At 46.1% G+C, this 62,770-nt stretch overlaps 1 protein-coding gene across 1 annotated transcript; it reads left to right on the top strand.

Annotated features, from left to right (window-relative positions):
• The first annotated feature begins 5,745 nt into the window (after window positions 1–5,745).
• LOC129381912 (tigger transposable element-derived protein 6-like) lies at window positions 5,746–57,698 on the top strand. The gene is made up of 3 exons (XM_072284648.1): window positions 5,746–5,885; window positions 14,127–15,631; window positions 57,583–57,698. Exons 1-3 carry the CDS (start codon window positions 5,746–5,748, stop codon window positions 57,696–57,698), a joined length of 1,761 nt encoding a protein of 586 aa, XP_072140749.1.
• Window positions 57,699–62,770: the final 5,072 nt, after the last annotated feature.

Below are 62,770 nucleotides of genomic sequence, written 5' to 3' on the forward strand. Positions count from 1 at the left end.
AATGCACTGATTGTGTAGTTTTCTCTTCTAAGATAACAATAGACTGAACTAGCCACTCCAATTCATTCTTTTTTGGTGTTATCCTAATGAACCAGGTCCACTGTGACTACTCGGCCCAGGCACACAGACTTCTGCAACAGGTTCAAGAGGCTGTTTACCAACCAAGGTGTCATTAGAAAGAAAATGCCAGTAAAGGATTATGGTACCAAACAGGCAAATATGCCTATTTGAAGAAGTGCATGGCTGCATAAGAGGTGCAAGCAAGTGGGATTCCAAACATAAGAACATCTGACGTGTGGGCACTGTGTTCAGCAACATCTACAGACGCTTTGATGTCCTGGTCTGGGTCCCACCCACGTCCACAGTTGATGTCACCTGAGGACATTGCATGGCAAGGAGACATCACTGTTGAAAACCGGTACTACCGTTGGGCTTCCCATCTGACTTTGTCCATAGCCAACAATTAAGCAGCAGGAGTATGTGAGACATGTCAGCGAGAATGACATGTTTAACAGCGCAGAATACCCCAGGTGATTATGGTCCATTCACTCTGACAGTACTCACACTGCAACCATATTCACTACCGCATGCTGTGTTACTGCTGTCAATTTTGAAGATTGGTATAATAGTGCTGCTGCTGTAAGCATTTAAAACATAATGTAAGTATCGTTACGCTTGTTTTACAGCAAAGGCTTTATATGACTAACCTTCCATACTTTTTCGACATCCGACAACAGAAACAAATCATCATGTGGGCCGATCCTGGTGATAGAGCAGAAAGGGTCCAAGCTCAATGGCACATATCCCTGTGGGCTTGGGAAGCTGTAACACGCCCTTCAACTATTCTTGTCACACGTGGGCCCTAAAAAGGTTCCAGGCACACGGGTAAGAGCACACGTTTTTGAACATATGTTTCGTCATCACTTCATCAGCTTCGTTCATCAGCAATGGCGCGAGCATCGTCGTCTTCCACAGCTGGCTCCGTTGCCGCTCATCATTCCAGCGTAGAATTCACTTCTCTTCTGTCGTCGTAATTGGGAGGCCGCGTCTATGGGGGTATAAGCTATTGATTAAGGGGTGTGAGCCATTGCTTGTCTTGCGTGACGGACACATTTAATAACAGAGGTGATACGCCAATGTGTCTATGTACCTGCATCTCCATGATTACCACAGATTATGACAATAAATATGTCCGTAGATTTGTGCAATATTCTGGGTCCCCTCCGTGTCTTGCGCTAAACAGACTCGCTGGTCATCCACCTTCACAGAGTGGAATGGCTCACGAATTTTTTTCTCTGTAATCATTGTACTCTCTACCTCTCTCTCACTGCCGCTCAATGAAAACATACATGAGCATGCCTCCTGTGTTGCGCAGAGTTCGGGCAAGGGTGTGAGGCAGAAAGTGACAATTGCTGCCATCTATCTGTTCAGTGGAGATGCCACTGTTCCAGGACAAACCTTTGGGAAGGCGCTGACCAGCCTTGTGGAATGGATTCTTTGAGTGTGTTCAGCTAAGTTTGTGACGTGCTTGCGCGTAATTTTTATCATCTTTCTTATTTTGGTGCAGTAAAACAACTTGTTGAGGCCTTCATAGGAATGTGTTATATGATGGTGTTATGCCATACAGCTGCTGTTTGGCACAAGTGCAACAAAAGAGTAATTTGTCTAGTACCATCGCTTTGCATGCGACTTAGTTAAAACAGCAGAGTGCAGCACAGTTGAAAAATAATTTCTCGGCACGGTACATGTGGCAAAAGGTGCAGATAAAACCGTTTGAAAAGTATATGACGTGTTATCCTCACTTTACCGTTGGAGATTACAATAAGACAGTGAAGCTGATTATAGTACTTTCAGCTGCTCTTATGTCTTTACAACTTACCACAGTGCTCATGAAAATAAATAACAAACAAAAGTATGCAGTCTTCTTCTTTATGTTGTAACAAAAACTAAAGCAGCTAAACGCAGAGGATTAGAGGAACCTCCGAAAGTAAGGGCTCCGCATTTGTTGTGACATTGTTGTGGGCTCTGAACGCATTCGATATAACACTGAACCTAATCGAAAAGTTAGATAAGATGAAAGCAGGGTGCTCGTCGTGCACAGTGCTGGGTCAGGTGCAAAGAATGAAGTGAAATCCATTTTTGTTTCCCACTTCAGCTTTTCCAAGTGCACTAGTCCCCAAGACTACTCTACCCTTCTGATATGTCTTGATTTATATCCGTTGTGCAGAAAATTCGTGCAGTGACAAATTTGATCAAGCAGTGAGGTGTGACTATCAGAGTCAGACTTTATTATCCCAAGATTTGGAAGGAGCCCAATAAAAAAGCTACACTGTGTAACTTAGTCGACAGTCTGGGGCTTTTGGGTGCATAGCTTATAAGTATAGTGAAAGTACAGTCCGCGACCGTCAACCGCGGGTTTCTCTTCAACCTCCCCCTGCCTGCCAGTAACATTGTCGTCCGTAGACGGCTGGCGCGTGAGGTTACGTAAACACATGAAAATGATCGTTCGTAAATGCCGCTCATGCATTCACAGCGTATACCCACAATCACCATCGCACGCGGTTTCTCACAATTTTGCGCGGCTGTTAGTTTAAGCACTACCGACTCTCGAAGCATACCTTCATCAAACCGTCAAGTGCGGCGGAGATCTTCCGTGCAGCCTGCTATGGGGATGCGCCTATTATGTTTCGAGTAAAAGCACAGACGTCATCTGGCAAAGGTCGGAGCAACCACAGACATGCCTACAATCCTCAGCGTACGAAACACGATAGAAACGCGAGTGCTGTTTCTCCGTAGCGCATATTATCACGCTGCAAAACGTACTACAGAGAGTAACTGAAACAACACGAGTTGCTCATGATTCTGCACGCCTCTTACCTTAATGTGGCTACCATGTCTCAGTGATTTCCGCTACAAGATTTACGTACAGTCGTCAGAGGATGAAAGACGATATGGCGAGCGCTGTTTATCCGCGCTACAAATTGACGCGGCGAAACGTACGACGGCCGGTAACTGAAAGCACACGAGTTCCACATGAATCTGAACCCGTCTTACCTTATTCGCGCAGCTATTTATGAGCGATTGTCGGTACACCAAGGTTGAACACAGAATCTCTTAAAGGCTCAAGGCCGCGTCGTCGCATTTCATTCGTTGACGACAGTAAACACAAGGCCGAACTCGCGCACGCAGCACAACCTAATCACTACGCCACGAACATGCTGTACGCCGTTGGCGAGCCGGATGTTAACATCACGTGGTTACATTCGAGCGCATACAGCGCCGTCTTCCTTCTCGCAATTTGATTGGCTGGATTGGATTTTGATCCGTCGCTCGGTCGAGCGATGAATCCCTGAGCTAAAAGTGTTCCTTTCGTGCGACGCTTCGCTGCCGTCTCCGCTCGACCGTTGGGCCCGCTTGCCCGTAAACCCGCTCAGTTATAATTCTCTACTGCGTTAAACTTCACTTGAGAGAGAAGTAAATAATTTTCAGAGGGCCAGTTGCACAGAAGAAAACGCAAATGTACATGAAGTTCGCGTGTCTGCGATTGAGTACAGTGAAAATGACACGTGCATAAATAAGACTTACGCATGCAGTAGGCCTTCATTTGCAAAAAACTGCGGCTTTTGGCTTTGGTGAAGTAGCTTAAGAGCCAGTGATCCAACATGGCGTGGGGTCCTTCCTTCCTCTTGGTACAGCATCCTAATGTCATTTGCACTGAACAGTCGCACAATTGCCCTCCGTCCCGGTAGGTGCTGCACCACAATGGGGCCATACCTTTGGTACATATCCCTTGCAGCTCCACTGCCATCACGAATATCATACCGACCTGCAAAGACGATGAACATGTCGAGAGACGAATGACGTCTGCAGCCGTGAAACCTTAAGAGCTCACAATGATAGAGTCAAACTGTGAAAAGTGTCATACAAGTGTCATGGTAGTCTGTATATCTAGACAAGTTCCTACGGTAGACACTCATGCGCTACATGATGGAGGAGAGGTAGGAAGGAAAACCTTATCAAGGCGAAAGCCTCAGATGGTTTACGTGCAGAAAAATCTAAAGTCTGGTGCCATAGACCTCAGACTCTGCCCAGGCGGCGCTGCGGAAAAACCCGTCACCAGCGCCCCCATCGCAGCCTTGGCGCTAACTGGGTAGTGCAAGAAGAGCTGTCCGCAAGCGAAGGTGCATAGACCACAATGGACCCTTCTCTTTCGTTTGTGTTGAGGCACGGTTTCCTAAAAATCAAGGACCTGGAAAACTTCTTCCGCCTATCCACGCTTCGGAAAGGAAGCTCAGCAGGGCGAATTATAAAGTCTCAAGTGTTATTTCGGCGTGCTGCAACTCGCAAGTACGGAGAGCATCAGGTTTGTCTATAGGCATATCAGCATAAAAATCTAAGCATTTCAAGTTGGTTCATATTGAATATGACCTGAACACAAGACTTAAGTATCTCCTATATTTTTATGTATTTTATCGTAATGTTTTGTCTCGCAATTATTTACAGAGAGTAAATCTTTTAATAGCCTTTTCCAGGGCAGCCGACAGAAAACGGTTTCCAAGGCAGCAAACAGCTATCATAACGAAAGTAAGCTTCCTACAGTGCCTACGCGCTGCATCTTTCTTTCTCGCAGGAGCTACAGCATCGCTCAGTACCTTAATTTGAACTTTTCGCAGACGCTTCGAGCAACAAGCGCGCACAAATAAATGTAAATAAACGCGACATTTCTTTTCTTTACACACATGCGTTACCTCGCAATTACTCATCCAGTGCTCCTATACAGCAACTTTATTGCTCACATTTGAAAAACGCAGTCGAGCAGGCTCAGTACATTGCGAAGCGTGCTTGTTGTATCGGCGCAGGACATGCAAAATACCGAAAGTAGAAATGTGCTCGCGATACGACGATGCTCTAAAACAGGATTTTGAATTCATAAACGAACCAAAATGTTTGGTTAAGCTGACCTGCCAAATCTCCCCGTTCCACTTGTTGAGTCAAGCGGACGCGGACGTCTGTTAAAAGGTGGAGATATCGATGGTACATAAGCAGGATGGTTCGCAACGTTGTTTTTTCTGTTACTAACGAAGTGGCGGCTGCAGATGCTTGAGTTTTCGCATGGTTACCACGGTCCTCCGTCAGGGCCACGCAACACAATTACAGAATGACAAAATTGTTGCACTTTCTCATGCGAGCCGCTGTGTTGTGGGGAATGCAAGTAATCCGATTAACCAACAGGTTGAACGGCCCGTATCCAGCGCTCTCGCCTTTCCCCTTCATACGATCGCAATGGAAATCGGTAAAACTGAACGTTGTTATCCTGCCCTTCACGTTCATGGCGATTTACAACACAACAGTAGCGTCGATTGCGGCGTTTCTTCGTAGCGCGCGGAGCTATCGTGGTTGCCGTCGCTTCCGCCATCAGTCTGAAGAGTGAGCCAGCAAGCGCTTTATGGCACTTCGGCGGCGCGTCCGACTAGCGTAGAAATTCATAGCTCTCTGTCTGGGTGTTAAATGCGCAAAACACTCGCAATATGGACCAAAATCTAGTTAAATCGTTGTTTCGCAGTTGCTATCTGCATAGGCAACTTAGCAAGGGAGTCGGGCTTCGCACTACTCAATTACTGCCTCTTCGCAACGGCAGGTGGCGCTACGTGTCTTGCAAAACTCCAGAGTCTGACGTCCATGCCATGGCACCGAACTTGGAGTCGAACCCTCGACCTTTGGTGTTCATTAATAAGATAAGGCTGCATGACTGGTCTGCTGTGCCGCCATCATCACCATCAGGGCCTCGCTCATGCGCCATGCCACCTGCAGCCAGACTGGGGCCAGGACGCTAGGAGCGGCGACAAGGAAGCGGTTCAGTTGGCCTGGGGCTTCGGGCAGGAAAGGTTGTCACCTGAATACCTGTAGCACGTTGTGTAGTCTCTGAGAGTCTCAGCTGGCCACTGGCTCTGACGCCATTGCCCCAAGCACACACGTGTTGAACATTGCCAGGGTCAGTTTCCAGTGGCGGCTTCTCCGCAACCAAAAATTTTAGCACCCTGTGCGACGTCGCAGGTTTCGGCCCTGCCTTTGTCAGGGGCGCCGCAGCCGCTGGCGACTGAGAGTCATGGGTTAGGTCCAAGGTTCATGAGGGAGGTAGCGGCCGAATGCCGCACCATATAGGTCAATTGCGGTTTTTGTGAGCGAGTGTCCTTGTTAAAGCTTAGTAGGGTTTCCTAATTTGCTCGTATCCGAACTAGTATAGCCGCACTGGCTCTCGGTAGTTTTTGCCTGTGTCAGGAGCCAAATCCAAGCCGGAAAATGTAGTGTACTACAGGCGGATTCGAACTTATGGCTTTCAGATTAGACACCCAGTGCTCTCCCTCTGCTGCATAGGCCATCACCTATGTTTGCTGCAATTTATTCAGGGGATAAAAACACTAACCTTACTGGATACAGCAGTTTGGTGGTTTCCAATCACAATGGATGCTTCGTCTTTAGGGCGAAATACCGGCTTGTTTTATTGGTTACAAAATTTCTCCACCACGTCCACCACGGTCATGCGGCAGCGTATTTGGTTCGGAGGGGGCACTCAACAAACAGCGCAGCAGCTGGGCAGAGCATTGGTATGCGATTTTGTCGTGGCACCACAAGCTCTTCTTGTCTAAGTCCGAGCGCTGAGAAGTTTAAATGGCCTTCAGGAACCTGTAGAACCATGCCAAAGACCTGTTATCTGCCGCAGTATTGTTCTGGCTACAGAGGGACGGACGAAAAACGTTACCGAGAGCGTTTCTTTTCACTCACCAAACAGTAGAGTGTGGGGGAAGCATTTTATCGTGGAAGATATTATTCATGGCGACATATTTCGGTGCATAACTTTTCCTCAAATAGCATTCCGCCTTACTGAATGTAATATTGATTTACTTGATTGTTTCCATGATCTCTAGAGCATCCCAACTTCCTGCCTCCGTGTTGATAATCAGGTTCTTAGAGCCTCAGGTGAGTTCCACTCGTTATATTGTCATTGCTGTTTCTACATAAAATTGAAGCATAAATCATGTCTTCCATGCTATTCCAAATTTCATGTACCTGACTATGATTTCTTCACCACCATTTATCTGGATGGGTGAACTCAGCCCTACTGGCCTGCAATAAATACATCATCTCGTGACATAACAATTTGTAATAAAGTAATACATATTCCCTTGTCCTTTGGCCTCAATGAAGTTGTTTCTTGTGCCAACAGGTTAAATTATATCTTGGACATGGTTTTATTATGTGCTAATAAAGCAAAAAATGTCTTCTCTTCCGATGTAATTCAGGGAGCCTCCGATCATTGAGGCATGTTGTTATCGCTCTCTTGTCGTGCCTCCAAATCACGGCATACATTCACTAGTTTCTCTGGCTGCACTTGTACGGGTAACCATTAAATTACTGGTCTCTTAGCTTATCATTTCCATACGCTTTTATCTGCGTCTGCCTGCTCTGTGTCAGGCAGACGGGATCTCCATTGCCTTGTTAATTAGCTCGAGGATCTTGTGAAGTCATGTATCCAACAAATTGTGTCCGCTAAAACTAAGAAAAACAATTGTAACCTTCCCTGAATTCCTTTTGACATCTTGCTTTTATCTGGTCGTGTCCGTAGGCTTAGGTGTTCTAAACGAACCAATGATCTCATAACCACGGACAGGTTTCAGAAGGAAAAAAATTCACTTAATTTTAAGCTGTAAATGGCCAAATATTTATGTTTTTGCGTTCGACTGCCTGATCTTTTAAAAACGAACCCTCGTAAATTTCGGTGTTCTATTTTACCTCATGCTGCTTCATCCACTTCAATCACAATTGATTATGACGTCAGTAGTGATCCACCAGTAATATCAGATGCTTTCAACGAGTATTTTCAGCCCGTATTTTTACCCGATAAAAACTTCCTTCCTTCTCGCAAACATTTAATTTTTTCTGCCAGTGACATTGGCTAAACAATGAAGGTATTTTAAGCTTATATAAACTTGGATACTAAGAAATGCACCGGTCTGGACGGGATACACAATGCATTCTTGGGTGCTTATTCGTTGTGGTCGTCAGTATATCGACGGTCATACTCAACAAATTTTTATCATCTTTCACTGCTCCCTCCTCATGGCATGGAAGATGGCTAAAATTCGTCCTCTTTATAAATATGGTTATAAACTGTGTTCGTTGAACTACAATGCGATTTCAATAACATCCCAGTCATGCAATATCCTTGAACATATCGTTCTTAAACGCATATTGCTTTTTCTGGAATCACATAATCTGTTATAAGACATACAGCATGGGTTCAGGTGTGGGTTTAGTATGACAGCGCAGTTAGTTGAGTTTACGCGTGGTTTTTTTCTTAACCTTGATGTCGGCAACCATGTTAACGCTGTCTTTATAGATTTCTCTATAGCATTTGACACATTATTACATTGAAAACTCTTTGCTAAACTTAACGTTGTACTAAATAATGCTCAACTAGTTAGGATTTCGCGCTTTGTTTCACATCGCTCCTAGTTTGTCTCTTACAGCTCGACCGACTCTACTGCTACTGATGTGACATCTGGAGTACTCCAAGGCTATATATATGTTCTGCAAAGCACGGTATAAAGCTCGGTGAATACATGGTATTTGTATTTGTGCAGTGGCATTAAGACTTTTACGGCGCTTGGAGAGTCCGAGAATATAATGGCTTTGTGTAGCTTAGTTTTCTTGATTTGTCTAACAGCGGACCGTAATGCATATGCCTGTGCAGTGAAGATGCTTTTTTCCAGGTGCAGGGCGTTGGTATCCGAAAACGATGGGATGAGAGCTGCAGACAAAACGCCTGGCGTGTGACTTTCGCGCGTCAATGTAAAATGATGTGCACGAGTACTTGGACTGGAGTTTTAGGAAGTGGATTTCAATTTGTGCCACTGAACCGTATTTGGTTACCTCTACGAACGATGTGTCGCATCCAAGCGCATTTTTACCGTCGCCGTCGCCGTAAGGTTCAGTATACAGTCGAAGGGATTGTTACGTTTTAACACCACAAAGGTATTATTTGAAGGTTTGCCGCATATAAAACCACCGCACCTACTATCTAGACGACAACGCAGCGTGGACACTGACAGTTGAAGAGCGCTCGCCCCATCATTACCTAGAAACCTGAGCACAGAATGAAAAGCGGGGAACCACGACAAGGTACTGAGAGGCGCAGTTTATTAGACGTTTGAGACGAGTCAAATCACCACCTATCCCTCAGCACTTATCCAGCCGTCAAGACAGCATGTAAACCGACTGTTGCAGGGTTGCACCAAAGGCCCTCTCCCCGCCTTTTACCTGGCAGCCGGAGCGAAGAAGAAAGGGTGTAAGGACGAACGAACTAGGTGTCGCTGATTGATTTCTTTCCACAGATTCCAAACCAGTCTCTTCGGAGGCGGAGTTACTGCGGGTTATTGCGAGCATGGGCAAGATATCGCAATGGAGTTGACGATGATGATTTGGTTCTGGACAGTCTTCAAATATCCCAGACGACTCACCTAGAAAACAGGACGGTATTAAAAGCAGAGACTCTTCGAAAGTGAGGATAGAGGGGCCTGATGTGAACGTGGACGTTCAACTTGCTCCTGCAAGTTGAACCAAATTGCATAATGTCTACACGTAATAAAATTACGGCAATGGTTAATGACGTGTACTATAAACACTAAAATGCATTGGAAAGAACGATGGAATGTACAAAATATGCGAGATGCTAAAATTGCCTGCAGTACTACTGCCTCGCCAAGGCCCTTCAAACACAAAGGCCTAGAGGCATGTGCTATACGAAACAACTATCACAGTGGCATCCTCTGAAGAGAGGAGGCGCTACGAACGTACGGGGCTAATAACATGTAGCACGACATCTTTCAGGAAACATAGGACTGCGCTGATGTGAAAGAGTGGTTCTGCGCCGAGTAACATTACAGGATGAAGGGGGTTGTGCAGCCGGTATATTAAGGGAAAATGTTTCTTTCTCTGAGATTCGGCTTCCCGACACTCCAGGAGGACGTGGAGGACGGTCAGCGTATCCCCGCATCTACCACAGGCTGGAGGCTCATTTCTAGTGAGTAAAATGTTATGGGTGCCAAATGTGTGTCCTAGTCTTACACGACAGAATAGGACATCTGTCAGGCGTGATTTTGTTGCGGAAAGCCAGAAAACTAATTGTGGCTTTATTACGTTCAGCTTATTATTTGTTTTCCAGTCCCACAAGCGTTGCCAGTAGTTTCGCAATGCTGGTGCCCGCAATGCTCAAGTTTCAATGCCCTTACGGCCAGGCACCCAGCATATAATCACATGCTGGTTAGATATATACGCTTTAGACGTGACGGAATAGAGTTCAATAATTACTGGATTTTCCTGCTTATAAAATGAAATCAAGGCCTTCACAACACTTAGGGAGTCCGTATATGTAACAGATTTTTGGAGTTTTGATTTCCTTATATATCTTCACAGCCGCCAACAGTGTTTAGGCCTCAGTCGTAAAGATACTTGTTTCCGGAGGCAGTACATCGGATTCCGAGAAAAATTGACCGACAGCTGCATAGGACACCCCGTCGCGTGACTTCGACGCGTCTGCGTAGAACTCCATGCAGGATTGCTTGTACTGGAGTTCTAGGAAATGCATTTGCATTTCAATCTCTGGAGCAGGCTTCGTAACTTGCAGGAAAAGTATATCACATTGTATCAGTTGCCACTCCCAAGGGGGTAGCAGCATAGCTGGAACCATTAAGTGATGTTTGAGGAGTGGGACATCTATCTGAACGCTAAGCTCCCTCACACGCAGTGAAAAGGGCTGCCCTACGGAGGGACGATTACGAGAGTGATTACGTAACCGTTCAGCGGGTTTCCGCAGAACGGTTACGTCAAACACTTGCCTTTGCTTCGTGTTGTCGACAAATTCGACTTCGCTCGGCCATCTGCTAGCCGCCTGGTTAGCTCAGATGGTAGAGCGGCTGCGCCGGAAAGGCGGTGGTCCCGGGTTCGAGTCCCGGACCAGGACGAATTTTTCTTCAACTATGAGGCTTTTCTTTCGAGGAACCCGTATGGGTTTTCTTTGTAGCAAGTGCTACGAACGGGTGGATGTCTGATTTTCCCTTTATTCATTACTTCTCTCCACCTTGAGGGTTTTCGCAGAACGGTTACGTCAAATACGAGAGAATGTAGCACATGTCATATTGTTAACAGTATTATAACACGGATGTTGATGATTTGTGTGAACTTTCACAAAATATGCTTGGCTTATGTAGGTTCGCTGCAGATTGAGTGATCACTCATTTGATTCCAGATATAAACTTTCAATTCGTCTTGTTCTGAATGCGTCAGCGACTAGTCGGATCCCTAGATGATGGACGGGATCTGGCATGTTTAGCGTGCTGGGGGCGGCATAATGATAGATCACGCCACTACAGTCCAATCGTGATCGAATCAGGCCCTTGTAAAGATTCATTAAACACTTCCTATCACTGCCCCATGTTGTGTGGGATAAATGTTTTATAAAGTTCATTGTTTTTAATAATTTCACCTTGAGATGCTTTATGTGTTGAATAAAAGTTAGTTTAGAGTCAAGTATGAGGCCTAAGAACTTGTGCTCTTTGTTCACAGGGATTTGCTGCCCATACATTTCTAAATTGGGATCTGCAATGAGCCTTTTGTTTCTTGTGAAAAGCACACAAGAACTTTTGTTGGGGTTCACTTTAAATCCGTTTTCGTCAGCCCATTTGGACACTTTGTTCAAGCCCTGTTATACTTGCCTCTCACAAAGTGCAAGGTTGCAGGATTTGAGCCTATTTGTATATCGTCTACGTAGACAGAATAAAAAATGGCCAGTGGTAGAGAAGCGCGAAGTGTGTTCCTCTTAACGATAAAGAGTGTGCAACTGAGTACGCCTCCCTGTGGTACACCAGTTTCTTGAATAAAAGATCGCGATAATACGTTGCCGATTTGTTTGTTTAACGTATGTTTAACATATTTTAACATATTTTCACGAATGCCCATTTCCGACAAGTCTCGCAAGATCCCGTATCGCAAAGTTGTGTCATACGCCTTCTTCATATCGAGGAATATCGATAAGAAATGTTTATGTACAAATGCATCGCGGATATTTCTTTCAATGCGTACAAGATGATCAGTCGTGGACCGCCCTTCTCTGAGGCCACACTGATAGGGATCAAGCATATTGTTCAGTTCAAGGAAGTGTGTTAGTCTACGGTTAGTAATTTTTTTTCAAATAGCTTACACAGACAACTTGTAAGAGCTATCGGGCGATAACTTGCTGCCAAGGGAGGGTCTTTGCCCAGCTTCCAGACGGGTATAACAATAGCTTCCTTCCATGAGGATGGGAGGTATCCGGCAGCACAGATAGAGTTGAAAAGTGCCAGAAGTGTCATTTGTGTGTCTTTGTGTAAGTTCCTAATCATGTCATAGATGACTCTATCAGCTCCCGGTGCAGAGCTTTTACATGTGCTCAATACAGCTTTAAGCTCGGCATATTAAAAGGATCGTTGTATTGTTCATCCGGAGGGCATTTACGATCCAGTGGCTTAAGTTCAGCTAATTGTTTATATTTGAAGAATGACCTTGGGTAATCTGTGGTGCTTGATACATGTTCGAAGTTTTCGCCCAGATCGTTGGCCTGATCTTCCAAGGTAGTCCCTTCGTCGTCCACTAAGGGCAAAAGGTGGATTTGTTGCCACTTTGGCTTTCTTACGCCATTCCATGCTTTGAACTCTTGAGTATAGGAAGTGATGCCCGAGAGAAACCTCTCCCAGCAAGCCCTCCTTGCCCGTCTCCGCATGCGCCTTCCTTGTTATTTTGCCAGTTTGAATTCTATGAGGTGTTCTGCAGTCGGAGAGCGACGCAGCAAGCCTCACACTTTGTTTTGTTTGTTTCGTGTCAGTCTGCTCTGTTCGTTCCACCAGGGAATCCGTATTTTACAGGAGAGTCCTTGTGTTTGTGGAATGAGTTTTTCTTCTGCGTCGAGTATAAAACAAGTAAAATACGCTGCTGCTTCATCTATGCTAAAGACGGCGATAACATGTCGTGATAAGGAGGGTAATTCTTTAAAGTGATTCCATTCGGTGGAGGCTAGTTTCCACCGGGGGGTATGTGGGGGCTTTAATGTTGACGTATTGAATATAACATTACAGTGAAGTGGTCACTTCCATAGGAATTTTTGATTGCATGCCATTGCGATTCAGGGAAAATTGCTGCAGAGCCAATCGACAGGTGTATTGTTGAATATGAGGTATGATGGGTATTATAATACGTGGGCTCCTTCTTGTTGAAGAGGCACGTACCGGAGTTCACAAGAAAATTTTCAATGAAATGACCTCTCGCGTCACATCGCGAGTCTCCCCACACGGTGTTGTGAACATCAAAATCGCCTACGATTATGTTAGGGTCCAGAAGCTCATCAATTAGGTTATAAAAGTTGCTTTTTGCGAGGTGATAATTAGGGGCTATGCATATGCCACATACAGTGGCATATGCGATCCAGTGCTTCACTGGATCGCATGGCAAGCCGGTCTCGTGTTGCGCCGTCCTTGATCGGCGTCACGGCGTAGAGCGGTAGAGCATGCCGCGCAGGGGAAAAATGTAAAAAAGAAAAGAGACGATTTTTTTTTTTTTTTTTGATGACGTCGCCGAGAGCGGCCTTCTTGGCCAATCGCGGTTCTCTTCTGGCCAGTCGGCGCCACGGCTGGACTGCGGGAGGTGTGGCAGCGCGCGCTTTGTCGGTGCCGAGGTGCGCAAGGCAGGGAGAAAGCGCGGCAGCATTGTGCATGTAGGAAGCGCGGCTCATTTTCATCGTTTTCGCGGATCGTTGTATGCAGTTTATTAGGACAGAGTTATTCGACTTGATATAGCAGGTGAACGGACAACTGAGCGCAGTGTCGCACTGTTCCAGGTTGGGAGCACGGCGAACGCTACTGAGATCGCGCGTGACGCCATTGTGACTTGTTTTCTGCCCGCATTGACGCCCGTTTTGACGCCATCACGGTTTCCTGTCTTGTTCCGCTTCTTTTTATATTTCGTGACCGCTTCGCCTCAACGGACCTACTTAGCTGTCCCCTTTCTCGGAACTGACTTCATTTCTCTGCATTGTCGAGCCTCGCAAGCCCCAGCACTTCGACGGGGAAGAGAAAGCTGCTGTCTTTGAAGACGAAGCGCGCCATTTTGGACGAAGTGCGTCAAAACGTCAAGAAGAGTGCTATCGCACGGAAGTTTGACAATGCACAGTCCACGCTTTCAACAACAATCAAGAATGGTAGCAAGATCGACGCCGTTCTCGATGCCGACGTTGGCAGCAGGGACCGAAAGAGGATCCGATGCCCCACTTACGGCGACGTAGAAGCCGCGCTTTACAAGTGGTTCGTGGACGCGCGATCGAAGAACATCCCGCTCAGTGGACCCATAATTCTGGCGAAGGCTAAGGACTTGGGCTTCGCTCTCGGCCACGAGAACTTCCAGCCAGGAAATCGGTGGCTCCAGAGATTCAAGGACAGGCACAACATCACATGTAAAAACTTCGTCGGGGAGGCTGCGTCCGTTGACCAGGCATCGCTCCAGCAGTGGATGGCCAAGCACCGCAATCGTATCCTTGCGTATTCCGACAAGGACATCTACAATGCAGATGAAACTGGACTATTTTTCCAACTGCTGCCATGGAACACTCTCGCGGCCAAGACAGACAAGTGCATGGGAGCAAAAGACGGCAAAAACGGTGTCACCGTGCTAATCTGCGTGAACATGGATAGTTCGGACAATCGAGACCAATTGGTCATTGGAAAGGCCAAGAAACCACGCGGTTTCGCCAAGGTGCTGTCTATGCCAGTGACGTATGTGAACAATAAGAAGGCATGGATGACGCGAGACATTTTTGGCAAGTGGCTCGCCGACTTCGACAAGGAGATGGTACGAAAGAAGCGCAAGGTGCTGATGTTGCGTGACAACTGCAGTGCGCATCACGTCAACGCACACTTGAGCGCTGTAGAGGTTTTGTTCCTGCCCCCATACACTACCGCCAAGCTGCAGCCCATTCACCAGGGGGTTATTGCTAACTTTAAGGTCCACTACCGGCTCCGAGTGATCGAGCGCCTCCTGATTGATGTTCACACTGCCGACAGCGTGGCCGGCATGAAGGTGCCTTTGGTAAAGGCGACTTTCTTCGCAAGCGGAGCCTACAGGGATGTGAAGCACCTGATCATCGCCCACTGCTTCGAGAAAGCCGGCTTCTCCCGAAGCAGCAGCGCGGAGGCGGCGTCTGCTGGGGACGAAGTTACCGCGATTGACGTTGCTGCAACCGCTGATGCTGCCGCCGCGACGGCCTGCTTGGAGCAGCTTTGGGATTCCGCTAGCGACTTGAACCTTGTGCCTGCGGGTCTAAGCCGCATGTACTTTGTTTTTGCCGACGAAGACCTTGTTGCCACCGAGGACTTCACGACTGAAGAAGTTGCCGGGAGTGTCATGGAAGAGACCATGGCGGACAGCGTCTCCGACAGGGAATGCGACGATGCTAGTTGTGCCCCTAAGCCGGTCACCTACGCAGCGGCCATCGCAGCTGTTGATACGCTACGGATACACCTCAGGAGTCCGCAGTTCGACCAGATCTTTGGTTCGCAGTTGGATGGTATGGAAGTCGCAATCCTGAAGTCCGCACTCGCGAAACGTGTTCAGGGGACGCTGGACCACTTCTTGCAGCGGCAATAAATCGTTATGCCCATGTTTGCATTTTTTTTCATAGTCCGCAAATTACGAAATAGCGGATATAGCGAAGTGATTTCCGATTCCCGCCGACTTCGTTATAACCGGGCTTGACTGTATTTGTGTAAGAGTTCTTTAATGTCGTAGAAGTTGTGGATAGGACCTCTAACGTTGAAGTGTATTATTTTAAAAAATTAGGGGGTTTTACGTGCCAAAACCACTTTCTGATTATGAGGCACGCCGTAGTGGAGGACTCCGGAAATTTCGACCACCTGGGGTTCTTTAACGTGCGCCTAAATCTAAGCACACGGGTGTTTTTCGCATTTCGCCCCCATTGAAAGTGTATTATTTGTGTAGGCATATTGTACGTGTTTTTATGCTGTGTGTCAAGAGGAGTCACCCTGGAGAAATGACTTACACAGCCTTTTCAGGCCCCGTGATTTGCCTTTTGCCTTTCTTGGAGGGGTCGCAAGATTCCCGCCCCTCCCGAGGCACTGGATGCGCCGTCTGGCTCAGGGTTGTGTCCATCGACCCTAGAGAGCCGCTGGACTTCCGCTCAAGCGAGCGGGGTGTTGTCACCGCAGGCGTTGCCTAGAAAAACAAGGCCTTGGGGGCCACCAAACCAGAGGTCGATAGGCCCTCCTTCAGGGACGGCGCAGCAGCACTGGCTGCTGACGCCAAGGAGGCTGGTGGTACGGCGGCGACCACACTCTTTGTGGCCCGGGCCAGAGCCGGGGTCTGCTACGACGTTGCCCCATTGCGCGCCGCATCAGCATACCCCGAGGTGTGGAAAAAGGAAACACGTTTGCGCGCTTCTTAAAATTAGATGCTTTATTTGATTTTCATTGTGATTCTGTCTTTTTTCTTTTTTCCATGTGGGGCAAGTTCTAGAGTATCCTGCGTGTCCAGCGTCACAGTTGGGACCAGCGGAGTGTGCCATTACAATTGTTCGATTCGTGCTCATGTTCGCCACACTTTGCACAGGTCAGTCGGCCACGGCAGCTTTGCGAACCATGGCCATATCACTGAAACTTGAAGCATCTTTGGGGGTTTGGGATGTAAGGCCTGACTCAAATTTTCCATATCCCGTTTCTAGAGTTTCTGGTAGCACGCTCGATGCAAAGGTGAGGATGAGGTGCTTAGTTGGAATATCTTGGTTGTCTCGCTTGATGTTTATTCTTTACGCTTCAAGCACATAGTGTTCTTTCCAGCACTCCAGGAGCTCTTCCTCGCTCAGGCTCAAGAGATCTTCATCAGAGATGACTCTTTTACATGTGTTCAAGATCGATGGGGGTAACAGTGATTGCCACATTACGGAATACTACGAGATTGGAGAGTTTGCCATTCTGTTCAGTGTCGCGGACCTTAAGAAAAAGGTCGCCACTGCTCATTTTCGTCACTTTGTAGCCAGCACCTAGTGTGTCGGAAAGGCATTTAGCTACGATGATACGTGAGATAGTTTTGACTGTCTTTACTGGATCTTGACTGTGTATCACATGGAAGCGGCGGAAAGTTTCTTTGCGCTGGCTGAATAGCTGAAACGTTTCTTCGCTGCACCCTCTTTTTGAAAGAACACGACCGGAAAGAAGGGGAATGACCTCTTAGCATTGCATAATTCATTGATTTCGGTAGCTACGCCAGCCACCCATCACCCAGCCCAACAAGGGGACGCTACGAGTCCGGCAGGAAACGCAGAAGCCAGCTGTACGTAGCTACATAACCTTCTATAAAACACGGAAGGTTGGATACATACAGCAGATTAACCTTGCCGCCTAGAAATTCGGGACTGAGAAGTGATAAGAACACAGGAAAGAAGAAACAGCGAGAGGGAAAGCAAAATATTGAATAGAGGGACAGGAAAAGGCGATTGGCTATTTAATACAGGTGGGTCAGTCTGCAGGTGCCATCTATGTGAAGCGGAGGCCGAAGAGGTGTGTTGCCTCCGCCGGGAGGCCTTGAAGGTCGAAACACCCAGCATCGGCTATACCACCAGGATCCACCATTCCCCAGACACGGCTAAGCCGCGCACGACTACACGCGGGAGGGTCCAACCCTCGTGTGCTCAGGTACATGGTGTTGCAAGACACCAAACGCCTCCTGACGCTAACGCCCCTGCGAGGGGGGGGGGGGTGTTACGTTTCGCCTACGACGCGCGTTATAGCCGGCGCGGATGCAACGGACGCCGGGGCTTCGTTCAAAGCGGCGGACATTTTGGCCCGTTCGGAGCTGCCGCAAAGCCTCCCCGCCAAGCGCGTCCAGGCGTGTTTCAGTGCCACGTGTCTTCGTGTGTGCGTGTGTGTGTGTGTGCCCACGCTTGTCAAAGCGCGGCAGCCGGGGAGAGGAGCTCCCCAAGTGTGAAGCGAGGAGGTCTGTCCGGCGCCCGGCCGGCGGTTGAGTCACTACACTCGTCTCAACATGTATCTCAGCTCATCCGTGCCCCGCCGTCACGTGGTCTCATCCCGTGACCTTCCTTCTTGCCCGCGACGCCGAGACTATAAGAGCAGCTGCCCCCGGACGCCAAGAGAGAGGCTCCGATTTCTTCTGTCGAGTTACGTGCTCTCCCGTCTCTCACTTCGGTCGACCTGACCGCCCGCTCTTTTGCGATGTTAGAATAAACCAGTTGTTCTGTTACCAGCCGACTCATGCTTTGCCGGGACCTTCGGATGCTTCCAGTGCCCCAGGCCGCCAGGCCAACGCTACCCTTGGGGCTTGCGACCCGTTTGCAATAACGGGCGTCAGCACTGGGATTCCAACAGCTGGGTGCCAGCGGTGAGATCGCGACAACGGAGGCCAGCAGCGAAGAGATGCGGTTGACTGTATGCTGAGCAGCACAACGACCATCCGGGAGCAGTGCAACGAGCCCTGTGTGATGACTGGTTGCCTGCAGCGGAACGACTGCGCTGAATTCTTGGCTGCGAGGTTTGGTGAGTGCGGGACTTTCTTCTTCTGAGTTTTGCCAGGCTTTTGTTAGTGTCAGAAACAGAGCTGGTAATTGTGGTTGTCGTTGCTGCCGGGTTAGTTTGCGGCAAGACAATAGTAGGCAGGCTGCAGTGACCACAGGATGGTAAGAACTCGAATTAGCCTAGACCTGAGGAGGGAACGGAGGAAACTGGTACATAAGAAGCCGATCAATGAGTTAGCGCTAAGAGGGAAAATAGAGGAATTCCAGATCAAGCTACAGAACAGGTATTCGGCCTTAAGTCACGAAGAGGACCTTAGTGTTGAAGCAATGAACGACAATCTTGTGGGCATCATTAAGGAGTGTGCAATAGAAGTCGGTGGTAACTCCGTTAGACAGGATACCAGTAAGCTATCGCAGGAGGCGAAAGATCTGATCAAGAAACGCCAATGTATGAAAGCCTCTAACCCTACAGCTAGAATAGAACTGGCAGAACTTTCGAAGTTAATCAACAAGCGTAAGACAGCTGACATAAGGAAGTATAACATGGATAGAATTGAACAAGCTCTCAGGAACGGAGGAAGCCTAAAAGCAGTGAAGAAGAAACTAGGAATTGGCAAGAATCAGATGTATGCGCTAAGAGACAAAGCCGGCAATATCATTACTAATATGGATGAGATAGTTCAAGTGGCTGAGGAGTTCTATAGAGATTTATACAGTACGAGTGGCACCCACGATGATAATGGAAGAGAGAATAATCTAGAGGAATTCGATATCCCAGAAGTAACGCCGGAAGAAGTAAAGAAAGCCTTGGGAGCTATACAAAGCGGGAAGGCAGCTGGGGAGGATCAGGTAACAGGAGATTTGCTGAAGGATGGTGGGCAGATTGTTCTAGAAAAACTGGCCACCCTGTATACACAATGCCTCAAGACCTCGAGCGTACCGGAATCTTGGAAGAACGCTAACATAATCCTAATCCATAAGAAAGGCGACGCCAAAGACTTGAAAAATTATAGACCGATCAGCTTACTGTCCGTTACCTACAAAGTATTTACTAAGGTAATTGCAAATAGAATCCGGAACACCTTAGACTTCCGTCAACCAAAGGACCAGGCAGGATTCCGTAAAGGCTACTCAACAATAGATCATATTCACACTATCAATCAGGTGATAGAGAAATGTGCGGAATATAACCAACCATTATATATAGCTTTCATTGATTACGAGAAAGCGTTTGATTCAGTCGAAACCTCAGCAGTCATGGAGGCATTGCGGAATCAGGGTGTAGACGAGCCGTATGTAAAAATACTGAAAGATATCTATAGCGGCTCCACAGCCACTGTACTCCTCCATAAAGAAAGCAACAAAATCCCAATAAAGAAAGGCGTCAGGCAGGGAGATACGATCTCTCCAATGCTATTCACAGCGTGTTTACAGGAGGTATTCAGAGACCTGGATTGGGAAGAATTGGGGATAAGAGTAAATGGAGAATACCTTAGTAACTTGCGCTTCGCTGATGATATTGCCTTGCTTAGTAACTCAGGGGACCAACTGCAATGCATGCTCACTGATCTGGAGAGGCAGAGCAGAAGGGTGGGACTAAAAATGAATCTGCAGAAAACTAAAGTAATGTTTAACAGTCTCGGAAGGGAACAGCAGTTTACGATAGGTAGCGAGGCACTGGAAGTGGTAAGAGAATACATCTACTTAGGACAGGTAGTGACTGCTGATCCAGATCATGAGAGTGAAGTAATCAGAAGAATAAGAATGGGCTGGGGTGCGTTTGGCAGGCATTCGCAGATCATGAACAGCAGGTTGCCATTATCCCTCAAGAGAAAAGTGTATAACAGCTGTGTCTTACCAGTACTCACGTACGGGGCAGAAACCTGGAGGCTTACGAAAAGGGTTCTACTTAAATTGAGGACGACGCAACGAGCTATGGAAAGAAGAATGATAGGTGTAACGTTAAGGGATAAGAAAAGAGCAGATTGGGTGAGGGAACAAACGCGCGTTAATGACATCTTAGTTGAAATCAAGAAAAAGAAATGGGCATGGGCAGGACATGTAATGAGGAGGGAAGATAACCGATGGTCATTAAGGGTTACGGACTGGATTCCGAGGGAAGGGAAGCGTAGCAGGGGGCGACAGAAAGTTAGGTGGGCAGATGAGATTAGGAAGTTTGGAGGGTCAACATGGCCACAATTAGTACATGACCGGGGTAGTTGGAGAAGTATGGGAGAGGCCTTTGCCCTGCAGTGGGCGTAATCAGGCTGATGATGATGATGATGATGATGAATAGTAGGCAGTAGAGAAAGCAGCATTCAGAGCAGCCATGGATTTGAAGTCGTTGCGCAAACCGAAATTGCTGGAGCTTGCAAGAGAGTTGGGTCTGGATGTCTCAGACAAACTCAGAAAACCGGAACTGCTAAGGGCTATTCTTGAGTTAGAGGCTGAGGATGACGAGCTGTCGGAATGCCTTGAGACCATTGAGGAGCGGGCAAAAAGACAGGAGCGCGAACTTAAAGAGCAAAAAGAAAGACATGAGCTCGAACTTAAAAAGAAAAAAGAGAAACAGGAGCGCGAACGAAAAGAGCAGAAAGAAAAAGAAGAGCGCGAACACGCTTTGGAAATGAAGCGTCTCGAGATAGAGATGGAACGCGCTCGTAATGGAAGTCAGGCACACGGTGCAGGAGAACGAGTATCGTTCAAAATGACTGACCTGATGCGGCCGTTTAAGCTTGGAGAGGACATTGGTTTGTTCCTGGTTAACTTTGAGCGAACGTGCGAGAAGCAGGGGTTCTCTCGGGAAACGTGGCCACAGCGCTTGCTCACTTTGTTACCCGGCGAGGCGGCCGACGTAGTCGCTCGCTTGAAGAGAGAGGAGGCAGAGGATTTCGACCAAGTGAAATCGAGTCTGCTAAAAAAGTACAGGCTGTCCGCGGAGGCGTTCCGTCGGAAGTTTCGGGAAAATGAGAAAGGCAGAAGCGAGTCATATACAGAGTTTGCTTACAGGCTTATGTCAAACATGCAGGAGTGGCTCAAAGAAGAGAAAGCGTTTGGTGACCACGAGAAAGTTCTGCAGTGTTTCGGGCTAGAACAGTTTTATAGTCGGTTACCTGAGAACGTGCGGTACTGGGTCTTGGATAGGCCAGACGTTAGTACGGTGGCTCGAGCCGCTGAGCTAGCCGAGGAGTTTGTGACGCGTCGGGCTCGTGGAGCTAAGGACGGTCAAAAGGGTGAATTTGGCTCCAAGTTTGAGAGGCCGAAGTTCACGCCCATGAGAAAGCGGTTGGAGACGAGGCAAGCGCGCGTGTGTTATACGTGCCAGAAGCCGGGTCACTTTTCGGCGCAGTGTCCGACCGAACGTAAGGAGACGGCGGCAGCCGAAGCCGAACGCAGAAAGCGGTTCGAGACGAGGCAAGCGCGCCTTTGTTATACGTGCCAGAAGCCGGGTCACTTTTCGGCGCAGTGTCCAGAAACAAAAACAAAAGTCGTGTTTTTGTCCTTATGCAGCACTGACGAGAACATGAAGCTTCTCGAGCCTTACATGCGAGACCTCCTCGTGAACGGGAAAGAGTGCCGAGTGTTTCGCGATTCCGCAGCTACGATGGATGTAGTTCACCCCTCCTACGTAGAACCCGATATGTTCACGGGCGAGTGTGCATGGATCAAGCAAGCCGTGGAAGCTCATAGCGTGTGTCTGCCCGTAGCAAAAGTGCTTATTGAAGGACCTTTCGGAGCGCTTGAGACGGAGGCCGCAGTGTCATCTATGCTGCCCCCCAGTACCCGTACCTATTTTCGAACAGGTCCGATCACCTCCTGCGCGAGAAGGGGCTTTTGTTTGGTGAGGCTAGCGTTGAGGCCTTAACCAGATCGAAGGTTCGGGAGCTCGCTGCAAAGGCGGTAGTTGCGGGGCCGACGTTGTCGAACAATGAGAAAGGGTCAGAGGCGCAGCAAGCTGATATTCAGAGCACGTCCGAACTGAATAAAATTGAGTCTGTAGCGTTAAAGGCACCAGATACTGGAGAGGAAATTCCCGATGCGGGAAAGTTAGAAGAGCTATCTGCAGATTTGCTCATCGCGCCTACGTCAGACGGACTTAATAGGTTGCTAAAAGTCAGCCGGTCGGCTTTGATAGCCGAGCAAAAGAAGGATGGCAGCCTAGAAAACATACGCTGCATTGTCAAGGAAGGTATCGCCAAGAAAAATGCTCGCTTTGAGGAAAGAGGTGGGGTCCTGTACCGAAAGTATCTAGACCGCAGAGGAGTGGAGTTCGATCAGCTGATCGTGCCTCAGTGCTACCGTCAGGATCTGTTGCGCTTGTCGCATGGGGGTTCGTGGTCCGGACACCTAGGAGTTAAGAAAACTAAGGACCGTCTCTTGCAAGAGTACTATTGGCCAGGGTGTTTTCGGGACGCAGACCACTTTGTGAAGACATGCGACACCTGTCAGCGGGTGGGCAAGCCAGGGGACAAATCGAGGGCGCCGTTGAAGTTGGTACCTATCATTACGGAGCCTTTTAGACGGCTCGTTATTGATACAGTGGGACCTCTGCCGGTAACAGCCACGGGGTACAGACACATTTTGACTGTGATCTGCCCAGCGACAAAGTTCCCTGAAGCAGTGCCGCTTAAAGAACTCAGCTCAGTTGAGATAGTCAATGCACTACTGTCCATATTTGCGCGAGTTGGTTTTCGTGCGGAAATCCAGTCAGATCAGGGCACAGTGTTTACGAGCGCTTTGACGACAGCCTTTCTCGAAAGGTGCGGGGTAAAGCTGTTACACAGCTCAGTGCACCACCCCCAGTCGACTTCCGTTGAGAAGCTCCACTCCGTCATGAAGCGTGTGTTGAGAGCATTGTGGTTTGCACAACAAACTGACTGGGAGCTGTGTCTGCCTGGGGTGATGTTTGCATTGAGGACCGCGCCGCATGCGGCTACGGGGTTTTCGCCAGCTGAGCTAGTGTACGGTCGCTCGCTGCATTCTCCGCTTCGCATGCTTCGAGACGGATCACTGCCCTCTCCAATGGCTGCAGACTATCTCTTCCACAAATGGCCGCCTCCTGCGCTGGAGCCTCGCTTTGCAACAATATTCCTTTGAGGTGCGTCACAAAAAGGGGAGTCTCAACGGTAACGCCGATGGCTTAAGTCGAAGCCCCTAACGTGGGAATCAGCCTCAAAATTGTTTGTTACTGATGTTTTTCTTCCTGAGGCAGGATTTTTAACATATTGCTTTTGTGTAGTGTTTCAAAGTGATGACGTGCTTTCTAGTGCAATTTTTCAATTTGTGGACGCGTTCTGAGTGCTGCTAAACTACTGTAAGGAACTAGGCAGTAGTATAAAAGGGGAAAGAGCCTGGCAGGGCTTAGTGAGGGTTGTGCCGTGCTTGCTGACTGAGCGGTTGAGTTCCGGCGTAGTTCTAACGCTTGCCGGGAACGAGAACAAAAATGTCAACTCTCCCGAAGTCTCTTTGCAGTGTCCTGTGTGAACCTGAACGAGAGAACGAGGCCTTCTCTGTGCGCTGCGCTCAAGAATCGCCGAAGGACGACCGACTTCGGTTATGAGCATCATCAAGCGACATCCCTCCGGACAGCGGATGCAGTCCCCTGACCATCGGGATCTCCTTCCCCCGGCGGGGCGGTCTGTTACGTTTCGCCTACGACGCGCGTTATAGCCGGCGCGGATGCAACGGACGCCGGGGCTTCGTTCAAAGCGGCGGACATTTTGGCCCGTTCAGAGCTGCCGCAAAGCCTCCCCGCCAAGCGCGTCCAGGCGTGTTTCAGTGCCACGTGTCTTCGTGTGTGCGTGTGTGTGTGTGTGCCCACGCTTGTCAAAGCGCGGCAGCCGGGGAGAGGAGCTCCCCAAGTGTGAAGCGAGGAGGTCTGTCCGGCGCCCGGCCGGCGGTTGAGTCACTACACTCGTCTCAACATGTATCTCAGCTCATCCGTGCCCCGCCGTCACGTGGTCTCATCCCGTGACCTTCCTTCTTGCCCGCGACGCCGAGACTATAAGAGCAGCTGCCCCCGGACGCCAAGAGAGAGGCTCCGATTTCTTCTGTCGAGTTACGTGCTCTCCCGTCTCTCACTTCGGTCGACCTGACCGCCCGCTCTTTTGCGATGTTAGAATAAACCAGTTGTTCTGTTACCAGCCGACTCATGCTTTGCGGGGACCTTCGGATGCTTCCAGTGCCCCAGGCCGCCAGGCCAACGCTACCCTTGGGGCTTGCGACCCGTTTGCAATAACGGGCGTCAGCACTGAGATACCAACAGGGGTTACGGTTACTCAGGAAGTCTCCAAGTGATATTAGATTAGGTAGTTTTTATATAGTTTTCGATCACGGAATTCCAAAGGAGATTTGGCGTCCAAAAATTGGAAAAATTGGCAGTGGCTTTGCTCGGCTTTGCCAGGATGTACATTGCGAAAGCTAAGGCATAGCATGGCTAGCCTTGGTTAATTTTGATTGCAAGTCCAGGTCAGTATGGCGCGCTGTTCGTCTGTTTCCTGGGCGATTCCTTTCCTCTTCATCTCGTTTCGATGTCGGTTCCAGGCCTCCTCCTGCTTATTAGAATGGTCGTCGTCCATACTGCCGCCTCAACTGTGGTGACGGCGCACGCGAGCTCTCCTTTTCAATCCTCCGACATATTATCAGGCATGCGACGCAGCTGGCGGAGCGAGCGTAGGCGAACGCAACGACAAGGAACGCGGTGTGACGTCATGTGCCTCCTCGGAGCATGGCCACGGCGACATCGCAAGTTCGCCGTCAGTAAAGCTTTCGCTTTAATATATCTTTGGTGCACCCTTGTTTCGGAGGGAGATCAGTAAGTTTGCGGAAAGTGCTGTCCTTAAGCATACATGGGGGTTTCGGGAACGATGCTAACCATGCACCAATGAGCCCACCGTGGGGACGTGACAGGGGTTGCTCCAAAGCAAGCCTTGCCAATGACAGCTGTTTACAAAATACAGCATACTAAAGACTGGTTAGCCACACAAGGTTAACCCTTGCCGCCTCGAAACTCAAAAGTAGGAAATGAAGAAGGGACAGGAAAAATTGGAAGCGAGAGAGACAGACGAAGGTTGAAGAGGATGACAGGAAAAGCCGAGTGCCGATTTCTTCTAGGTGGTTGAATCTGGAGATGCCGCCTGTTTGAAGAAGAGGACAAAGAGGTGAGTTGCGTCTGATGGGGTCCTTACAGGTCAAAACACCGTGCGTCCACTCAATACCCAGGACTCCCCTATTCCGAGGCATGACTGTTGCCTGTTTCAACCTCCGCTTCACTTCCATTGGCACACCAGATTGTTCTATCATCTGCAAAAAGCGTGTGACTGACTCCACCAATGGCAGATAGCTTTTCTGAGAGACCCCTCATTACTATGTTAAAGAGAACTGGAGATACCGTCGCCACTTGCGGCGTGCCTCTAGGTTCGAGCTCGAATGCCTCTGTATTGATATTACCAATCTTGAGTATGGCCTGCCTCCCCCGAGAAAGAAGCTTATATAGCTTTGAAAAGCAGCACCCATATTGAGCTCCGATATGGCATCCGAAATGTGAGCATGAGACACATTGTCATGAGCATTCTCCGAATCTGAACCTAGGATAGCCCTGATTATCTGTGGTTGCGCGTTCAATGACGTTGCATTTTGAGATTCATCGAATCCTGCGTGGACAAAGCCAAACGAAAGCTAATCATGTTGTATGGGAATAAATTGTTCCTCCCAATGTGTTCCTAAGTACGGCTCTGAATGACGTTCTGCGTCATCTTACCCACACAGGATGCGAGAGAGATTGGCCGAAGATTTGCAAGGCCCGGGGGCTTTCCCGGCTTCGGAATGACGACAACCGATGCCTACTTCCAGGTTTTAGGCACGAATCTCCACTCCCAGACCCGATTGATTTAATCTCGCCAGTGAGGTGCTCAATGTAGTCATCGTCCAGATTCATTAAAGCTCTATTAGAGATTCCGCCTGGACTAGGGGCATACTTGTGATTTAGACTTGCAGTGCCACCATAACTTCGCTAGTGCTGAACGGCTTGTCGAGCGTTGGATAAGGCTTGCCCTTGTATGCAGGGCAGTCGACTGGACTGGCGTTATTGAGCAGAAGATTCAGTTAACGTCTAGTATTTTTGCCACCATGCGACCTGCAATGTGCGGCAATGATTATGGTGAACCCTCTTAGAGGTTATGAATTATCACACAACGCCTCGAGCGAGCCCCTCCTTCAGTGTGTTCTGCGCACTACGCAGACAAACAGCAGTGATGCACGCAATGTCACATTTAATACCAACTCCAAACTCTCGTGTTGGACTCAACTTTGTACAAACAAAACATTCGCAATCAAGATCACCGATAATTATCGTCAATCAAAGCAAACAGTGCAGAACGTTTTGCATACAGCGATTCCCACGGTGTGTGGAACCCGAATTTCCTTTTACCTTTGACGCTATGATTCACGAATGCGGGGGGGGGGGGGCGCTCTGATTCTATATAGTGCCTTGTTTCTATAAAGGGAATGTTTTCAGAGCATGTATTGTCGACCTCTCTTTGTCCTCGTCTTACGCATTGCTTCCCCTACCAAGTGTTTATTTAAGCTTGCTATGGTAAGCTTGGTATTTTGTGGTCTGCCACAAAATTTTTTTCCTGTGTTTCGTAGATTAGGATTACCAGCTTCAACCAATAAACACGTTGTTTATAGTTTGTGGGTTTCAAATTCTAGTCGGAAGCCTATATGTAACATTTATGAAGCCTTAGGTGCCAGACACATAAGAAACCGATTGCTTTGTGGTTGTAGTGCCATTTTTTCCCCACTGCATTTAATGTTGTCTCTAATGCCTACAGTACACTACTCTATATCTCGGTAAATTTCGTATAGTTTACACGTGTACACTACACTATAATATACTATTCTGCACTGTAGACATTTGCCTTTATGGTCTTGAAAGCAGCGGCACAGATATCGTCTATATAAACTTACTTTTAAATATTCAAACGCAACTCCATAGAAATGTCCTATAGAAATTTGCCTTTAGGGCCTGTAAAACCTCCACACTTAAGTTGTATAAAGATTTCTCTTTAGCATCTTTAAAGCAAATCCATAATAATATTCTACAGGAATTTGTACTTAGCATCTTTGAAGCAACTGCATGGAAATTGCTCTTTGCAATGTTAAAAGCAGCTGCCTTGAGATAGTCTATAAACAGTGGTCTTTACAATCTTAAAAGCAAGTCGATTGAGCGACGTTTCCAAATGTATGTTTGGAGTACTCATTAAACGTCGTGGGCAAACAACTTTCGGAACTCTATTGGCAATAAAAATGAACACTGTGCACTTTAATTAAACAAGTTCAAAAGACTTCCTAAAAATACATTAAATTTTTGTAAGAGTTTAGTGTCACTATGAGTGAGTGCACTTCGCCGTTATTTTCGATCGCAGGCCGTGACATTGGAAGATTTGTGGAAACCCGCTTTAGAACTTCCTCAGCAGCGAGTGCATTCGTCGAAATCACTTTACTGCATCAAAATCTGTAGCCTCCATATCAGTGCTTCCAAAACAAAGGTATGCTTCGTGCAGTGTCGCCATGCACTGGTTCTGAAGCTACTTTTTCCTATGATTTCAAATGTGCAAACCTCAGCCTACCATCAGAAGTTATCTGCAATAGAAAATGCCATTCTTCCCGAGTTTGCATTTGATGCAATCCTGTTTTTAATTCAATCATGATGATTTATTGCGTGAATGCGGTTCCGACGAGTTACATTATTTACACAACGCACAATAAATGTTGCATCTAATATCGCGGTACTTGGGGTCTTCTGTAAATATTGCCTAAAACAACCTTTATATAGGACCTGCATGCAGATCTGCCAATCCATATCGCCACGACAGTCGAAGAAAACTTGGCTTCCGTCTCTAGTTGGGCACCGCCATTGTGGCACCTCCTACAGCGAAAAGCGTTTCCCGAAAGTGTCTTTCAGGGGAATTTATATTTGGGCGATGGTCATGTTCCCCAAGTTAACCGTCTTGTCGTTTTACTACACTCTTACAAGAATCGTCACTGTTGTGACCACTTACAAGACGAAGTGGACACACTTGATTAAGATTGTGCGCTTGTCATGAAAGGCGTAATACATTTTTAAGTGGCGCGACCACCACTGTCTCGTCTGTAGTGTAGGATCACGCGCGCAGATATATAAGGTATAAGATGTATAAGTTCCAATTTACTTTTTTGTACGCAGGCCACGACAACGTACGTACTTACGAACATGCATACATACATAGATACATACATACATACATACATACATACATACATACATACATACATACATACATACATACATACATACATACATACATACATACATACATACATACATACGTACGTACATACATACATACATACATACAACGGATATATTTGTGACTACGCGAGTTCTTTCGCATATGTACTTGTTGACAACGCTTTATATTCCAACGAGAAATCAACTTATTATAAACCCAAACACTGCTTTCGGGCGCTTACTTCAATTAAAAAATTAATACTTGGTTATCGCGTGCCATAACCACGATCTCAGAACTATAAGCAGGATCGTGTACCTTATCCACGTCAAGCAACGTAGTCTCCTATGTAGAAAGGCACGCTTGTAACAAACAATACATCGGCTACATTGTGGAAAAAAGTCATACAAGACTGAATGGCCTTAGTGCACATACAAAACCCACTTTATCTAAGGAATAAGCCAGCCACGTCAATCAACATGGTCATATTTTTGATAACGAAAGACTTTTTACACTACAAGCAATTTTCCGTTCATTTTGTGAGAGGAAGTATACGGAATCATACCTCATGGAGAAGTTTAAATGCGTACACTCTACGAAAATCAATTTCGCACATGGCAACTTAGAATCGCTAAAATGTGCAACCTAAACGTGAAACTTACTGAATTTAATATTCTCTTCCACGATTTCACACATATATACACTATACAAGCCCTTTCCGTGTACACCTGCCCCCTCCTGCTTTTAGAGCGTAGCATTTAGGTGCCTGTTCCTGGGTTGAGCGTCGGCGTCTCTCGGCCTAGAGCCGATACCACACGTACGCTTGCAGACGCGCGCAAGCTCGCGTCAAAGCACCTAGCGTCTGCCGCGCCTCGCAAAGAATGGCGGTTTGCATCCACAAAGACGCGCAACAGCGCGCGCTTACTGGGCTCACTCACAGATACCTTGACAGCTTTGCCGCTTCGTACTTTTTTATTAACAGCGTTTCAAGATGCTTCCATATGTATGAACGTAATTGTTATCTTTTTATAGCTGTTCAATCAGCACGAAAACGAAAGAAGAGCTTTCTTGCATGACATAAATCTGTTTCACTGAGGGTTGAACGTTCCGCGCCGTAGCTGCGTTACGCAAACGCGCGATAACAGATGAGGAGCTGTTTCCCGAGATCACGCCGCGTTTCGACGCGTCACGAGCCATGCCGCACCGTGTGCGCATGCGTGGGCGCGCGAACGCGAGCTTGCGCGCGTCAGGAAGCGTACGTGTGGTCTGGGCTTCACCGTGCGAACGCGCTGGTGCCACTGGGCGCGCATTCGTCATCCGGTTCTTCTGCAGCTGGCTCCGATGCCGCTCAGCATTCCAGCATTCCCGTACTGCCCCTCCCTCTTCGAAGGCGCTGATAGCACTGGTCCACTGCCAGTCGGTGCGGTGATTGCGGCCTAATATTCTTTGGCGGAATATATCGCGAAGGTGCGCTATAATTGCATATTAGGGGGTATCGTAATCCTCGGACTTTTTTTTTCTCCTTGCACCCTCCTATCTGTTTTTCAGCTTGTTCCTTTTGGCCCTTTCACTTTTTTAGTTTTTTCAGGACCCTCGCCCATACTGAGTCCCATACGTAAGGACACCTATTTCGGCGCCTCGACTAGAAAGGATCGCACCACTTCTATTAAGCGTCGGGACGACGCCTACGTCGATCAATAGAGGCCAACGTCTCTTGACAGAACAAGCCGTCGCCTTCCCACTACCCCATCCATTGCCGCGAGATTACTTGTCGCCATTATAAAAGCTTCAAAATTACCCGGGGCGCTGTTGCTACGCTACTCAAGTCGTCCTTTCAGCTACAAATTTTCATTACTCGCGCACTGACCGGCTCTTCTAAAAGCTCAATAGCACGCCGCCTACAACATCACTCCAGGCTTCCTAACGTCTCGCTTCCCCAAGACTTTCCTATGTCCTTCTTTATCTGTTCTTGTTGTTTGTTTTTTTTTCGTTTGCCGCCTTCCCACTATCCCGCTCTTATCCTCTCGTCTTAGAAACCGCTCCCAGAAATGTCAGATGACAGCGTTCCTTTTCTATTATGTATCCGCCTTTACGCCAGCCGCTACCGACAACGGCTGCACGTGAAGTCACTCTACTAACCCGTCAAACTTGCGCTAACCCTGCCGAGGATGACAAGGCCGCATTAGACAAACGTATGCCCTGCTATCAAAACACTTGCCAGCATTTCTGACGCATCTTACCCCAATTTATAATATTTATATACGATCTAAAGATTAATCAAACAGCAATGCGGCACTCCAGATCAAGTTAACATCTGCGTCTCTTCATTTGGCTCCCATTCAAATGCTGCTTCCGCGTCTTCGATTAAACCCGGGACCTCTAGCTCGTTAGGGGAACGTTTGATAAAGATTCCGCGAGCAATCAGTAATCTAGTGAACTCTTATGTGAAGTAGTAGCAGATTACTATTTCAAGTAGTAGTTATTTTGTTATATCAGCTGCGAGATATTGCATGCTGAAATGTAACTTTTTATGTAAAATAGAAATAGTCGTGCCAAATTATGCACCCTTATTAAAGCCTGCCCGCGTATCTCGCTTATTTTTCGAGTCGTCGGCGGCAGACATCCTGACAACACCTGTGCCGTAAGACAGACGTCAATATTTCCATGAAATACAAACGCTAGGCTAACTCACCGATCAGAGGCAAGTAAATCCAGCCACTTTCGACCAGAGGAAATGCTGGAATCTTTGGTATTTCCGAGAACGGTAACGCACCATTACGAGCGCTCGCCGCATGCCGAAGTCTCACTGAAGTTTCTGCATTACGAAGTGCCAGAAGCGCTCCACTGCGTACATTTAAAATATGCTGCATGTAGTAACGGTGTGCTTCGGTGCGGCGCACTTTGCCTGTAACACGAAGCTGGGTTCACTAGACTACAGGTATTGCAGAGCTTTCTTTTTCCCTTCCGAGTAACAAAACTGAACAAAACTGTCTGACATCTGTCGTATCGAGGACGTGAGTGACAGGATAGGGCAGCGCTCTTTGTATTGCGAGAACGCTTGCTTTCTATGCCATCTGTTTCTCTCTTTCTTTAAAAGCTGGACACAAAAATTGTCTGTCAAATGAAGAGCACGTTGTGCTACGTTTGATACTTTTGTTTTTCCGTAATATTAAACGGATGTTTTAAAGTGAAAGTGAATCCAGAATATGTGAAAATATACAAAAGAAACGTTTTTCGTTTCGATGTTGTCAGATAAGCTGTACCCTAGCTAGCTGCTGCAGTGCAGAAATTGGTTTTCATGTCCTTGTCAGGCAAAAAGAATTCCGCCGTGACATATATCTGCCAAGTATAAAAAATATAGTTGGGTGCTAGAACTCCCAGGAGGAGGAGGGATGACATCCTACGGCTTCTCTGGAAAGGCATGCTTGGAAGTTATCACATGTTCGGTAGCCGTCACTGGTGGAACAAACACCGCTTCTCTCTTGGAAATATAAGGACAGGAGCATTGGCCGTTCTGAAATCACACACAAAAAATACAGTGGACGTTGTTGTGTCGCTTCATGGGCGCACTTCATGCAGGCCATGAAGTGCGGCGGCTAAGGCTAATTGCTTGTATATTATGAAATTGTAGTGACGGCGAAGAACACTGTAGCGATAGCAGCTAGCAAAATTTGCAATCGTCGAAAATGTGATCTGCGTCTGATTAGACAATTCGCGTCGTTCATACAATCAGATTACTCAAGGTTCGGTGACAACATACAAGGGATAGAACTATTGATGGCATTCGAAGAAGTTCGCAATCATGCTGTCACGTCATGCCCTGAGTAATAACTAAGTTGTTAGCAAGTTAATTACACTCATCAAAGGTTCTAACGTTATCGCTGTCGCACGCGTATCTTCAGAAAAGTACCACACAATCTGCGTCTGTCATACAATAAGATTGCACAAGGGTCGATGACAACAGAAGAGGGATAGAACTATCGATAATATTCGAATAATTTCGCAATTCTGCCGTCGCGTCTTGCACTGAGGATAACTAAGTTGTTAGAGAGGGAAATGCATTCGTGGAAGGGTTCCAGCGTGAACGCTCGTGCCCGATTACCTTCATGAAAATACTACAGTAGAACCGCGCTGATACGTTCCCGTTACGTACGTTTTCCCGGCGCCACAGTTCGCAATAGAGAATGCAAGAAATGACCCAATAATGTTAGCCTTATTTTTACCGGTTCCTAAGTTGCTGGAAAACACTGTTTGTCGCACCAACGTCCAGCATGTCTTCAAACAAGGATCGTATGATACGTTTTCCGGCCGCTAGATGCCATTTTAACATCAAAATGCACAAGCGCGCGCGATCGAGAATGGTATAGACCTCAGACTCTGCCCAGGCGGCGCTGCGGAAAAACCCGTCACCAGCGCCCCCATCGCAGCCTTGGCGCTAACTGAGTAGTGCAAGGAGAGCTGTCCGCAAGCGAAGGTGCATAGGCCACAATGGACCCTTCTCTTTCGTTTGTGTTGAGGCACGGTTTCCTAAAAATCAAGGACCTGGAAAGCTTCTTCCGCCCATCCACGCTTCGGAAAGGAAGCTCAGCAGGGCGAAGTGCGTGTACAATATAAAATAAAGTCTCAAGTGTTATTTCGGCGTGCTTCAACTCGCAAGTACAGAGAGCATCAGGTTTGTCTATAGGCATATCAGCATAAAAATCTAAGCATTTCAAATTGATTCATATTGAATATGTCCTGAACACAAGACTTAAGTATCTCCTATATCTTTTTGTATTTTATCGTAATTTTTTGTCTCGCAATTATTTACAGAGAGTAAATCCTTTCATAGCCTTTTCCAGGGCAGCAAACAGCGTGCGATCATAACGAAAGTAAGCTTCCTACAGTGCCTACGCGCTGCATCTTTCTTTCTCGCAGGAGCTACCGCATCGCTCAGTACCTTAATTTGGTTTTCGCAGACGCTTCGAGCAACAAGCGGGCACAAATATATGTAAATAAACGCGACATTTTTTTCTTTACACACGTGCGGTACTTCGCAATTACTGATCCAGTGCTCCAATAGCAACTTTATTGCTCACGTTTGAAAAACGCAGTCGAGCAGGCTCAGCACAAATGCGAAGCGTGCTTGTTGTATGGGCGCAGGACATACAAAATACCGAAAGTAGAAATGATCTCGCGATACAACGATGCTCTAGAACAGGATTTTGAATTCATAAGCGAACCAAAATGTTTGGTTACGCTGACCTGCCAAATCTCCGTTCCACTTCAGTCAAGCGGAGGCGGACGCTTGTTAAAACGTGGAGATATCGATGGCACATAAGCAGGATGATTCGCAACGTTGTTTTTCCTGTTACCAACGAAGTGGCGGCTGCAGATTCTTGAGTTTTCGCTTGGTTATCACGGTCCTCCGTCAGGGCCACGCAACACAATTACAGAAGAACAAAATTGTCGCACTTTCTCATGCGAGCCACTGTGTTGTGGGGAATGCAAGTAATCCGATTACCCAACAGGTTGAACGGCCCGTATCCAGCGCTCTCGCCTTTCCCCTTCATACGATCGCGATGGAAATCGGTAAAACTGAACGTTGTTATTCCGCCCTTCACGTTCATGGCAATTTACAACAGCACAGTAGCGTCGATTGCGGCGTTTCTTCGTAGCGCGCGAAGCTATCGCGGTTGCCGTCGTTTCCGCCATCAGTCTGCCAGCAAGCGCTGTATGGCAGTTCAGCGGCGCGTACGACTAGCGTAGAAATTCATAGCTCTCTGTCTGGGTGTTAAATGCGCAAAACACTCGCAATATGGACCAAAATCTAGTTAAATCGTTGTTTCGCAGTCGCTAGCTGCATAGGCAACTTAGCAAGGGAGTCGGGCTTCGCACTACTCAATTACTGCCTCTTCGCAACGGCAGGTGGCGCTACGCGTCTTGCAAAACTCCAGAGTCTGACGTCCATAGGTCCCCGCCGCAGTAGCTTCATCGCAATACTCGCCCGCTCGTCTCACGTGAAAGCGCCGGTGCGCATTCAGTTTCACATTTCGGTACCAGCAAATTTCCGTGGTCCTCCCACGCGGCGTTCGCAGGTATTACCGCCAATCCATTTGCGACAAACATCTTCGCCTATCTGTTTCACACCACGTGGTGCCGTCGGGAGCGTAGCGTACGCTTTTAATAGGCAATGAACTAAGCGCGCCGCCGTTCCCTTCTGTAGGCAGCGCGATGTGGGCATCGCGTTTTGCCTCAGCGGCATCCAGTGTCGCCGAAGAGCTCGATTTCGTAACGGTTTCCCGTCATCCTCTTAAAACAACACGCAATAGGAAATCAACAAAACGAGTCTCGGGCCGCTGGAACACCACATGCTCGACGCGCGTATTGGCGCCTCGTGCCGCAACGGTACACGCAACGCTTCGCATTACGTAGATGTCAACGATAGTTGAGGCTGTTAAATATTCAATAAGGTGGGCTTTTACGTTATTCCGGTTAATACGCTTTTCCGGGGTTTTTCGCAAAACGTATGAAGGAGGTTCTACTGTGAACAATTCGCGTCACTCATACAATCAGATTACACATGGTTGGGTGACACAGACAAAGGATAGAACTATGGATAACCTTCGCGTAAGTTAAAAATTATGCAAGCGCGTCTTGCGTTGAGCGATAACTACGCTGTTAGCCGCAGAAAGGAAGTCCCGGAGAAAGGGATAAATACGTAGACGTGCTAGTGCCCCCTCTTGTAGAAGAAGGTAGTGAAATTCGTGCGCAACTTTTCTGAACTCCTTTTCGATACGCTGTTAACTTGTCGGGATGGTAGCCGCAGAGTCTCGCACGCCTGCAGACGCTTGCCCTCCCTTGCGGCCAGTTGAAGTGAGGGCATGCATCGCCACCTTTTTCTTATGTTTCCCAATTGTGTAATTTTTGACTCTACCGTACAGTGCAAAAAATTCACATGGTTTTACGACAAATGTGCTCGCAATGTGTGACCGAACGATTTTGCGTAAATAAAGAACTGACATTTCTGTAGGACGGACCGCCGTAAAAGAGAGACCACAATACAAAATACGAGTGCATTTGCATCTAGAAAATCTTAGACTTTGTGTGCTGAATCTCTATTATACACTCTAACCGGTAAAATACAGGTGCCTCCCACATTCAGAATGCGGAAGACGCCGTACGCTGAATCTGTTCTATAGGATTCAAATGGTCAACTACAGGTGCTTCCGGTATGACGTCTTACAGAACATGGTCATTGTTTCGAAAATGTAGTATCGGTGACAAAAGTGTCCAGGACGCGCGAGCGAGAACCGAAACTTGTTGGAGTGCTATCTGCCGGGATGAGCCACGCTAACATCTGTGTTTGAAATGTGCATACGCGACCCACTGTTTTCAGCGGTCTTCAACACAGATGGCAGCATGGAATATCCCCAGCAAAGCAATTTGCTCGACATTTGCACTTCCTGGGCACTTTTGTGCCCGCTAGTTTATATCCTTTAATGAAAATTTCATGAAGGTAGCTCAAAGCAGAAGCAGCAGGTCGGCATTTGAAAAATTGCCTCGCCAATAAATTGACACAGGCTAAAAGATAATATACTTTGCAGATTGACATATAAACGAATTGTATAACATATGTATTTATAAATATGTGCAAAATTTCAGCCGTGATGTTCTTTAGATCACAAAGCGACTTTATTTTCTTCAACCACTCCCCTTGCACTCTTTCCTGGTGAAAGTTGTTCTTCACCCCAAACGCCTTGCAACTATAAGCTCGCTGCTGTTTGGAGAAACAAATAGTATTGGTGAATTTTTACCCCAAAGAGAGCCACTAAGAAGGATGACCAGAAAACACAACAAAGCGGTAACTTTTGTGTTAGAAAAAGTTGAATGTAGGTCAGCATTGTTAGAACAAGGGATGTTGCAGTAGCCGACATTTCAACAAAGGTATTTTTCATCAGGGCAGCAGCTGTTTTCCTTGGCAGTGGCAGCGCTTTTATGTGTGCATAGCTCACTGGCCCTCACCCTCGCTAAGAAAGGAGAAACTGGTGCCTATAGCAGGCAAAGACAAGCCGAAGTGTTAACATAAACGCAGGAAGGTTGTGCTTAGCAGTGGTGATAGTGATGTAGCGGGTATGGGCACTGGTGTCAGATCTTGCGAAGAATACGGGCGACCAAAACAACAAACGATGCACACATGTAAGTGCATTGTTAATTTATAATCCTTAATCCAGTAGACCTAGTCTTCCAAGATACTAAAATAGGAATTGAGATGAACTGTTTGGACTTTTGGAAAAAAGCAATGAAAAATTAAGGAGTATAAATTTTGTGTCAAGATACGTCTGGTTAAGATGACTGGAAACGGCAAATGAAGGCACAATATGAATACACATCTTGTTGAAACACGAATAAAAGAGGTAACGACAAAATGTAAAAAAAAAAAAATAAGTAAGCCAAATTAAACTGTGCATCCCTGTAAAACAGTAAAGAGCAGCCTGTGAAACAAAAATGGGATAGGCAGTATGATACCAGGTACAAGAGTGCAAAACGTTGAGTGCTGTTATTCATGCCCGCTGTTGATGACTTCAAGCATCTGTCTTGCTATTGAAGCTCTGTCACACTTCAACAAGGAAATGGGTCATTTTTCAAAGGAGTGTCACATCAGATCCTGTTCAAAGCTTCAATGTTATCTTAACGGAAGAAAATATCACGGACAGTTCTAATGGGTGGGCATTTATTCAGCAGTAAGACCCCAGAACTGAAAGCTCAAAATTTAATGGTCTCAGTGCACTTTATTTCCTGGCAAACCTTTAGCTGTTCTTTTTTTCTACACAGATGCCTTCACTTTATATAGATAGGCAGAAGCGCTAGAAAACTACATTTTCTTCGTTGCCGCAATCAAAAGTGAAATTTCCGCACGAAAAGCGAAAGAAACAGAATTCTACCATACTAATTCAAGTCGCCCGAAAAAGCTGCTAAAATTATTGTATGCCCCCACCCCCCGTTAAGCAAAATATTTATACACCACATTGACACACATGGTGTCAGTCATGCTCTTATAACACTAGGCGTCAAGTGAAGAGAACAAGGGAATCGGACGACACGATTCCTTTGTTTTAACATCAAATGCGCATTACATTTGCGCTACATTCCAACTAACAAAGGAGCAGCTGGTTTGTGAGATGGTGACCGTTGCATAAGAGAACTTATGACATTCTGTGCAGCAGAACGTTGCCGACGAGGCGTAATGCACACATATGCACTCTTTCGTGAGAATGACATCCTATAGTAAAACATTATGCAGACGTGCCAACGTTATAGTTTGGAAAACACCACTGTGTAAGGCAAATAGTGCTAAATTTGATAAATAATACTGAACATTCATCGAATAATGATTATGTTTACTGTTCAGAGTGGTGGGACAGCCACTTTACCTTTCGACGCAGGTCCTGGTGCAGGCCAGTAGCCGATTTCGCGCAGTAGGAAGCATTTTTGGGGCAGGTTCCAAGGCATCTATGCCTACCGTATACCAGTAATTTTAACTGACATATTCGATATCTTGTGAAGACGGGTTTGCGCATACTTTGCAAACGTGGTCAGAAAAGTGTGTGACTCTCCTCAGTATGGCGACGCACAAAGGACGCCGCCCGGTTCGTGGATACGGCGCAGCGAAGGCACCACCGTCAGGTCGTCAACTAACGCCTGTTTATTAACCCAGGATGCGACACAGTGAGAGAGTCACGGCTTGTAGTCAAAGCTTCGCCGCAATACCGATAGAGTACGCGCCCCTGCACTGAAGACGACATCATGCAATATACTCAGGTCAAGAAATGCACATTAGGGAGTCGTCTAATAGGGGCCACAAACTGTATGCGGCCGCAAAAAACAAGCATCGACAACGCCACTGCGCATGCGCGAGACTCTAATTTTAGAGTTTTGCCTTTGCACTGCGGTGACGTTGTTCCACTGAAATAGCGCTGCGACATAAACTAGACACAAATGTTTTGTGTCAATGAACATGGCAGAACCCACCGAAGTGGCGGTTTTAGCCGTGTGCTGCATTCGACCTCATTTTCCAATACCATATTTAACTATTCGCAACATGCGATTCTGATCGTAACGGCTCTTTTCCAAATCCTCCCTGTCACCGCTAAACATCGAAAAAGATAACGTTTAACTATAGAATGTGACATCTTGTTTCGCAAAACTATGCTGTCTGATCGCCGTCTCAGCTTGCCAGTGGCGCGGGTCCTATCGTTTGTGTTCTTCTTGAGTCCTGGCCTTCTGTGTCTTGCCTTTGCTAATTCAAGCATGTACCGACTAGCCCAAGCAAGAGTTTTACTTGAGCTGTACAACGCCCGCTCAACGAACGTCGAAATAGAGCGCTAGCAAGACGGTATAACGGCGCTACATTGTACGTCAGTCATAGAAAAATGAGCCAATGACGGACTTGATGACTCGACTTTTATGATATGATGATAGCGTGCTGTTGGTTTTAATTTCAATTTTGCTAGCTGCAAAACATCGACGGAAGGAGAGTTTCACTCAAATGCATGCTTTGGCGGAGGCGCGGCGCTATTTCCCCCTAAAATGCCTTTTTCTCGCAAGATGGCGCACAAGGTTGCCCTCAGCGCAGTTTGGCGCAATTCGCACACCTGCTGCAGCATTTTTTTTAAAGAGTCGCAGACTGTTCTCTGCGGGTCTTGTAAACGAACACGCTTATCTTACGGTCACTGCAACAGTGATATGTGGAGCAGATAAGGAGAAATACTTATGATGTTTATGCGTGAGTGTAAGCCATAAATTACACCCCACTTCACATTTCAATCTGGTGTAGGATGCATACTCCACAGTACTAGAAAACACTGCGCCCTAACGATTGCTGTTGCCGATGCATGTGTACTAGAAGTTTCATATAATATGATAGTTACAACTATATTTTGAGAAGCTGTAGATACTTAAAGCCGTTGCCAGTTTACCAGTACCCAGCTGTAATACATTTAGCCCAGGTTAAACCCAATAATGAATTTATTTAATATGACACAATAGGAATTCAAATTTCTGCAAATACGTGACGTGCTATATGGCGTCCCTTACAATGAAAAACGCTTGAAGAACCTGAATCGCCACCTGTGCCGTGTAAAGAATTGAAAAGAAACCATGGCAGCGCGGCAATATTTCTTGCATTTGGTGCTATGTTTATCTTTATTTATTTCAGTTGGAATGTGTATGAATCGTCAGCGATATCGCTTGACATGTTTTAGGTTGACTGTTTCGCCAATTTAGACAACCTCATATGCTCAAATACACTTTGACATAATGCCATCAACATACTCAGCAAAATATTCCTAACATTCCCATGCAAAATCCGAGGCTCTCGAGCGCATATCTAAGAAAGCCTGGGGTGCATGCTGTCCTCTGATCTCATCAGCAAGTTCCACAAATCATTCACAAGGTTTCTTGTAAATAGTGTAAACTTGATTGTACGGGAGAAGCAGTGAATTTAAACCCGTGAATTATGCAGCATAACAATGACGTCAGCAAGAAGCCATCATCAAGAAGCGCTGTATCAGGAAGAGCTGTCGCTCGACACGCATAGCTCATCACGCACAAGAATTATTTGGGCGAACTATAAATATATAAAATATAATAAGTGCAATGAAAGCTGTTTTCTAACTTATATCTAGATGCTCATTATTCAGTCTACTACCATTACCTTCACCAAAAACATTCATAATCATTATCTCATCTACGCCAAATCATTCTGCCCAATATTCCCGCCTTCGTAGCTGCTTTTATTCACTGCCAATTCTCTGCGGAAAAGAGATGTCCTGATGGAGACCTTACCATCTACTTATTTCCCCTTTTTTGGTAAATGATAAGTGGAAAATTCCACACACAACTGTTCTCAGCTTCAGCAAGTTCTATGCTTGGAACTGTTGACTCCCTTTCCCTTTGCCAACTTTTACCCACCTGGATAGCCTGTTTTGTGAAAAACTGTACGAAAAAGGTAGTGGAGCCAAATTTGACTTGTGCTCCAGAGAATGTTTTCGCGGTCACTGGAGGAACTGCTTGTGGCCGCGACTTGAGTGGTCAAGTTTTGTGGTCTCGGCATCTTGAGTGCCATGGCCATGCCTAAGAAACCTTGTCGCCACAGACTGCATAAAAAGGATAATTTTCTGAGTTACGCTCTTTTCTTAAAAGAACCAATTTAGGTTGTATTCGGAGCTTTGCGACACAATATTTCCGCGCGACTGGCCCTTCGAGGTATTTTCTATGTATTCGCGGGCTTCTTTCTCGGACAAAATACTTGTGTGTAGCGCGTATTGAGCAACATAAAACTGTATCGGGAGCTTTTCATGTTGCTCTACAGTTTTCTCATTGACACTTTTTATTTAACTGTAATATTTGAGAAACTGATTACCTTATGACTGGAGAACCAACTGGAAATTTTTAAATCTTTGTGCATGATAGTTCGGACACCCTCTAGATGAAAAACAATATTACAATTTTCAAAATCATGTCACGCTCGTGCTATCAGTGCCTAAGACTGCTTCAATTGATTCTTTCAGATAGGGGCAAGTAGTTTTGAAAGTAAATTCCTTTACAGCAAGGACATGCAATATAGAATATCAAGCAAGATCAAGTTGTGTTCACCATTGAGATGTTTAACTAAGAAGCTGTAGGAAAAATAAATAGGGCACAACACCTAATAAACAATGCAAATTTGAAATACTGAACTGAAAAAGAAGCCAGTTAATGAAATTGCAGCAAATAACCACCAGCACCACTTCATGTGGGGCACGCCCTTGCCCTGTGCTCCAAGCGAAGAAGTTGTTACCGCAATTCTTGGACGCCATAAGAACGCAACAATCAACAACTTTCAGCAGAATATTAACACCACTAAATGAATTGGGCTTTGAAAGTTGTTCCTCTGAAATCCTTAACAATTTTTGGTCCTTAATGTGTTGAGCTTATTCTGTATGTTCAAAACACGGCTCTCAGCAAGCAAGCTCAGAGCCACAATTTCTGTAAACGTAACATCAGCTTCCTCAAGATACGGCTGACGGGCAGATAAACTGCATAATGAATGGCAAACATTATGAACACTCTTACGTGTTAACCAGTGGGCTCACTCATGCAGCCATGAAATGATGTGATGCAGACGTATGATATATTTAAGCTGGTTTCGTGAACCGTTTCATGCTTCCAATGAGAGCCGTCTCCACTACCTAATAAGCGATGGGGATAAAAAAAGAAATTTGATATGCTAACATTACTTTTCCAATTGACAAGCAACAAGCAGGCTTTCTGAGCTCCTAGCTTGCCTCGCGGAAGCCTAATATGCAACAGTACTTGCTTCGTCCAGTACAGCCACTTCAAAATGGAATGTGTTCAAAGCCTTTCCCCTCAGGTTTTCTACTTTAGAAATAGTTTACCTTGTGTTCAGTTGGCGTCCACAAAGGGGACACAAAGCACTGTGCACCACTGATCTCTACCTCTACTGTTTTATTGGATGCGGCTTTGTCGCTCGGTGCGCTCGATGCAGCTGAAGCCATCGGGAATGTGGCCTTGAGCGGCGGCTTGTCCTAAAAGCAGGGCGTATGCTTCACTTATCAGTGCGTGCGGGCACATAATATTGGCGCCGTAAAAATTTTTCTGTGTGGTTTTCCGCATTTTAGGAGATGGGAAGATAGCTTTTTTATGTCTGTTAAGAACTTTTACGACAATCTGAACCCGTATGCGGTGGTGTTTTCTTACACCAAGTTTTTTTCTCATTTACCAGTGTTTCCAGTGGGCGCCTCTTATGTTAGCGACGCTGTCGGGGTTGCAATGAAAAATTCTGGACATCTTCTCGAAAAACTGTTCTGGCATGCTTGGGTAGCTTACGGCACAACAGGCATGTATTATAGGGGCAGCAAAACACACACCCGCGCAGACGAAGTGGCGCTGCAATTTCGGGACGCGCCAACTTCCAGGACCAGGTTGGCTTCACTTGAAGGTGCGTGATGCTTTATCCGCTCCCTGTAAATGAGATCAGTGGTGTGTAACTTTTTATACTGACTTTCCTTTCTAGTTGGAACTTTGGTAACGGCTCGCACCTTAATTTTCTAAACCTGTAACATGTGCACAGAAAGTGAAATCACTGTGTGTTTATGCTATGTCTTTAGTTTCCTAAGCAAACTGCCTACACATTCTAGCAAATTATCGAAAAATAAAGTTGGCACATTTTTAACACATTACTAGACAGGCTAGTTGCTCAATATGTGAAACGTTTCACCAGTCCATTAACAGGATGTTTTGCGTTTATGCACCGGACACTTCCAACATGCCGTTATCCAAGCCTGAACTTCGAAGCCAACACTAATGTCATCAAGGACTAGCGAGGTAGCCACATGCTGCGAAGACCGCCCCCAAAGCACGGTCTTTTCTCTGAGGTGACCAGGAAGATCGTGACAGAATCAACAACCAGAATGGTAGCCCCAGCGTCCCCCATCGTTCTTTAACAACTAAGGGAGTCACCTACTTTTCATGGAGCTTCCTCGGACAATGTGGAAGCCTGGCTCAAGGCTTTCGAAAGAATCTGAGTATTCAACAATCTGACCTTTGAGGATAAGCTACGCCATGTGTAGTTCGCCTTGGATGATTCCGCGTTAACATGGTCCCAGAATCGCGAGTACACCGTTATAACATGGGACTTCTTCCAGAGTAACTTCCTGTGGAATTTCACGAGCGTCGTACGGAATGAAAGGGCTGAAACTCTATGGGAAGCTTGTGCGCTGATACCTAACGAGGACGTTGCCATATTTACGGAAAAAATTAGCCGTTCATTTCGCCCGCCGACCCGAAATATCCGAGCAGAATAAATCGCTCCTACTATGCCTGGTGTGAAGCGAGAAAATTTCACCGGAATGATAGGAAGCTCACCGAAAACCGTCTAAGAGTTTTTACGCGAGGCCACTGGCACCGAGAAAACACAGTAAATGCACAACCGACAATTCAAATGCGTCGCGAACTCAACCAAGTTAACCGGAGTTCAATCACTAGGCACCGACGACCTGCACGAGACTATCAGAGCGGTCGTTCGGGAGCAGCATCAGAAGTTGTTTCCTTCGATGCAGCCTCAAGTAGCATCCATTTCTGACATCGCCAGACAGTAGATTCTACAGTCATTTGGAGTCCTCGAATCGCCACGGCCTCAGCCGGAAGCAATTATCTACGCCGCCGTGACCCGACATCCACTTCCCCCTCCGCTTCCGGTCCAGGGCCGGGTGACGCAGCACTTCCGTAGTTCGCCGCTAGCCCTCCTCCCGCTCAGCGCAGGAACCCAAGGAATACATATGTATGGGGCGCTCCAGACCACTGGCCGCTGTAATACTACTGCGGAGAGTCGGGTCACGCCTTCCACTGGTGCCCATACCGTAACTTTGGACTGGCAGGCTTCGCCGCGTCCGCAGCTTGATGAACGGCCACGGTATTTCGTCGACTACATCGCCGCAACACAGTGGTGACCCCGACGCCCTTGGCTTTCGACATCGCCAGGACGCTACCTGCCGCCGCAGCGCCGGCCATACTCTGGGCAAGCCCACAGCCGCTCCGTAAGCCCATATCCAGAAATCGAAAGCAACAAGCGATGGAGGCGCCGTTGCTGTACGTTGACGTGACGAAGATCCTCCGCTGCCGACAAGGACTCTCAAAGATCTACTTTGAAGACGTAGCAGTGACACGCCACCATCCCAACTAAGCCTGGAAGCGAAGAACACGCCGACGAAAGACGTCTGTGGAGGCCACGTACAAGCAACAGGTAAAGACGACGCGGCCGTGATCGAACACCAAGACCTAACTGCGACGGACCCACCGTGGTTGCTTAGTGCCTATGGTGTAGGGCTGCTAAGCATTAGGTAGCGGGATTGAATCTCGGCAACGGCGGCCCCATATCGATTGGAGTGAAACGCGAAAACACCCGGGCACTTAGATTTAGGTGCACGTTAAAGAACCCCTGGTCGTCTAAATTTCAGGAGTCCCCCACTACGATGTGCCACCTAATCAGATCGATGTTTTGGAACGTAAAACCCCATAATTAAAGAAACGAACTTCAACGGAAGAAGAAGAACCAGCGACCTCGACGGCCACGAAGTCACCGCGCTTGTAGACACTGAAACCGGCTACTCCGCCATGATTGAATGAGTCGCCGTCAAACTGAAGAAAGTCAAGGCTACGTGGCGCCGACCTCAAATTTTGACACCTTAAAGACATCTCATAAGGCCAACCGCACCTACCCTACGACGTTCGTATCCTCCAACAGTGCTCGCGAGACGTAATTCTTGGCATGGACTTCCTGAACCAACACGGTGCAATCACCGACCTGAGGTCGATGTCGATAACGCTGTCCACAGACCAAGAGATACTGATTGAGAGGCCTTCGAGTCAGCATACCTTGAGTGTACTTGAGCACTAAGCCAGCATCCCGCCTTGCTCCAGCATTGTCACTTCCGTTGGCAGCGATACACCTACAGACGCAGAAGGCCTCATCGAGGACGACTAACGTCTACTGCTGGACCGTGAAATATGCGTCCTAAGATGGATCACACGACTGCATGGAGGAAAAGCGAAAGTGATGCTCACTAACTTTAGCCAGAAGTTCAACAACATCGACAAAGGCACGACTATCGCAAACATCAAGAAAATTGTGGAAACCAGCAGTGTGTTTCTCATCTAGGATTCTGCTACGTCTACCTCGACGACCATAGTTGACGAACCAGATTTCTACACAAATACTGTTCTCCCCATGAGTAAGCAGCTACAACTCAGAAGCCTCCTCCGACGATATGTAGACCGCTTTTTGACGTCGACAAGGATTCGACAAACGCAAGTTGCAAAGAACCGCGTATTAACCCAATAGTGCGCAGGACCACACCGCCAGAGCCCTTACTGCATTCCCTTAGTGCCCTTCCAGTCTTTCGCTCTATCAGTACGTGAGCTTACAGAAGCACTATCAGTTGCCAAATTATTCATAGAGCTTGTTTCAAGTCTTCGTTGCAACGGTGCAAATCGAGTGAAAGAGACACACGTTAGGAACATATTACGAGCTGCATACACGCTGTATGAAAAGCGCGAATGCTACACAGACATCAAAAGAATCGGAGAGAGATGAGGGCTGTCGTATCTGTAGTTTTACCTCGTTTTTATAATACGAATACGTACTCACTCACCGAGATTTCCCTTATTCTATCTTCCATAGAACTGCAAAACTAAGCTGGGCATGGAAGTCGAGAACATCACAAAATGACGAACACGATGATGACTTTCAGCGATGCTCATTCCTGATAGAGTTTCCATATTTGCGGATGTATGCGTAAGCAATGTAATCTAGGGTATCATATTACCTAATTGGGCGAAATTTTTTTGAACGATAAGTCAAAGCAGCATGTGCTCAGAATTTATAATGTGACTCAAGAGATAGGAAAACTAGTAAATGTAAGTAGTCACACCTAAGGATAACGCAACAGGCGTGCTGCTCAAGAATGAACTACCTGCCATTTAAATGTTGTCAGTGATACGGTATTTGAAATTCATTTAATCAGTCTATAAAATGTGTATAAGTATTTGTCTATAAGTTCATGGACATTCATCCCGTTCTTTCCACCATGTGCAGTGAATTTATCCGTAGTCAGAACCTGAAGCATCTAAGCCGAAAGGATACCCACACATTCCGGCAAATCCTATTCCTCGCTTGTGTCCTAATACTTTCAAATAATAAAGGCAGCAAAAGAACCTATTTGTTTTATGACAGGCTCTCGGGGGGAGCAATTAGGCCCCTTATAGAAGTTCGAGATTTAAAATCCGGCGATGAATAAACCAAAGTGACGAATTTTGAAATTATTTGATGACGTCATAGTTGGGTCATAACATGTCTATGGTTTTGATCTTTTGTCAACAACACAGCATTGTTATGCCAGTCACTGTAGACTTCATGCAGATTGGATGAAGGAATTGGATATACCAAGAAGATCCTGAGGCCAATCATGAAGCACAGCTTTGTGCAGTAGTAGCAACCGGTCTAGCAGCTTAAGGTTGGCCGGTTATTTGAAACTTAGGAGGCTGAAACGTCAAAAAAGTCGCATATTTAAGCTCGAGATACTAGGCACCTCGCTTATACGTGCAGTCGGCTGACAGCTGCCGGTCGCTGGCGTCGGCCACGAGACCTACCTGACCTCTCAACACTTGACGACGTTCTCGCCTTATTTCGCACCATCGGGTTTCAGCTGAATTGCTCCAACAGCCAATTTAAGTGCCCCGAAATTGGCCACCCTGTCAACGTTATGCATTTTTATCTATCTAAGCTATTGTTGTCCTGGGATTTGCAGCGGTTTCACCTTTCCCGAAATGCCCACATTTTCGTCGGCCTCTGTACATATTTTGGGGGAGTTTTAATAGATCCTGAAACCATAGCACGGCCTCCTGATCACGCCGCTCAAAACGTCATTTCATTTTCCTGATCTCTTGTGCCAGGTTGTGCCTTCTTTCCGTTCATCAACCTCCTGATTTCCCTGTCACTTCTATCCCATTTTGACGACTACGATCTCACGGAAATTGGCAATGATGTAATAGCCATGGGAATGAAGCCGTTTAAATTAATTATACCGTGAACACTACAGCCGATCTTGCTCGCTTCAAACGAAAATAATGCATTATTGAGTGCCATTATTAAGCAAGTAAATTCAGTCTAAAAGGTTATGCGGATCCCACGCACTGCGCAGATCGATGTAAGCGAAGCATCCTGTGTTGTTTGGTTTGATTGACAATAACTAGCTGTAATGCTGACAGCGTATGTATTATTTCTTCAGCATTTAGTGCAATATGACAGTATTGAGTTGTTGGCAAATGTTATCTTGCGTGCACCACTGTTATTTGTCTGCGTAGTACACAACATACAAAGAACCGTGTTTGCTAGAGGCGTTGTTGCGCGCCATTGTTGGTACCCTATGAGAGGGTTGAGCATTGCTATTGTTTCAAATATTGTTTCAGAATTTTGAGACTGTACGTGCAAAACTACAATTGGATTATAAGGCACGCCGTAGTGGCGCACTTCGGATTAACTTTGGTACCATGGAGTTCTCTGATAAGCGCCTAAATCAAAGTGCACCACCATTTTTCTATTTCGCTCCCGTCGAATCCGGCCCCCGCGGCGTTGAGCAATGCCAAGGCGGGCGCGGAAGTGTTGATTTGACGTGCGACCGCTTCAGTTGTGTCGTCTATACTCTACAATTATTAGTTGCGGCTTTGAGTCCGCACGCCCTGCATTATTTGTCCGCTTGAGAAATTGGAGTGGTGTTCATTTTTGAGAAATGGAGAAAAGTACAGTACCGTGCCTTACCTTTGCCCCTAATTGTTCTTGTGTCTACATTAATTGCGTTTTGTTATCTTTTCACATCGCCTTTTCTATGTCTCGTCCTTCCCCCATGTATGGGAACTGCGAGCGAAGATTGACAAGGCTGCTATTCACTCGTTTCGCTAATACTCCGGTTCTACCATTCTCTGTCTCTTCTCCCTCCCCCCCTTTACACCATTATATCTACCTCTTTTCAGGACTTGCATGCTAGAATAGGAATAAGCGCTGCAGTTTCTGCAATGCCTTTGCAGTGGTTGCGGACAATTACAGCTTTCAAGAGATTAATGTGACGACGCCCAGGGACGTCAAGGGGGCACTGTGCACATGTGACGCGATGGAAAGGTCCAAACGGTTTCTTGCGCCGCCTTTCCTGTTTTCCACGCTCATTCCATGCGTATGCGCGCTCTGGATACCCCTCCGATACGGCGTGCGAGACAGCAACAGCACCAGTGGAAAAGTCGAAGAAGCAAAGAATGCTTCGTTTCAAAAAAGATGTCTTCACTTGTTGGCGTACAGTGGCGTGTCGTCGTGGCGTCTTCGCGTCCTTTGCGGCATTTCGAAGCTGCGTGAACCAACCAGCCGACTAGCCCGCTAGACTTTCTGCCTTCAGGAGCAACCTTATCCTGTTGCCAAGACGCGAATGGTCTATCCAGTGTAGTATAGACCTACAAGACTGTTTTCTTTTTTTAAATGTTGATTATTTGCATCCCCCGCAGATATGCTGTGGAGGTACTTCGTTCCTTCCTACAACACTGCATCATTAAGTGAACGTGTTTTCGAAATACATTTTCTAATAATGTTGTATTCTTGCTATCATTGTCGTACGTAATCTACAGAGTGCTCAGCCACCCTCTAATCAATTATCTTCAATTTTTGCCTGATTGCGCCCACCAACAGCTTGCTAGCTGCTAACGGAGCCATGCCGAAGGTGATGGTGCCATCATAGGGAAATCTGGGGCGGCAATATTGACGGCTGAGGCGTTTCTGTTTTTTATTTTCTTGTTTTTTTACAGCGAAGCTGTTAAGGGCTTGTTTCGGCACTATCGTGTCAGCGTGTAGAACAAAAAAAAAAAAAAAAAAATTGACAGTGGCTTAGCTCGGCTATACCAGCATATACGTAGCAAAAACTAAGACATAGCATGGTTGGCCTTGGTTAATCTTGATTGCAAGTTCAGGTTAGTCTGCTTGTCTAGCTATTTTGCTGCATTTAGCCAGTCGTTCGGCGCGCTGTTCGTCTGTTTCCTGTGCGATTCATTTCCTCTTCATCTCGTTCCAATGTCTATTCCACGCCTCCTGCTTATCAGAATTGTCGCCGTCCATACTGCCGCCTCAATTGTGCTTGCGGCGCACGCGAGCTCTCCTTTTGAATCCTCCGACATTTTATCAGGCATGCGACGCAGCTGGCGAAGCAAGCGGAGGCGAGCGCAACGACGAAGTACGAGGTGTGACGTCATACCAAATGGGAGTGGCGGAAGGCGCGGCGCTGCGCAGCGGCGGAACACCTGTGGCTCGGTGATACTAGTGGCGCATGCGCAGTAGTGACTAGGGAGCGAGAGAGAGAGAGAGAGAGAGAGAAAGAAATCCGCGGCGAGGCGCGCGTTGTGATGTCATGTGCCTCCTTTGAGCATTACCACGGCGAAATCGCAAGTTCGCGGCCAGTAAAGCTTGCGCTTTAAAATCGCGCAGATAGTGTAATGCTGGGCCAACCCGCCGCGGAGGTGGAATTCGCCATTAAGATGCCCACATACACAGCTTTGCTGGTCATAGATCTTCCTATATTGGAAGGGAACTGAGTTTTTTTTGCGTCAATTTTGCTTTCAGAAAGAGATAAATCTATAAATGCAGTGTCATTCGTTCGAATCTCGTAGATTGAAGTGCCGCTTTAAATAAACTCGATATCTGATTCATCCCCAAGAGTAGGGGGATATGCTCGCTAGCTCACTCGCTTACACACACACGCAAACACACGCAAACACACACACACACACACGCACACGCACACACACACACACACACACACACACACACACACACACACACACACACACACGTACTCGCACAAACGCACACACAGAGTTACGAGAATCTTCGCCCGTATTCACATTTACACGCGCCCACGCACGCACACGCGCACAAAAGCGTATGCACGCAACACAAATAAGCGTATGCTGGCACACGCATACACGCACTCGTGTGCGCGCATATTCGGACACGGAGACACAAACACGCACTCACACGCAAATGCAAGTAAACACGCGCGCACGCTCAGTGCAAGCACACCTATATACACACCCTCTCCTTTCCTGCTGCCTCACAAAAACATGCGCGGGCAAACAGACTGAATGACACTCGATCTACAATTGCCGTTGAAGCTTCAGCTGTAATAAATCACTTTAAGGTTTAAATTTGGCGCTTCTTCAATTCAATGTGCCCTATGCTGACAGGGCCCAAAAGCATTTGCTCCTATCACGTAACATAACTCCCACCCCCGACCGAAACTCTGCTTTAATGCACCACCAATTTTCCGACTAAGTGCCATAAATGCATATGTTATTATAGGGGACTACCCTCTCGGCGCAGACAGTTGAAACTTGTTTATGCTCGTGGATTGATCATCATCATCATCATCATCATCATCAGCCTGATTACGCCCACTGCAGGGCAAAGGCCTCTCCCATACTCCTCCAACTACCCCGGTCATGTACTAATTGTGGCCATGTTGACCCTCCAAACTTCCTAATCTCATCTGCCCACCTAACTTTCTGTCGCCCCCTGCTACGCTTCCCTTCCCTCGGAATCCAGTCGGTAACCCTTAATGACCATCGGTTATCTTCCCTCCTCATTACATGTCCTGCCCATGCCCATTTCTTTTTCTTGATTTCAACTAAGATGTCATTAACGCGCGTTTGTTCCCTCACCCAATCTGCTCTTTTCTTATCCCTTAACGTTACACCTATCATTCTTCTTTCCATAGCTCGTTGGGTCGTCCTCAATTTAAGTAGAACCCTTTTCGTAAGCCGCCAGGTTTCTGCCCCGTACGTGAGTACTGGTAAGACACAGCTGTTATACACTTTTCTCTTGAGGGATAATGGCAACCTGCTGTTCATGATCTGCGAATGCCTGCCAAACGCACCCCAGCCCATTCTTATTCTTCTGATTATTTCACTCTCATGATCTGGATCAGCAGTCACTAACTGTCCTAAGTAGATGTATTCTCTTACCACTTCCAGTGCCTCGCTACCCATCGTAAACTGCTGTTCCCTTCCAAGACTGTTAAACATTACTTTAGTTTTCTGCAGATTCATTTTTAGTCCCACCCTTCTGCTCTGCCTCTCCAGATCAGTGAGCATGCATTGCAGTTGGTCCCCTGAGTTACTAAGCAAAGCAATATCATCAGCGAAGCGCAAGTTACTAAGGTATTCTCCATTTACTCTTATCCCCAATTCTTCCCAATCCAGGTCTCTGAATACCTCCTGTAAACACGCTGTGAATAGCATTGGAGAGATCGTATCTCCCTGCCTGACGCCTTTCTTTATTGGGATTTTGTTGCTTTCTTTATGGAGGAGTACAGTGGCTGTGGAACCGCTATAGATATCTTTCAGTATTTTTACATACGGCTCGTCTACACCCTGATTCCGCAATGCCTCCATGACTGCTGAGGTTTCGACTGAATCAAACGCTTTCTCGTAATCAATGAAAGCTATATATAATGGTTGGTTATATTCCGCACATTTCTCTATCACCTGATTGATAGTGTGAATATGATCTATTGTTGAGAAGCCTTTACGGAATCCTGCCTGGTCCTTTGGTTGACGGAAGTCTAAGGTGTTCCGGATTCTATTTGCAATTACCTTAGTAAATACTTTGTAGGCAACAGACAGTAAGCTGATCGGTCTATAATTTTTCAAGTCTTTGGCGTCGCCTTTCTTATGGATTAGGATTATGTTAGCGTTCTTCCAAGATTCCGGTACGCTCGAGGTCTTGAGGCATTGTGTATACAGGGTGGCCAGTTTTTCTAGGACAATCTGCCCACCATCCTTCAGCAAATCTGCTGTTACCTGATCCTCCCCAGCTGCCTTCCCCCTTTGCATAGCTCCCAAGGCTTTCTTTACTTCTTCCGGCGTTACTTCTGGGATATCGAATTCCTCTAGATTATTCTCTCTTCCATTATCATCGTGGGTGCCACTCGTACTGTATAAATCTCTATAGAACTCCTCAGCCACTTGAACTATCTCATCCATATTAGTAATGATATTGCCGGCTTTGTCTCTTAACGCATACATCTGATTCTTGCCAATTCCTAGTTTCTTCTTCACTGCTTTTAGGCTTCCTCCGTTCCTGAGAGCTTGTTCAATTCTATCCATGTTATGCTTCCTTATGTCAGCTGTCTTACGCTTGTTGATTAACTTCGAAAGTTCTGCCAGTTCTATTCTAGCTGTAGGGTTAGAGGCTTTCATACATTGGCGTTTCTTGATCAGATCTTTCGTCTCCTGCGATAGCTTACTGGTATCCTGTCTAACGGAGTTACCACCGACTTCTATTGCACACTCCTTAATGATGCCCACAAGATTGTCGTTCATTGCTTCAACACTAAGGTCCTCTTCGTGACTTAAAGCCGAATACCTGTTCTGTAGCTTGATCTGGAATTCCTCTATTTTCCCTCTTAGCGCTAACTCATTGATCGGCTTCTTATGTACCAGTTTCTTCCGTTCCCTCCTCAGGTCTAGGCTAATCCGAGTTCTTACCATCCTGTGGTCACTGCAGCGCACCTTACCGAGCACGTCCACATCTTGTATGATGCCAGGGTTAGCGCAGAGTATGAAATCTATTTCATTTCTAGTCTCGCCGTTCGGGCTCCTCCATGTCCACTTTCGGCTATACCGCTTGCGGAAGAAGGTATTCATTATCCGCATATTATTCTGTTCTGCAAACTCTACTAATAACTCTCCCCTGCTATTCCTAGTGCCTATGCCATATTCCCCCACTGCCTTGTCTCCAGCATGCTTCTTGCCTACCTTGGCATTGAAATCGCCCATCAGTATAGTGTATTTTGTTTTCACTCTACCCATCGCCGATTCCACGTCTTCATAGAAGCTTTCGACTTCCTGGTCATCATGACTGGATGTAGGGGCGTAGACCTGTACAACCTTCATTTTGTACCTCTTATTAAGTTTCACAACAAGACATGCCACCCTCTCGTTAATGCTATAGAATTCCTGTATGTTACCAGCTATACTCTTATTAATCAGGAATCCGACTCCTAGTTCTCGTCTCTCCGCTAAGCCCCGGTAGCACAGGACGTGCCCGCTTCTTAACACTGTATATGCTTCTTTTGGCCTCCTAACTTCACTGAGCCCTATTATATCCCATTTACTGCCCTCTAATTCTTCCAATAGCACTGCTAGACTCGCCTCACTAGATAATGTTCTTGCGTTAAACGTTGCCAGGTTCATATTCCAATGGCGGCCTGTTACAGAAATACAGAAATAAAATTGTTTTAAATTATTCCCATTCAGTTACGCTTGTGCATTGCTGTGAAGTTCCACATGGTGGTGAAGGTGCAATGTCCAGAATTTCTGAGTATGTCCATGCTACAAAACACGATGGTCGTTTTTTTAGATGTAACACAAAGGCATGGGGATGCCCGTTGTTATGTTTTCCAAGGAGTCATGTCTGATAATAAAAGCGATGACTTAACAAATAAGCAACAAAATAGAAAATATATTCGAAGATCATTTTTGAAAAACCCAAAACTGAAAGCAAATCTTGAGTTTGTGTTTCCGCCATGTGGTGGGAGACTCTCGAACTCAGTCGTACGCAGCATTAGAAAAAAGCATCACACAATAGAACCGCTACCTGCATGACGCGATACGACAGCTGCGTGCGATCAAATGACTCGGCCACGAATTCCAACTCTCCATGGCGTGATGCGCTCGGGTTTTGATACACGCCACGCGAGCTTGCACAAGTGTGTTTCAAAAATTGCTTTTGGGAACAGTGTTACACCGTGGCTAAAGAGTCGAGATTGGCATCAGTCGAAAGCTGAGTTTCTGGACTACTTACGCTACAGTGACTAATACGATAGCAGCCGCAGTTTTATTACACCTACCGTTTTTGTTCCGAAAATCGAGTACAAATTTTCGTCGTTTCTATAGGCTTCCACTGCTTAATCTTTAACCGCTCTGGGAACAAAATCATTGCTTGCCACAGCATGATCACAGCATTTGGCTCGTTTGGCTCATCTGGCTTTCTCAATATTAGACCTGCAGCTTTAGGGTTTCGCGAGAAACCCGCTCGTTGCATTGAAAACGCGCCGACTTCGTGCCGGGGCCACTTGGGGCGCTAGTTGGTACTTGTCCAGAAAAGCTAGATATGCGTGCCGAAATGTAATGCCAGCAGAATTGTAGCGCTAGCGACCCGGATCATCTGTTCACACCCACTGAAGCCTGCGACCATGCTCTGATGCTTAAAGGCCTGAAAATCCAATGTGAAATAACATTTTGGCTAAAAGTGCACAAGTATTATTGTTGCGAAAATCTAAAAGATTTCAGCTGTAGACAATATGAGGAAATAAGCAATGGGAAATGAGAATGAAATACGGTCAAGTAAAGGAGCGCCTAAAGCTGCAGTTTTCTGACGTAAACCACAGAGGTTTAGAATAAACAGTAGCTTTATGACTTTAATTTAAGCAATATGAGCAATGTTTATTGAACAAGATAAGAAAGCGCAACGTATCCAATGGAGACCGATTGGCCATTTCTACTGGGGAAATTTGAACAACGAGATTCTAAAAGGACAACAGACGTAACAAGCGGACACTACAGCACACAGTATATCTGATACTGAATGTTTAAGCATTCTGAGGCCTCTTCTTGAAGGCATGAGTGCGCATATGCTGTATAAGAAGGCTATCGTGACTTTCTACAGTCAAACACTAATACATCGAATAAGTATTATGAGAGCGTCCACGATTACAAACTTTCAGAAAAATTCGTAGGCTCAGACGTGTCACTTTGAGTCAGGGAGCCAGTGTCTACCGAGTTATTTACGGCTACATTTGTCCTAAAAACATTGCAGCAAGTTGACGGCAATGCTGTCAGTCTAACCATTCAAAATCTGCACCACTCAGTCGGCTCAGATAAGGAGCATTCTCTTAATACTCACAGCAACTGCCTTTCTCCTTGATGCTACTATCGCAAATGAACCGAGTGCCTTAATCGACTCTGAATAAGGAGCATTCACAGCAGTATACGCCGTACTGTGCTTCCTCACAATAGAAGCAGCGTCTGGTGGGCAGGAGTGGGATTCCTCGGTAACTTCAAGAACGTTCTTCTCCTATTGTAGAAGTTGGACATTTCACAGCAGTGACAGCGTTAATCCCCTGGCACAACAAGCTCTGCTTCTGCGATAATCGTATGCGAAATATGGAGGCGACGGCTATGCAGACTCCGTGCTCCTGATATTTCCGATATTTAACAAGGCCTTTTTTTAGCGTGATGACGTTAAGGAGCCTGCGTCGCGGAAAATCCGGCATCGGCGTTCCAAGTCGGCGTCCGGCGTCGGACGTCGTTTGAGCAAAAAGAAATTTGAGCCACCCATACTCAGGCCATCTATGTGACGCAAGCAATTTACTGAACTAATTGAATTTCTCAAGCTAGAATACGTGGGAAAATCATAGACTACGACATGCACGTTACCTACAGACATCATTTGAAGATACAGCTGGAGCCACAGCCAGAGCCACGACCGATACCACAGCTGACGTCACAGGCGGTGCAACAGCTGGTGCAACAGCCGGTGCAACAGCCGGTACCACAGCCGGAGTCACAGTTGCATCAAACGATACAGTGCACCGCGAAAGAGTCCACAGCGCCGGCTACCGATAAATTGTACGAAGAAGAACAGGAATTAATCGTGATGCTTCGGTCACTCATCAATACCCTTCGCGTACTTTTCCGCAAGTTGCATACTCCGTCAGTGCTAAGTGCAGTGCAAGTACTGGATGCTCTTAATTTAGTGCTTGTAACAATCGAGTAAGCCCCACAACTCACCCGCAGCCTCCTATTTGCGCAATGACCACTGGCCCTTTGGTCGTCCCAGATGTGATCAACGCAGATCACCGCCTATGTAACTCCAGTTTGGTGTCACGGTGTTTCACTGCACACAGTCATCACTTCCTTCATCCTTTCTTCTTTCTATTCCCCCCTTTCCCCCACTCCTAGTGTAGGGTAGCAAACCCGATGCTCGTCTGGTGGACCTTCCTGCCTTTCGTCTCTTTGCTATCTCTCTCTATGTATATTGCTCTCGGGTTCTAATTTGACTATACGGGAAAACGTAGTTCTGTTACGCGAAAACTCCGATACTCCTTTTCCAGCGTTTGTACAGCTCACATACCGGCCGCGGCGTCTGCCATTTGCTCGCGCCAGCGCGCGGGTGTATCGCGGGCCACGGAGCGGTGTGCCCGGTTCCTTGCAATACCTACAGCTGGCGCTCGCCTGCCTACATCGCGGCCCACTCAAGAGGCCGCATTTCTCCCACAAAGCCCGGCTTCGTGCAACGTGCATAGCGTGCGCTGCCAGCGTTTCCCGGTAAACATTGCAGTTATGCTCCAGTTGCCGGTAAGCCTGAGAAGCACTAGGGATCTTTAATGCTATCGCGTTCCATTCTTAAAGGCGAAGCTTAAGCGTCCTCGAAGTTATTACATGTGTTATCGTTGCATCGACCTTCGGTGGGAGTCGAACCCACGACCTTTGGTGATACTTGAAGTTATGAACCCTCGACCTTTGTTAGGAGTTGAACCTATGACCATTGTTTGTAATGAACGGAAGTTAATTAACATAAATTATTTGATGCACTGGAACCCACGACATTGGGGGAGTCGAGCCCAAGACGTTTGCTGTTATGAAGGTGACGGCAATTCAGCCACGGGTTATTCAGATACAGATAAGGCATACAGATTGCCTTTGTTTTGATAACGTTTATCTCCAATGAATTTAACTTGTTCCAAGACTTCAATTTGTCAAGGCAATCGTTTATGTCGAGGTCAAGTGTCGTAGTGTGAGAGTTTCGGAACAGTAGTGTCGTGTCATCCGCATAAATAACAAATGTCGGTTTCGAGCGTATCACAATTATGTCGTTAATGTAAAATGTTAAACAGAAGGGGACCAAGGATGCTCCCTTGGGGAACACCAGCAATCACATTTTTAAATTAGAAAAGGGAATCACCTATCACTACGGTGTTTACGAAATTTTAGGTAAGAGGTCAGGGGTGACGACGTACCCATTGCAACGCTGAGCGCTTGTCTGCCTTTTTGCTACAGATTCCCTGCTCCAGAAGCTGCAAGTTGTGCCGACGCCAGTGCTTCTACAAGCGTGCCCGTGGCGTGGCGGATGCGGCGAGGAATCCCTGGTACATGTAGGCAGGACTGTCAGCTGAGCCAGTCAACTGCAGCATCGGCAGCAACGTCACAGCATCAAAAGCTACAAAAACGATAGCTCCGCGGCAATTCACTTCACTTGGCAGCGGCGACGACGTACCTATTGCAGCGCTGAGCGCTCGTCTGCCTTTTTGCTACAGGTTTGTGTTTTCAGCCCATTACTACTATTGCGTACAGTTTTACCGTCGCCGCTGCCAGGCAGTTTTCTTTGCATCGTTTATATATCTTCTCTGTGTCGCGGATTGTTTCTGTTGATACAGCATGACGAATGAACTGGCTAAACTCAAAGATGAAATAAAAGCTGAACTTTTTCAGCTTAAGCAAGAGTTCAAAGATCAACTAAGGGTGTGTCGCGAGACAATGGAAAGGGACATGCGCAATGAGATCCGAGAACTGAAGGTCGAACACAAAAATCGTATTCAAAGCATCGAGTTCGGTCACGCCTCAGTTGAAGAACTGAAGGCAAAATTAAGAGCTGAAGAATCCGCAAGACAAAATCTAGAAAATGAAAATAAAGTACTTCAAGAAAAATGCCAGGCGCTCGAATTCAGGACTCGAGAGCTTGAGAAGAGGTTTGTGCGCACAGAACAGTACTCAAGAAACAAGAATCTTCAGACACAAGGCGTTGTTAGGTCTGACGATGAAAGTGTGCGTAACATTGTTCGGAAAATTGGGGAAGCCATCAAAGAAGAAATTATAGACACTGACATTGAAATATATCATCGTATTCCTACTCGATATCCTGAAAAATCGAACATTATTATACAGTTTAATTCCCGAATCAAACGTGACGCTGTGCTGATGAAGGCAAGGAAAGCGCGTCTTGTCAACAAAGACATTGGTATGGATAGCTCCCAGAGGATATATGTAAACGAGCACGTGTGCCCTACACTAAAGCGGTTGCTTGGAATTGTTATCGGTAGAAAACGTGATCATGAATGGAAATCCGTTTGGTCGTACAATGGTAAGGTTTTCGCGAGACAGTCTGATGACACACCAACCATAAGGATAGAGCATGAAAGATCTTTCTAAGGTATGCTAAATGTCGCGTTACATGCCTGCACCTTCTGGTCAAATGGAATATCTTGATTTTGTATTACCGCAAAATGTCATCTGCCAGATACTACACACACCTCTGTTTTGCATTTCAATTCCCGTTCTGCTGTTGGCAAGGGCGACAGCATTACTTGTTTCCTCAATGAATTTTCGTTTCAGTTTGACGTCATATTGATATCTGAAACTTGGTTTCAAAGCATCTACGATGTTCAATTGGACAGCTATACCTCATTTTAAATGAACCATCAGAATAGGCGAGGAGGCGGTGTCGCCATTTATGCTAAAAATAATTGTGATTATGAAATGGTGCCAGAATTTTCATTCATAGGTCATGGCTGCGAAATGCTAACTGTCAAAAACACGAAGAAAGTGTTGTCAGTGATATACCGTCCTCCGAATGCCAGAATCGATAAATTTTTTTAGGTTGTTTTAGTAAACTTTTGGAATTCTGCTCAGTTGAAAATGTTGATTTTGTGTATGGAGGTGATCTCAACATAAATATGTTGGAGAACAATAAGTATGTACACGACATAAACAGCCTACTACTTTCATCTGGCTCTACTAATCTGATTACTACACCCCCCCCCCCCCCAAACCTGGGTTACTCTTTCCACTTCATCTGCCCTCGACCTTCTCATTACAGATATAGATACACCTGCAAGTGCTACGGGTACAATTTCCTATGATATTAGTGATCATTGTCCAGTTTTTGTTGTTTATTCTATGAATAACAAACAACACAACGAATTATTTACTTATCAACATATTTCCGATGACACACTGAATTTATTTATTCAGGCTGTTATCACGCACGACTGGAATTTCGTGTTAAGAAAAAAAATCGTAAACGATGCATATAACGAGTTTCTTGAAGCTTTTGTGCGCATTTACATTGCGCATTTTCCTTTCAGACAGGTTAGACGTTCAAAAAAGATACGATAACCGTGGATCACTAACGAGCAATTCCAGTTGATAAAAAGCAAAAACTGCCTTTATCATACTTTCCTTCACTCGAGATCAGAAATTAAACTTAAGGAATTTAAGAGAGAAAGAAATAGATTGAATAAAATACTAAGGCAAGCGAAAATAGATTACTATAAACGTGTTTTTTCTGAAATTACCAAGAACCGTCCGGATGCGGTTTGCAAAGTAATAAATAGCGTCTTAGGTCGTGAAACTAAAAACAAAATACCCAAATCGATAACTGATAATAATCGTGAACTTAGCGGTAAAGCGCTGGCTGACCACTTTAATACTCATTTTGTGAACGCAGGCGTAGCGTACAGCCATGACCCCCAAGTTGCTTATTCACTGAATAATACTATTCCTAATACTATATTTATGGAACCAACAAATGAACATGAGGTGTTTACAACAATAATGAATTTAAATAACAGCAAAGCATTAGATACCGATAACATACAAATCACGCCAATAAAATACGTTATGGAACACTTGCCCTTCCCTCTTGCTTTGGTTCACATGTTCAATTTAGCAATAGAGTCGGCTACTTTCCCAGATCGTATGAAACGAGTTAGAATATCGGTGTTATTCAAACACGGTGATGTAAATAAAGTCTCTAATTACCGGCCAATATCTGTTCTACCAATTTTTTTCCAAAGCACTAGAAAAAATTATTTCTACACGCCTAACAACATTTCTCGACAAACATGACGTTATAACAAATCCGCAATTTGGGTTTAGGAGGGGAAGACCTACGGAGACAGCTCTTTTATCCTTGAAAGAAAAAAACTGTGTTAGCTATAGACGAAGGGAATTTCGTGGCGGAATTTTCATTGACTTCAGCAAGGCGTTTGATTGCCTCAATCATGACATTCTTATAGCTAAACTTTCTATGTATGGAGTTCGCGGTGGTCCCCTCGCCTTGATGGGGTCATACTTGAAAAATAGGACTCAATGTGTATGTATCGATAATGTCCAATCTTCTTTCTTGTCAATCAAAAACTGGGTGCCACAGGGAAGTGTTTTGGGCCCACTATTATTTAACTTATATGTGAATTACTTAATAAATACTGATGCTACAGTTGATTTCTTTATATATGCATATGACAGTACTTTAGTCTTTACTGGAAAGGATGCGAACGAACTAATTATTAAATGTAATGCGCTTCTATGTAATCTATCTGAGTGGTCACAGTTAAATGGAATCGCAATTAATCCTGCTAATACGAAAGCTGTTCTTTTTAGAGCAAGAAATAAAATTTTGGAACTGCAACATTCAATAACTTATTTAGATAACAATATTGAGCTAGTTAACCAACATAAAATACTTGGTATAACTTTTTTCTGTCATCTAAATTGGGATGCTCATCTTAATCAACTTCGCACTAAATTTTCCGCAGTAGCTGGGGTGCTGGCTCGCTGTAGAGCTCTCATGCCGGTAAAATGCAAGTTACAAATTTATCATGCATTGTTTACCTCCAAATTTAATTATTGCAGTTTAGTATGGCGGACCACAACACTAACAAACATGAATAAAATAATTACATTACAAAAGGCCCTCCTCCGGCACATTGCGAGTACCAATCCCTTGTCGACGACAAAAGCTTTGTCAGAGAAATACCAAGTTATATGGGTAGACCACTATTACGAATATCGCGTTTTACATATGTTTTGTTTTGCAAAAGAAGAATTGAGGAATTGGCTTAGAGCACGAGGTCGCGGGATCGAATCCCGGCCACGGCGGCCGCATTTCGATGGGGGCGAAATGCGAAAACACCCGTGTACTTAGATTTAGGTGCACGTTAAAGAACCCCAGGAGGTCGAAATTTCCGGAGTCCTCCACTACGGCGTGCCTCATAATCAGAAAGTGGTTTTGGCACGTAAAACCCCATAATTTATTTTTTTTATTGGCTTACGTTCATAGCGCCCTTGCAGCGCCATAATATACCAGTACATCTAAGAAACCCTCATCCTTGGTGTGTACCACGTTTTCCCACTGAATACAAATCACAATCTATTAAACACAATTTACCAAAAATCCTTAATAATTACACTGACACTCCTAATTTTTCTCGCAGGGGCTTGAAGATGTGTTTTGTTCACATGTAAACAAATATATTTAATTTATAAGGATTCTAATTGTGTGGTGCCCTTTGACGATTCTTTCTCTTAATCTTATCAAATATCCTTGAATGTTGTTGTTTCTGTATCCTGGGATAATTATCCTGTCAATAGGCTTATATTTGAAAATGTTACAATTATTTTATTTTGATGTTTGATGTTGTATGCATGACATTTTAAAGTACTCTCTGTTATCCCCCTGCCATGTACAACGCCTCTTGGGTCCAGTCAAGCTGCTTATGGCAGCTTTTAGCCCAGGAGGACGTTTCTAGTGTGCACTAGAAGAATTAATAAAGTTGAAGTTGAAGTTGCAGAGGTGTGCCTGGTATACCATACAGCTCCAGGTTTTTTAGCACCGTTATGTAGTTCAGGCAATCGAAGGTCTTTGAAAAATCGATATATACACCAGCTATAGGTTCCTTCTCTTCAAAAGCTTTTACAATTATTTCCTTTTTGTTTAATAAAGCAAGTTCTGCTGATCTGCTATTACGAAAGCCGTACTGAGCGTTAGTGCTTAAATTGGAGTTAGAGGCCAAATTTTCGATTCTACTATGTATTATTTTTTCCAATGCTTTTGCAAACGCTGGAAGAATGGAAATGGGGCGATAGTTAGAAAACTGATTTTTATCTCCTCCTTTGTGAATAACACCTTATAGAGCTGCATCCGTTTGGGCAAATTGCCAGTAGTAATCACTCGGTTATCAATGTGTGCAAGTGTTGCTGCAACTATATCAATAGTGTACTTAACAGGTTTTCATTTTACGCTATCCATATCGCAGACATTACTATTTTTAAGCAGGTTAAATAACGTTATAACCTCATTCACACTCGCAGGGCTCAGATATATACTATTTTTATTACTGTGGATTTGATAACAGCCTCGGGATAGTGCGAAGTGTTCGCTAGATTGACAAAAAATTCATTGAAAGCT

This window comes from Dermacentor andersoni, chromosome 10 (genome assembly GCF_023375885.2).
Source record: "Dermacentor andersoni chromosome 10, qqDerAnde1_hic_scaffold, whole genome shotgun sequence".
Lineage (NCBI taxonomy): Eukaryota > Metazoa > Arthropoda > Arachnida > Ixodida > Ixodidae > Dermacentor > Dermacentor andersoni.

Coding starts and splice junctions, on each gene's coding strand:
- LOC129381912 (XM_072284648.1), top strand. CDS start 5,746: ATGACTGGTCTGCTGTGCCGCCATCATCACCATCAGGGCCTCGCTCAT. Junction 5,886..14,126: donor TGGGGCTTCGGGCAGGAAAG/GTTGTCACCTGA, acceptor TGCATTGTCGAG/CCTCGCAAGCCCCAGCACTT. Junction 15,632..57,582: donor GCAGTTCGACCAGATCTTTG/GTTCGCAGTTGG, acceptor TTTTTGCTACAG/ATTCCCTGCTCCAGAAGCTG.